This window comes from Ruditapes philippinarum, unplaced genomic scaffold (genome assembly GCF_026571515.1).
Source record: "Ruditapes philippinarum isolate M1 unplaced genomic scaffold, ASM2657151v2 ctg1211_1_1_1_1, whole genome shotgun sequence".
NCBI lineage: Eukaryota > Metazoa > Mollusca > Bivalvia > Venerida > Veneridae > Ruditapes > Ruditapes philippinarum.
This window is the reverse complement of record NW_026866456.1, coordinates 1-72,089: the sequence shown is the minus strand read 5'-3', so window position 1 is coordinate 72,089 and position 72,089 is coordinate 1. Positions and strand designations below refer to the sequence as shown.

At 31.7% G+C, this 72,089-nt stretch overlaps 5 protein-coding genes across 5 annotated transcripts in view; 2 read left to right on the top strand and 3 right to left on the bottom strand.

Moving 5' to 3' along the window:
- LOC132732542 (uncharacterized) overlaps positions 1 to 1,524 on the bottom strand; it is a 7,300-nt gene extending 5,776 nt beyond the window's left edge. Inside the window, exons 1-2 of the mRNA XM_060719017.1 lie at positions 1,519 to 1,524; positions 882 to 1,066 (exon numbers count right to left, since the gene is read on the bottom strand). Coding sequence (XP_060575000.1) covers positions 882 to 1,066; positions 1,519 to 1,524 — 191 coding nt within the window. The remainder of the gene's footprint in view (positions 1 to 881; positions 1,067 to 1,518) is intronic.
- Positions 1,525 to 5,832: 4,308 nt separating this feature from the next.
- LOC132732558 (uncharacterized) lies at positions 5,833 to 9,941 on the bottom strand. Its single transcript, XM_060719039.1, has 6 exons — positions 9,784 to 9,941; positions 9,258 to 9,442; positions 8,428 to 8,549; positions 7,997 to 8,115; positions 7,175 to 7,330; positions 5,833 to 6,810 (listed from the first exon to the last, which is right to left on the bottom strand). Exons 1-6 carry the CDS (start codon positions 9,796 to 9,798, stop codon positions 6,658 to 6,660), a joined length of 750 nt encoding a protein of 249 aa, XP_060575022.1. The 5' UTR covers positions 9,799 to 9,941; the 3' UTR covers positions 5,833 to 6,657.
- A 15,961-nt stretch (positions 9,942 to 25,902) lies between these two features.
- Positions 25,903 to 43,544, top strand: LOC132732557 (uncharacterized). Its single transcript, XM_060719038.1, has 6 exons — positions 25,903 to 25,945; positions 38,724 to 38,908; positions 39,192 to 39,313; positions 39,654 to 39,772; positions 40,786 to 40,941; positions 43,001 to 43,544. The coding sequence occupies exons 1-6, from the start codon at positions 25,940 to 25,942 to the stop codon at positions 43,151 to 43,153; spliced, it is 741 nt and encodes a 246-aa protein (XP_060575021.1). The 5' UTR covers positions 25,903 to 25,939; the 3' UTR covers positions 43,154 to 43,544.
- Positions 43,545 to 53,360: 9,816 nt separating this feature from the next.
- Positions 53,361 to 57,505, top strand: LOC132732543 (lactadherin-like). The gene is made up of 5 exons (XM_060719018.1): positions 53,361 to 53,550; positions 54,506 to 54,627; positions 55,380 to 55,510; positions 56,640 to 56,795; positions 57,305 to 57,505. The coding sequence occupies exons 1-5, from the start codon at positions 53,420 to 53,422 to the stop codon at positions 57,455 to 57,457; spliced, it is 693 nt and encodes a 230-aa protein (XP_060575001.1). The 5' UTR covers positions 53,361 to 53,419; the 3' UTR covers positions 57,458 to 57,505.
- A 3,966-nt stretch (positions 57,506 to 61,471) lies between these two features.
- On the bottom strand, positions 61,472 to 63,660 carry LOC132732545 (uncharacterized). The gene is made up of 2 exons (XM_060719019.1): positions 63,554 to 63,660; positions 61,472 to 62,645 (listed from the first exon to the last, which is right to left on the bottom strand). Exon 2 carries the CDS (start codon positions 62,616 to 62,618, stop codon positions 61,767 to 61,769), a length of 852 nt encoding a protein of 283 aa, XP_060575002.1. The 5' UTR covers positions 62,619 to 62,645; positions 63,554 to 63,660; the 3' UTR covers positions 61,472 to 61,766.
- Positions 63,661 to 72,089: the final 8,429 nt, after the last annotated feature.

Here is a 72,089-nt window from a genome sequence, read left to right as displayed (position 1 = left end):
GAGAAACGATAAAAGAAGAGTATCCCGGGTAAGGTATTATCTATACTGCATAAATTGATACCAAGATTTTAAAGATATATAAAGATTTAATTGACTTGATTGTAAACTTGGGTATAATCAAATATAATAAACAAGATCAACAAGGAAAGGCGGTACTCAATGAACGCAACCCCACACGACCCAGCAACAACAACCAGCGGCAAAGAGCTCAGGAGTACCCCTAACAAAAACAGTACAGGGCGCAAGGGAGAGCACGGACAGGCTTATCATCAAAAAATACTATATAGAGGTATTGTGAAAATTGCCTTATTGTGTAATATTATTGTTGTTATGAATACATAATGTGAAAAATGACTTTTATTTATATTGTTCGGGGTTATAGCAGGGACAGGATGCGGGGGCGGGGGTAGCGATAGGAAATAATATCATATCAAAGTGTCCTATCCCAGTGAGTTTTTAATTAAATCGTTTGACATAACCTGTGAATGTATTTCTTTATATGTTTGTGCAAATGCTTTGATGGTTAAGACATATTACTGCATGTTTGGCCCGGTTTGAACAAATAGGTTGGATTTTTTAAAACAAAATATTTTTTCTTATACATGTACGATTGCTGTTCCACAAAGTCGTGGATAATGGCTATAAAGCAAAAAATTAATGCCATAGCCTAAAATAATTATGTTCAGGTGTATCTCCATCCATTTGAAGAAATATGAGAAACATCGTTTCTAGAAAATGACATACATTTAATATTAAAACATTGATACAGATTGAGATGAATATATGCGGCCCATGCCAAAAAATTTAACTGTACCGTCTTCGTACGTGTTGTTTAAATATGCCAATAACATCTTAATATAAACATAGATATTAAGTCTTACCTGTGCTGTAAGCAACATGTTATTGCACACACATTGAATGGTAAGATAGTGATGTTGCTCTTTACACACTTGTACTTCCGGTATGACTCAGAAGGTGTTATCCAACATGCCTTAATGTCATGTGACTCTATCACAGCCAGAACCAGCAGACATATTCCAGTCAAAGACCACAGATAGTTCGAGCTCTGGAAGATTTAAAGTTAATGTCACTTCTAAACAGCATGAATTATGATGATTGCATTGCGAGAAATTTGACGAACATTGGCTATTCTTTCATATCAAAGTACTATACATTTAAGGGAAACAATAAACGACATTAAGATTGTTTTTTTTTTAAATTTAAATTCTTCATTTTTTTACGAATGTCACGAATTTATATTGCGTTTATCAAAGACAAATATGTAATCAAAAAATTAAAATTATGAGCACTCCTTCTCTTATATGACTACTTTTTCTGAAATATAAGGACACAAAAATGTAATACACTGTAAATGAAGTATACTGATAAGTTATATTACATTTAAATTTCTGTTCTCAATAATAATAATTTAAAGTTTGAATTTTTAAGTTTAAATTTTAAATAATACTAGTATATGATCAATCATTGAAATAAAAGAAAAAACATTTTAACCCTTACCGTCATTTCTGCTATCTGCTGATCGATGTTTCTTAATTGAGATAATCATTTAAGCAAACCATAAGTCAACAATTGATTGAAGCGTCATAGCAACAAAGTGTCAGGCTGCAATCAAAAAGAGAAGTGTTTATTGTGACACGGTCGAATCGTGACTATTAAAATGTACCATATGTGCATTCTTGAAAATTCACACAACAATAAAAGTTAGTTATTTCTTAACAACTTACTGTTTGTGCATATACCTTAATACTGTAGCACACAAATTGAAATCATGGCCATTTGCTTTATCAATGAAGTATTATGCGTACATGCTTGTGTTTGGTTTTGTTAAATGCAAGTCCTTTAAACACTCTTACCAGTTATTAACAACAACTGTACCGTAGCACTGTATACCTTTAGCAAAAAATCAGAGCGCAGATGTTTAAATAGTTATCATTTTGTTTGTTTTTGTTTGTTTGTTTGTTTTGTTTTACTAACACCAACACAGTTTAGGTCATATGGCGCCGGAGCAGAAGGATGATTTTGGCTAACCTCGGGTGTGACAAACTTAAAGCAACACCATGGGAAAAGACCACCTCACCTGCTGGAGATAAGAGATGCTTAGACTCAAATTAATCGAACCCATTTAGTCACCTCATACAATCACGCAGTGATAAACGGTGGCCACAATTATCATGCATCTTCGATAAAAAGCAACCCCTTACACGTACAAGGATAACATGTTGTAGAACCCTAAACATACTATTTTACTTAATAACATTATAATGACACTTCTTTGACTAGTTCTTAAAATATTTTATGAAGGGTAATCGCAAAGGTAATGTCTTACATTTACACTATTCAGTAAATGTTAAACATACCGTTTTTTTAGATCGAACGCATAACATATGGCAAATGTCATGGCTGGCTTTGCTACTAAGCAATAAAAGACGACAAAATTTATTATCAGATTATTGTTTTTGAAATATAACAATTATTTTGTTTAGCCTTGTGACGTCTGCTTATCATCGTCAAATTATCAAACAAAACACAAATAATTCTTACTCCCAATGCACAAATGCTTCTTGTTTTTTAATTGCACGAACCACTAAACTTAGGCAGATGTAAACAATTTAGAAGAAACATGCATATCAAATTAATCAGAGTAATTAGTTGGTCTAATTTGATACATACATATTTGATTAAATTTCTGACAAAACTTCTCCTTTGGTATATCTTTTTCCTTTACAACGGTTCCAGGAATACTCCTTTGACAATTCAAAATAATTGATTTGCATACAAAAACACGAATGGCATTGCATGGTTAAAATTATGGAAAAAATGAGTGATAGATCATGCATACGTATTGCGCTATGAATTAAATTTACAAACTGAAAAATGAAAAGAAAAAGGCAACCACGCATATATAGATGTAGTTTACCATGTGTGTACTATAAAATTGTAAAACGTGGTTGCCTTTAAAAATTGAGGCATCATAATCGCAGCCACAATTTATTATAATATATATAAATGATTTCGCTTGTAGTCAAGCTGGTCTTAAAAAGGTAGCACGGTGGTCTTTTACAAAGTGCGATACTATCTTAGAATAGTTAATATATTATAAATTTTTATGTTTGTATTTGATGCTGGTCTTAAAAATAGTGTGGTGATTATCATTTTTGTATTTTCTGATTGCAGGAAGTATAATGCTGACATTCAATACCTGGAATAGCGACACTCTTAACAACATAAAGTAGTTCTCAGACTAGCGATGTAAAAAAAGAAATATTTTCATTTTGTTACAAGTATCCAACGAATTATAACACATATAAAGTTTAAAAGTAGATTTGGCTTATAGCATTGTCCACAAATTGCGCAGATGAATATCAATGAAAATTACTTGGCTATTTCCATAAAGCTTCGGATTATTGTGATCGTAATTTAACGCCGCCTAAATGAACATTTGTTTTTATGGACTTTCTGAAAAATATACTAAGGATGACAGGTACGAATTTAGGGCAGTCGATGATTGATAACAATTTCCACACCTGATAAATTAAATCACGTAAACAAAGCGCTATTTTTAGCGATGTCGATGTCCGAAGGCCGCTGTGCGTATAACACAAATAAATCTGACTGTCAAGTAGTGAAATATAATATACATGTCGGACTGTTTGGGCGAGAAGAATTTCGCTAAATTACTTAGTAATATACATCAGTGTTAAACAAATGGTTTACCGTGAACAAAATATCTCGAAATTAGTTATACTCTACCAGAAAATCAACCTGGTGTCTTTACGCTTGAAATAATACACAGAAAAAAAGAAACTTTTCTGTGCTTTTGTAGATTTCTCTCAAGCTTTTGATTAAGTATGGAGGATGGGCATAAATTGCTCGAAATTTCATTAAATGGTAATTTTTCATAGTTATTGATAATATGTACAAAAACAATAAATCATTTATTTCACATAATTGAGCTGTATCGCCGTCGTTTATTCCTGAAATAGGGGCAAGACAGGGTAAAAAATGTGTCTCCAGTCCTACTTTCCATGTGTATGTACTGAAATGACCTCCCATCTTATTTACAGAATAGTGGAACTGTTTGATCACGACAATCTTATGTCATGGCTTAAACTTATTTTTCTTCTCTATGCAAACGACACTATCTTGTTATTGATCACCGCTGATGATCTCCAAATTTGTTTGAACAATTTAAATGATTACTGTAATAATTGGCATTTAAAGGTGAGCTAAAAATATTAAAACTTAAATATTAATTTGTTGATCGTTAAACTGGGAATTTAATATTTTATTTAGGAGATGAATATATTGGGAAATCCAAGTCTTACCATCACTAAGGTGTGACATTCTCTAGCAATGGTCCGTTACTTAAAGCTAGAAACAAGCATCTAAGACAATGTATTTACTATTTACCGTTAGATCTTATTTTTAAACTATTTGATCACACTGTCTAACCTATTTTGACATATTGATTAGAAATATTTGGATTTGAAAATTTAGAAATATTAATGAACTTCTTCCATGTCTTTGTAAAATAACCAACCCTCGTAAATCGACTCCTTCCCTATACATGCTAACGGGCGAACTTGGACGGTATCCAATATCTATCATAATTAAAACTAGGATGATCTCATTTTGGAATCGTCTTATTAAGAAGAAAGAAAAAAAATAGTTTCAACTTGACAAAAACATGACCAGTTTTCCTAATCATAAGTTTAAATTGATGACTTCTAAGATAAGAGACATTGTGAATTCTGTTTGCCGCCCTGATCTTTGGCAAAACCAGACGCACATAAATCACGTGCATATACATAAACTTAAACTTATATGTAAACACTAAAATACCAATACAAACAGTCTTGGTAAGAAGAAAGACGTCATTGATTTTATTAAACAGATGCTTATTAGAAATACAAGTACATATAATCTAGTTGTTAAATTTATGAATCGATATGGCTCACATTTCACAGACAAAGTCTTTTCCAACATAGTTTGATAAGTTAAATCCCATTGGTTCATAATAAGTAAGATTTTCTCCTAGTTATACTTTTTAAATCTATGAATGGCCTTCCTTTTAGCTGTAGATAACTGTTATGCACAACATTCACGTGCAGATTTACTACATGCTTGTGCTAAGTCTAATAATAAATATCGTGCTTTACATACATGCAGTTGCGTATTTGGATCACAAACACACGCACGCACACACGCACGCACACACGCACACACACACACACACACACACACACAAACAAAACCAAAACCAAACACAAAACATAACAAACAAACAAAAACAAACAAACAAAAATAAAGAAAATAACACAAAACAACCAAACACCAAGCAACTAAACCATACATGATGAAATTAGACAATCGTACAATCAAACGGAAACTTTCATTTCTATTTAAACAAATCCGATAACAAAATGATGTTCTTTAAAGTATATATTTTTTGTAGAAATAGTTGAGGGTTAATGCACCACTTTTTGTGCATTAGCATCTACAGAAGTAAATTCAAATTCTTTATTTCTCTCGTTACATCATATAAATACAAACATGAAATGTTTAAACAATGAATATTTGTTAAACTAAAGACCCCCCCTCCCCCCAAAAATAAATAAATAAATAAATGAATTAAAAATAAAAAGGCCAATACAACAACAACAACTACTACAACACCATCACCACCGCAAAAACAACAGAACAATACCCACAGCAACAGTACGTACATACCAACTATCTAAAAGAGAACAGTCACACGAAAATAGATTTACCATAAATTGTTGTGCTTTTATATGTATGAAAGTTTACACGTGCTTACTTTATTACAAAGATAATAAAAACAATTACTGAGGACATAAATGCTAATTAAAGTTTGATTTTAAATCAATAAATCATGTAAATGACATAACTGTATGAAATTATGTACAAGGTTAGCGTTTATTAGCATTTACAAAATTTAATTGGTCAATACTTATAAAAGACCAATAAAATGTAGCATATGCCTACTTATAAACACTTAACAATTTAGTGTTTGAATTATATTTTATAAAATTTTCGATTAATTAGACTGATAAAATTAAGCCGGTTTACCATTATAATATCTGTCATATTTTGCAGTTCATATAGGAGAATCCTTTCCGAGGGGACCCGCCAATTGGGTGGTAACAAACCTTGCCGGGTTACTGACCATAGGCGGTTTACCGAGGGACGGATATTCCGATCCGAACCGTAAGCATACGTCAAATATTTCTTGCATCTATTGCCATACTCCACCATAACATAAATTACTAATATATTACCTTAATAAAACTTTTTTTGATGGAATATGGAATTTTATGTCATTTCACTGGTAACTTTTTTCTTACAACAGCGTGTGAATTTTAAACTTTATTATAACGGCGAAAATACGTCACCCTAAGCATGGCATATAGAATGCGACTCATCTACTACCCCCATGCCAGATGCATTTTTTTGCATGGGTAAAATAACGGAAAAGAAAAGTAAATGCGTTATAATTCCTTTGAAATACTGCAATTCTATCCGACAAAAATAATTTTAAACAGTAGATTTGTGTAAGGGCGAAAGAGTGAAACATTTCAGCCATCTCAGCCTAAGAGAATTATCAAATGTGTGACGTCATATTTCACAACCAATCACATCAAAACGGATGATCTTTTGTTCATGATAATCTGCGGGGAAAACAGCTATGCATTTCACTTCCACAGGAGTCTGATACACATTGACGACTACCTCATTTCCGGCATCCGGAATCACATTACCTTCAAATAACTGAAACGAAATAAAATATATGTTTCGAAAAAATATTGCTTGTAAGTTTGATAAAGGGGCCACCTGAGATCAACTGCTAGTAAAGGTCATAATATGTTGATTTAGTAGTAAGTCATCGAGTTATATTGGATTTGTGGCCATTTTATCAATCAGACAAGGATTTAGTCGATTCATGATAAATAAATGTTGTTTATTCATCGAGTGTTATCATATTCAAGCATTTTTCTGAATATTTTAACGTGATTAACTTTCAATATCAAATAATTCATTTAACTAATTTTCGAATCTTTTGATTTTTTTAAATGATTAAGGAAAGGTAAGCTTCAAAACAAATGTTAGACTTTTCTAATCAAACGGTACTTACTGCTTTTTTGTCCGCCCAGACCCACTTGTTGCAGTCAGCACTTTGATGGATATAAACAGATGTTACCCTTTCATCACAGCAAGAGTCAAAAGTTCCATTTCGCCACCTTCCTTGAATTGCAAATCCTCGAACTTTTGAAAAGTTTGGTAGAGTAAACTGTAACAATGTTTATGTGATATAAACAAATACGAGTAAATATAGCAAGTTAATAAACGATACTTTTGCATCTTAATAAGGTGCAACTATTAGTATAAAACTACGTATATAACAGTATTTTACATTTTATCTCGTTAAAAGATCTACAGAGCTAGGGAATTTGTGTGACGACGGCGTCATATTAGCTTAATAAAGGGGCGTCCGTGGCCGAGTTGTTAAGGTCGTTGATATCAAATCACTTGCCCTTTACCGTTGTGGGTTCGAATCCCGACAGGGACTTTTGATTCTTTAATGTGAGGAAGCTATCCGGATAGCTAACGGAACGTCGGTGGTTCTACTCAGATACCCTTTCGTGCTTGTAATAATGCACAGAGGGGCACCTGATGTCTTCCTCCACCAGTAAAGCTGGAACGTCGCCAATGACCTATACACTGTCGGTGTGAACAAACAAATATTTTATGTAATATATGAAAAACAAGATCAACAAGGAAAGGCGGCGTTCAATGACATTTGAACATGCGACATTTGCAAACGAGAGGAATCATGTAATACTGAACATAAATGATCAGAAATCTATGACGAGTTATCAGAATATGATATTTACTGATATCTAAATACTTGTAAAACAAGCAAGACCGTTTATAACTGTAACGTAGACTGACTTACATATGCATATTTGCCCGTCACGTTAATACCACCAATACCGTCGTTATCACTCGGAACAAAGTTCAGCCGAGATCGGTGATTCTTTTTCATCAATAAATATTGGCTGCACTCGCCAAGGTCTTGAGGGAAAGAAAATAAAAATTATCATGAATATATAATTCCTTTTTTGCTTGGTATAATTTTATTCGCTTTCAATTTATCTCATCATTACTTTTATAAAATAACGAAAATATATATTACTCCTTACTATCTATTAAGTTTCCAACTTCGTTACATTGTTCATTAATTCCTTACATATCGTCTGTATACGCTTAATTGCTCGCATTATTATCTTGTAAACGGGTAACACTCATTCTCTTGATTTCCAGAAATATTCTTCGACTACAGTTCTTCGGAACATCTTTGGCAAAATTTCAATATGTTATAGTTACCTTTAGTTTTCTTATATGCTTTCCAGCTAGTCCAATCCAAGTCGGCACAATTTTCCTCTTTTTCAATAGCGTTGATCAAGTAACATTCGTCACTTGCGTTCGTGTGATACAATCCGATACATCTAAAAGATACATTAACATTTTTTCTGGGAATATAAATTAAAGTGATTTTAAATTAACATTCTATACAATATTCTTTTATCTAGCAAACGTTACTTTTGTATATAAGATATAACATTTACACTTATCATTTAAATGAAACATAAACACTTCTTTCGTTTTGTGTCTTACCGACCGAATGCATAATGCATCATTAAGAGGCGAAATGAATAATTATGTTTTCTGATTTGTTTGATGATGCTTACTAATGTATAATGTGTTTGATTGGAATTTCACCAATAGCTCATGACCAGACCATAAATATTTTATGTAATGTTTGTTAAACTTCATTACATCGTGGTCACATCAATTTATCTTTCTTTATTCTCTGTGTTTTACCAGATACTAAATTGAGAAATTGTGCGCAAAAATGTTATTTAATTTTGTGTTTAAGGTTACATAAAGAAAGACTTTGTGATCATAGTTTCACTATTTGTGTTTGTTTTATACGTTATTGATAAATTGTGAATAAAAATAAATATTCTTTATTATCAGCCTTTGATAAAATCTTTTCACATAACTTGTAATCATATTTCTTTATATTGTTGACTGTTCGCAAATAACAGATTATGTATAATAAATGGCTTATCAATGCACTAGACAAACATGATTGACAATAATATTTTTCTTTCTAGATTTTACCAAAATATAAACATAAATTTTTATGTTACCGATGCTGTAAGCAACATTGCATTGCACACACATTAAAAGGTAAAGTCATGACGCTGCTCTTTACACACTTGAACTTTCGGTATAAGTCAAAAGGTGTTATCCAACATGCCTTCATGTTGTTTGACATTATCACAGCTTGAACCAACAAACATATTCCAGTCAAAGACCACACATATTTTGAGCTCTGGAAGATTTAAAGTAAATGTCACTTCCAAAGAATATGAATTATGATGATTAACTTCCGATTGCATTTGGAAAAATTGTTATTCTTTCATCTTAATTTTTTTGAAGAAACATTGAACCTCTTTATGAAATGTCACAAATTATATTGCGTTTATTACAAAGAATACGCCATCAAATAATTTAAAGAAAGTGAGCACTCCAATTATTTAAGCAGCTGATTTGATTAAACACAAAAATTGACGAATATGCCAATAATTTACATGCATTTTAATTTCGATTCTTAATAATCTTTTTAAGTTTAGTCTCTAAACTATACTAGTTTCAGTCATAAAAAAGCCTTACCTTCATTTCTGTCATACAGTTTGTCAAGACTAGAGTTGAGTGATCGATTGAGATAAAACTTTCAGCAAACCATAACTCACACAATTGTTTTGAAGCGTCATAGCAACAAAGTGTCAGGCTGCTTTAAACGAAAAAATTGTTTATTGTGACCCGATTGTAAATCTGAAACGAATCGTGACTATAAAATGGATGGAGATTATAATATGTATACGAAATGTTTACACAGCCACTTAAATGAGAAATTTCATAGAAAATTACTGTTGTTGCATGCACCTTATCACAGACAAATGCAAATCAAAAGGTCACTTCAGTCTATTCCTAAGAATGTTCGAAACTTATAAATTTTGGAACATAAAGTCAACAATGATGAACACGAAATAAAAAAAAAACTTTTCACATTGGTCCATGAAAATGCAAAAAAGAACAGAAAAAATTGCGTGTTAAATGAGGTAAAACTGAAAGTGGGTTCTGTTGAACTATGAAAAATTAGATGATCAGATGATCAAATTGCAAAAAAGGATTTGTTGAGGGACGAACTTCTTTATCTGCAATATCATTCCATGCGAAATAGCCTTATCTTTGCTTACATAGATAAGGCCCAAACAGAATTTTCTGTCGTAACGGAAAAAACATAAAAAACTTTCTTAGCAAACAAAATGAAAATTATTAAAACAAATGACGAGTAACTAGAGTTTGACAGAGTGCGCAGAATTGGAGACAAAACGGTCGTCATAGTTGAAAAATTGTAGCCATGTTTTCCCTTTTCAAGGAATGTAAATTTGTACATAAAAAAGGGGAAAACATGACAGTGATAAAATTATTTTTTGCATGAACAATGTCCTTAGGAGGTAAATACTAAAAGGTGAAAACTAGTAACAAAACTCAAGGAGGCAAATCAAGCAGAAAAGCGGGCGTGACTAGCTTATGCCAGAAAGTTTACGTAGATTGAAAGCCGAAGTTGAGGACAGATAAGAAGTCAAGGAGGATGGACTGAACATGTAGATAGTTAAACTTGCGGTAAGAAAAAATACAGCGAGATTGTAAAAAAAGAAAAAAGGAAATTGTACATAAATGAAAGTAAAATTATCTAAAAAAAACATCTTTTTATAAATATGATATAATGCAATTATCTCATCAATTTCAAAATTTATACCTTAAAGTGACATTATGCCCATCCAAGGGTATATAGTGAGTGAACGGGTGAGATCAAAATAAGGTTTCATTTTGCCATAATTCCTTTTAATTTATTAATTAATTTTGCATAAACAATAAATAACTCGCAGATCCAAAACGAAATTTCTGTAAATAGCCATTAGAATTTACCTATAACGCTTAGTTTATAAAAAGAGTGGGGCAGTCTTTTTAAATTTTAGGCAGATTCATAATTTTATCGTAAACATTTTCCAATATCAACTTTTGGTTAAACACCATTTTGACAGTCAATCTTTTGAAATATAAAGTTAATTCAGCTCAATTTGACTATAAAAATATGAGCATAATGTCACTTTAAATGTAATGTGAAAATCTTATGTTTCCTTCATTGTAAGATTAAAATGGTTATGCATAATGTATGATTGTATGATCTATCAATAAATGGGGTTCCACATTTGTGGACCTGAAGCTGAAAAAAAAAATTGTAAATTTGATTTATAAAACTTACTTTTATATGTTTGGGACGAGCAAAGAAATAGTCGTATATTCTGATGTTTTTATTGTTATTTTAGATCATGGTCATTTTCCAGACAAAAATGGATAAAGGGTGTAGTTAAGGTATATAATAATAGGGATATTTCATTATTTAGTTTCTTTTCTGAGTTATTTACAATACATCAGTTCGGTCTTAGAAAAGTAAAATCAACTGTAGATGCATCATTATTTATACTTCTGAGTAGTGTGTAACATTATTGAGATGAAACAAAAAGATAAAATTATGTGTTTATTGGTTAAAAATGTTTTGATACGATATACAGAAATCACTGTAGCTGAAATTGTACACATTAGAAATACAAGATTAGTTATGATTGAAAATTAATGACATGTATATAAATGTTAAGTCTTGTGTTACGCATGTAACAATTATTTCCCTTAATTTGAGTATGCTGTAGGCTTATGTCAAGGGAAGATTATGTTTCCGTTACTTTTTGTCTCTGTTCGTAGAAGGCCTATAATTATTGATATAGGAAGATCATAGATCTGGACTTTATATCGAAGAAATAATCTTAACTTTACTATTATTTGTTGATGATATGGCAAAATTCGGAATAAAATGCAAATGCAAATAAATATATCATAATTATGAATTTATATGTAAACAGTGGAGATTTTAAGTAAATGCAGACAAAACAGAAATGTTTGTGTTAAGGAAAAAAACAGGTTAATTAGGAAATTAGTATTGGTCATAAAATGGTTATGAAATTGAGGTAGTGAATGACTTTAAATAATATTGAACAGTTTTCGATTACAACGGTAATGTTACACTTAATCTGGAATACATTACATAAAAAGCGTAAAAGGCGCGTAATATTTTGCTTTGAAAGTGTAAAACGTAAGTTTGAAACGCAAGTTATTATTTCAGCCGTTTGATTCTTTTGTTGGCTCATTTTGTAATTATTTCTCAGAAATATGGGGCTTTACAAATTAAAAACTTGAATTGAATAGACACATTTGCGATTTTGTGAAAATACATTGCCAGTTATAAAACGCTTGTGCATTTAACCTGTAGATACGCTAGAATATAAATACAAATAAATAAACGGTACTGGCAATGCCATTCTTTAATATGAATTTCATTTTTTCTTGTATGGCCATGTTATACAAATACTCAATGCCTGTATATTAAAAGATATTACATTTTATAAACCTCGGTATGTACACATTTATTTCATTGCTGCAAAGTAATGATATAAGTTACTGTGTAAATAAGCAGTGTTACAAAAATACTATTACCATTAGAATTTCAATTTTAAATAATGTTTAATGATAGAGTAGAATGTAGTCTTTGTCTTAAATATGTTCATTTTTACGCAATTTATATTTAATTGCAATTATTGTTTTCATTGATTACACAGAAATGTACAAGAAACTTAAAAAATATGTTGTATACAATGATGCACGCTCTTGAAAACAGTTCTGTTCTGTTCACATTTCACAAAACTGTTTATCGTACCAGCAGCATTGTTTAAAGCAACTCATGGAACACTCTTTCCCTAATATCAACAAATGGTAGCAGTGAGGACTTACATTAATTCAGAGCAGCACTGTGTCAATGGCTATATGTTGCAGAAGCCTAACATAATACCCTACTTAGTCACAATATAATGACACAGTGTTGACTAGATCTACAATATTCTATGTAACTGAAACACAAAGAAATTGCACAACAAGCACACTCTCCTAAAAATGTTTAACTTCACCGTTCGTGAGATCGAAGCCGCCACCTATTGCATTTATCATTGTTTTAACTGAAACCCATTATCAGATTATATTGTTGGAAACCTAACAATGTTTCTGTTTTGACTAGGAAAATCAGCTTACCATTGACAAAGAATTAAATAAAACATAACTAATTCTTACTCTTCATGCAGTAATTTCATTTTATCTCTATATCTCTATATTATAGTGGAAAATTACAAATTTAAAATGCTGTTTGTTTCTGAATGCACTATCAACTATACAAAGACAGATATACGAAAGACTATGGAAGTATATATCCTATATTTTGTTGACGCATTCATGTAGGGAGAGACATGTTATGGTATGTCGACATGCTTCAATAGAATACACTATGTCGACAACTTTACCTTAAACCTACCTCGCTCGTTTTCCATCATTATTTCTGAAATATTTGTGAGATATTTCATTACTTTAATCAAATAGGAATGGATGGGGACTACCTTAAAAACAAAACAAAATCAACTGATGTTTTCATAACAAAGGATTTAAGCTGAATCATTCACCCTATGGTGTTGACATGCTTCAGTCATGTTTAATGACTTAAAAAACTTAAAAAGACGAACAAATTCGTTCATGTTATCGCCGCAAAATGGTCTCTGTTAGCTTTGAAGCCAGGGAGATATTACCAGGACCATTTTAAGGACCATGTTAACAAAAGGTTGTAACCATATTTTACCATTGGCAGTTTGCCATTAAAAATTGAAATAATCAATGGGTAAAAATACACAGGATCGAAATGAAAAAAATCACTTATATACTGCACATGGTCTAACCCCGTGAGAATAAAAAGAAATGTCTGATTCGGCGTCTTCAGATAGTCGTTCAACGTGAAATATATCTCATATGTCGTATTCCAGTAGACGTTTTACGAGAAAATTGTTTCGCAAGTCGGCTAAATGTTTAATGATCTCCTTAGACGTAAAAACGCAAGTCGTCTTGACAAAAATTCTGGCAAGACAAACAAATCTAGACACAATGCATAAATATTTTTTTTACGCAAAACGCTTGATGCTATACAACTTGATGAAAACTTTTTGGTCTTAATATCTAAAAACAAGAGAAACAAATGAGAAACGTCTCGTAACAGGAGGTCGTTTACAGCTTACGTAATAAACGACCGCTGGTGATATTTCACTTTCTTGAATTCAAGATATCAACTTAAAAAAGGAAGGTTTCAACTTCTTGAAATCAACTTCACGAATTTACAATTTCGATTCCACGTTTCGAACTTTAACGATTTCAACTTAGTGAAATCTTGAATTCGTGAGTGAAGTTGAAATCAAGAAGTGCAATAAATGAATTCATACAGTTGAAATAAGCTGAAATCGTGAAGTAAAAACGTGAATTTGATAACATGAATTTAGGAAGTTATAATTAAGAATTTGTGAAGTTAAAATAGTGAATTCATGAAGTCAAAATCGTGTTTTCGTCAATTCCTTATGTCGATAACATGACTTCACGTAGTTAAAATTGAGAATTCACAAAGATGAAATCGGAAATTCATGAAATTTAAATGTCTCGACCGTTCTTTCCTTCAGATATAAACAATTTAGTAGAATGTAACACAAATATATACCATGCATAACAATTTAATCAGAGTAATGAGACTAATTTGACAAGCATTGTCAAACATTTTCATAAATATTTCATTTGATTTCTTATCAAAATTCCGTTTGTTACATCTGTTTCCTTTGCAAGTTAAATACTTAAACATTTTCATGATTTATTACTCCCTTGGCATTTTCCTGTGGCAAGAATTTAGAAATGATTAATTGCACTGACCTAGAATGTGAATCATGTATAAGTATTACACTATAAAACATTTTCCAAACATTAAACAACGCTTGTGCCAAATAGTACTTATTTTTTATGATTACTTTTCGTTTGAATAAGGCATACAAATAAGGTAATTAATTTGACTTTTGCAGTCGTTGACTTTAACATAATTAAGCGACAAGCTAGTGAAGACAAACATCCATGTTTACAGATGTTTATTCATTCTGTCTCAATAATTCAAATCGCAATTGTTTTATGGCAGAGAGGCAATATGTATGTATTTTGTTCCGTTAGATGAAACCCAAATGATGTTTCCGATTATATACAAAACTTAATATATAAATAACATATAACATTCTTCAAACATTTACAAGTATATTACAATTTTGTAATATGTTGCTGATAAGTATCATGTGTGTACCACAAAATTGATATAGTGACTTACGTGTTACTTTTATGGACATTTTTGACACTTATTGTGTTATGGGTTTAAAAAGATATAGTAAGTGTTCTGTAAAACAATACCTACCTGTTTTACTGTAGTAAAACAAGACTAGTGTTGTTAATATCAAAGTCATCATCTCTGTTAACGTTAAAAGCAACTTTGCATTGCGTGTATCTTCACAATCAGCTTTCATTTATGCAATACTTATGTAGGTCCCTTTAGGACACACGTATGGTCGATTTTACTATACTTTAAATTTCCTATACACTTCAGGTTGAAACAGTTTTTTTTACTGACTTTATTTCTAGAAATTATGTATTCTTATAACATTCTTTTCTCTACATAGATTGACTGACATTACGCATTTTGCATTGAAATCTTGTTTCCTTCTTTGATTGTTTGATATTAAGTAATTTTGTTAACTTGAAATTCTGTTTACTCTATTGTTTGTTTAATATGGTCTTTTTGAAGAGCTTGATTAGGTCCATAAACTAGCGTATAAAAAGACCGTGGTCTAAAAATATTGGAAAAAATTAATATGCATACATTTGAATGTTCTAAAACATAAATAAATTGGTATTTTTAATTTCAATATTAATTTTAAGTTAATGTCAACAAAATTTTTAATAACATTTATTTGGACGATGCATTTTTATGTTGTTTTTTTTTAAATAATATTGCTGCTCCCAAAACAATTACGCTACCCCACGGCACAACTTTCAGGACTGTCACTATGCCAATACGATAATAATTATCTCTGTTTCCACACTACAATAAATATAATTGAATTGGAGAATTCGGTCGCAAGCAATGAATACAATACAAATATTTGGAAATTGCAGACACGATTTGTGTTTGGATATGCGATTTGCAACATATCTTAAACCCCCAGTACCGACCTAGGCAATAATAACTGTAGCCTACTTAAGTGCTGGTGATCCAGAAGTCATCTAAAATGATCAAAGAGATGTATCCGGTTTCAAAACGGTTTTGTATAAATAAATATGTATGTACTTAATGCTTGGCATTAAAATAGTGTGATGCCGGTCTTAAAATATATACAAATAAAGCTGTTTGTATTAGATTATATGGAGTTGATGTCGAAATATCTCTTTATTGCAACGTTTCAACTGTCTGTAATTTGTAAATCCATGTTAGAAGTATTATGTATGAAAATGTTTCATGAATTTATGTTTGAAAACGCTTTGACGATCAGTTTTATCTTACAGAAGTATTATGCAAACTTTTGGGGCAAACCTCGTATTAGTGCAGAATAAGCATCAAATCTCGTATCTGTTACATAGAAAGTACTCTTATGTGGACACACTAGATTCAAGATGAATATTGTTTTATAATGAAAGGATTTTACTTGTGAACAATCAAAAGATATGGAGTCATGATAAATCATATCATTTTATATCGTCTATACTTAATATTACCTTGCACATTACGAAGATGTATAAAAACGCAATTAACAGATGAATATTTGCAGTTGAAGCTAGTTTTCTCCGGAATCATAAAATTTTGATTTTAATTTAAAATTATTGCCAACCAGTTAAATTGATAAAAATCCTAGGTGATGTTATTACATTTTTCTCTAATACCTCAGGCTTGCAAATCAATTTTGACAGGCACTTTATGTATTAAATTTTAATTATATATTTTTAACGACATTGTAACTATTTCTTGTAATTAAGAATTAAAAATTGATGCGGACACGAAATGTTAAAAAGTCATGCTTTAAATAATGTAGACCAATGAACGGAAATGATTAAACTGTCACAGTTGAAGATCATTATTAAAAAAAGTTTGTTACAAAGGATATTACGCTTCATATACAGGTTCAAGTTTCAATCAGTACTAAATCAAGTCATGTCAAATATTTATTAGCATAAACATATGTGTACATGTTTATCACCAACCCATATTTGGTGCTTAGATTAACAAAAGTGAAATAACTTTGAACGTGTATGAAAAACTTTAATTATTTAATATATAGTCTGTCCATGAACAGGCTCAATCAAACCGAGCATGCAACATATGCAATTTAGTCGTTTTGGTGCTCATCAGGGTTTCTGTATTTCTATGTTAAAGTCTGAAGGTACAAAAAATACGATCACGCAGGAATAAACAGTAGCTGCAATTCTCATACATCAAGGTATCGTGTCGCAAAAACCTAAATACTTAAATATTAAGTCTTACTGAATTATATTATAATGCCATTGTTTTGACTAGTTTCAAAAATATTATATGAAGATTAAGCGGAAATGTTTTGTCCTACTATAAATATTTAACATTCTGGTTCTTGAGATCTATGGCATATATCATTGCTTTGCCATTGAGCGATAAATGGCATCAAAATATATGAGATTATTGTTTTTGGAAATTTAATAATTTATTTTGTTTAGACTTGGAATGTCTCCTAATGGTCGTCAAACAATTTAATAAAAACCAATTAATTCTTACTCCCACTGCAGTAATTTAAACCTGTTGTTGTGGGAAAATACAAGAAAAATGCTACTTGTTTTTAAATTGCACGGACCACTAAACTTTGGCAGATATAAACAATTAAGTAGAATCATACATATCAATTTAATCAGAGTAATGAGTTTGTTTAATTGGATTACTTGTTTAACATTGACATACATATTTGATTTAATTTTTTTACCAAACTTCCGTTTTGTTATATCTTTTTCCTTTGCAACAGTTCCAGAAGTACTCCCTTGACAGTTCGAAATAATTGATTTGCATACGTGAACATGAATGGGAATTGAATGGTTAAAATTATGGATAAAATGAATGATAGATCATGCATACGTATAGCGCTATAAAATAAAATAACAAACTGTAACAGTGAACAGAGAAAAGGCGGTAGCCTTTTTATGCTTTTTTATAATTTGCGTTCGAACAAGACAATTAAATGAGGTTATTTTTTTATTTTTGCTGTCGTCGTTTTTAAACACAATTAAGCGACTAACTAGTAAAACAAACATCCATGTATACAGACGTTTATTCTTTTTGTATCAATTTCTTATTTAAATCTCAAGTTTTTGATGGAAGAGATCGATATATAGAGAATATGTGTTTGTTTGTATGTGAGATGAAATTTCATATCATCATGTAAGCTTTAAAAACAGTATTTTCAGGAGTGGCGTAGAAGGTGTAATTAATTATAACAGAGGGGGTGTAAATATTGAGTCTCAAATGTGAAGAAGTTGTTATAGTTGTTATGCGATCTTGGCTTTGCTGATATTTTTGATAGAAATGATATTGTATAGATCCTAGATTGTATTTTCAAAATTTTAAAAGTAGAGTTTTCGATACGTATAACAAAAAAGGGGCCAGTATATCCTAGATCAAAGTTCTGTTTTTATGAATTACAAATAGTTTAAATCGTGTCTTTATTATGTTATTATACCATGCAAATTTAGAATATGTTTTTGTCCATTAAGACTACCTGTTCATCCGTTCAAAATTCAAAGTAAGCTACTTATAACATTTCTCGTGAACAAATATGTCAGTGATGTAATATTATAGATTTAGAGGATGAGTATCATTCCATATGTGTATGTTCAAGATAAGTAGATTTACGCTGAAAAAATCTTAAAAGTAATTATTGTAACAGACCATCTTTGTTTAAATTTAGAATCTTTGAAAAATAAGAAATTCAATTTGAACTCTTAGTTATATTTTATACTTCAAGGAATATTCTGAAAAAAATAATCGTTGAAGTGAAGTTTTCGGCCGCCACACAGAACATTACACCTGCTGTTGAGATGTATAAATTTCTGTAAAATTTGATCCCTCGGAAGCATTAAAAACAGCAAAATAACATGAAAATTGCAGATTCGGTTTGATTGAGTCTGTACATGAGGGATAATGAAAAAGTGCAAAATCCCTCACGCCGCCTAGCACCGGCTTGAGCGAGACTCAGTTATCAACACTTAAAAGTGCTGATCCCGAAGCACCAAAAAAGTATGACAACAAAGAGTTCAAAATTAAACTTTTTATATTTAAAATATTCGCAAACATTTATTAATACATATATATTTAAGTTCTATATCTATTCATTACATGTGGCAAGACAATGTTCATTTGCATAAGTTCTGTTCAGTAAGCGTCTGAGGTGTATTGTCAAATATTGTTTGGTTAACTGGCCTCAAATGCCTCAACTGCCTACAGAGAGTTAATAGATTATTCTCTTTGTTTCTTCTCTGACTACAATCCGATACGCTGGATGCCCATGCTTATTGTTAAGGACGATATGAATGTTATCATAGCGTGCATGTCGGGTAAAAACTTCACTGTTCAAATCACTTTGATGTCGAAATGATATCGTTACTTGCACCGCTACGTCTATATTGATTTTTTGTTATTTGTAAACCCATGCAATAAAATGTATAAAATTATGCATCAAAGTTGGAAATATATTGAATTTACACATGTAAGAGTTTGAAAACGTTATGACAGTATGTTTTTTTATCTGATAGAAGTTTTATGCGAACTTTTGGGACACATCTTGTACATGTGTTTTTTTTCAGTTTCGGGCATCCAGTTAAGAGGTGACCCCATTTATTTTCCCCGTTATTGGCATGATAGGGATCGAAGAGCATCCTCCTATCAGCCTTACAATAATACAAGTATATATTTGATTTCCTCACACAATAAGAGGCAGTACAGATAATGTGATAAGTATAAAAATTTGCAAAGGTATCATTTACTTGTCCGAAAAACGAAAACAAAATAGGTATTGGTTGATATGAATAATTATGCCTACAATTGTTACGATACATTATTTCCAAATTGCCCATTTGGTTTCGAATATAACAGTATTGATCAATTTATTATTAATTGCGTGTTCAAAAGACCCAAAAATTGCAGTGGATAGGAGACGTGTTTTCAGAAAAAATGACATACGTGTACACAATAGATTTCAGTTAAATGTCGTTTTATAATAAAATGATTTTATAACCAATTTAATAACGATTTGTAACTAATCAAAAGTTAGGGACTCGTAACAAAAATCATATATATGAGCTGCGTCACGACAAAACCAACATAATGGGTCTGCAGCATGGATCCTGACAAGCCTGCGCACCCGCGCAGTCTGATCAAGATCCATGCTATTCGCTATCAATTTCTCTACTTGTTATAGAGTTTGTAAGCGAACAGCATGGATCCTGATCAGACTGCGCGGATGGGCAGGCTGGTCTTGATCCATGCTGGTCGCAAACGCATAACGTTGGTTTCGTCATGGCGTGGCTCATATATATGTGATTGATTCTAACTAACACTTTGCACGTTACAATGGTATATAAAAACGCAACTACAAATTTTACAGATGAATGATGATTAATGATTTATACAGTGGAAGCTGGTCTTTCTAGGAACTAATGAAAATTTAATTTGTTGTGTATATTTTTCTATACAAAATAAATGCCAAAAATCGGGTCAGGTCTTTTATCTAAAATGATTGCCTGTCCATTAAATTGATTAATGAAGCTAACTGCTGTTATTTTCCCCCCTTTGACATCAGACTTTCAAATGAATTTTAACAATCAGCTTATGTATTAAACTTTAATTAGTAACTTCTTCAACGACATTGATATTCCTGGTGGATCAAAAATGAATTATTGCTGGGAATATGACATGTTAAAGAGTCATGCTCTAAATAGACGATGTAATTTTATTTTACAAATGTAATGAACAAAAAGAGAACTCTAGATATAACTGACTCAATAAACCACGTTTCTGTATTATTATGTACCTATCATACATGCATATTATTATAGCAGCACGCCTCCAGATTCATGTTAATTTTCATGAAAATTTTGGAAATGTATTTAAAAGTAAAATATTGCGAGGTGAACAAATAAAGTTATCTACATATTGCAATCGGCACTTACAATCCACGAAAATTAACAAAAAGTGGTCAATATATGTAAAACAAGCCCTTATATGAGAAATATGGTGATAAATTACTGCAAAGTCAGTCTTAAACCGCACATAACATGTAAAATATGACTCGGATCTTGAATGTTTTTAGCTTTTTTAAAAGTTTAGTGCATTTTTCTCAATATTGATTTTCTTAAAATATTTTCAATTGGTTCATCTGGAGGTTGCAGCTTACACAAGCAGCATGCCTCCAGATTCATGTTAATTTTATGAAAATTTTGGAAATGTTTTTAAAAGTAAAATATTGCGAGGTGAACAAATAAAGTTATCTACATATTTCAATTGACACTTACAATCACGAAAAATAACAAAAAGTGGTCAAGATATGCAAAAACAGGAACAATGAAAACAACTGTATCTAAGATTGACAACGTTTACTAAGGGAAATTATTTTTGACGGTATTTTGACCATGGCTGCATAAAAGCATTTGATATTCCAGATGACAAAAGCCCATATGACAGATTTCACTTCGGACAGTTCGTATGTTTTTTATAACTAAACTTTATGAGTGAAATAACTCAAAAACAAAAGACACACATGACTTGTAAAAGGAGATAACTAGTATAAAAATGAACATTATGACATGCCAGGATTGTCTGCCTTCTAACACAATACGAGAATTTTTTGGTTTTTAATCTGTGTAAAACCGCGTGTAACTCGGTCAATAATCTCCAATAAGATATCGGTATTGACGTGTCGTTTATTACAAAAAGAGGTCAAAATATGCAAATAATGCCCTTACTGCGTTAGTAATTCAGTAATTAATTACACCATTAATTCACCATTAATCCCTTATAACATGTTTATTGCTTTTTTAATCTTGAATCTTTGTATTTTGCCTTAAATTATAGTACAATTTTTACAAGTTGAATGTACCTCAGTAAGCTCGATCTTACAGTCAAAAAGTTAAAGATCATGAGCATAAAACTGGCAATTCAATCAAGGTCTATTGATATAGATACTTTGCACGTAGGAATGTAAGAATTGAATGCAGATGTATATTGATATGTTCTCCGTGTCACGTTTACCCAAAAATAATGATATAAGGTCCTTGTCACTTGGAACAATATATTGTCCTTGTCATTTAACTTTGCAATTGGATGCATCTGTATGAGTTCTAACAGTAACGTCACTTTTTAATTGCCACTTATAAATCAAATAATGTCCAGCATGGAGAACGCGCTGCTCCTTGACCACCTTTAAATTAGCTGACAGCAAATGCATGGGTGATGCTCTTCCTGATATGATTTGTTTTCAAAACATTTGAAATATATCCATAAAAAAATCACACTATGTTAAATTAAAAAAATATGAGACCAAAATTGGTAAATGTTTCAGAAAGGCTGGATGGTAAAATTACATTCCCGATTTTTCTTCCCAAATGAACGTTCCGTGTTATTTATGATATAATGATCAAAGTTGAAAAACATACCGGACAAATGACTTTTTTTCTGCTTTCCAAAATCGAATTTTATAGTGCATCTGTAGATCTGTAAAGATCATATGGTGACATCTGGGGGGGGGGGTACATGAGTAGAACGACTGTCCGTGAAACTAGCTTGATTACATCCTCAAGCAGCAGTTGTAGTTTAGCTTACAATGTAAATACATGTAAAACATTGTGATTGAAATGTTAAAAGATCATAACACAAAAGTCAACAACAATAACAACAAAATCAAAGGTTAAGGATAATTTCATGCAATTTATATGCCATAGTAATGGTTTAAAAAATACAATGTATCTTTTAAAAAATATAACGTATGCAGTCAAAGCGGCTCTTTTATTATCAGCTGCATAATAATTCTTTTTATACAATCGATACCTGTCGTTTATTTATAATTCATGTGTGCTATCATGTTGTTGTATTACTTTTTTATATTCCCTTCAAAAGCAGACAATTTTATGGTTGTAAGCTGATAGAAATAGTACCATATTCTTTTATTGCTTTTGCTAATAAAACTGAATTTTCTAATAGAAAAGAGATTAATTATTGTTCATATGAATGTCAATTCTTTGTTAGAAACGTCAAAGTATCTAAATAGCAGAAGGGAAATATGTTTAAACTTTGGAGAAAACATTAATAAATTTGTCTCTAAATCATTAAAACAAAGAATTCGATGAATGTGAACTTCGTTATTAATATTAAAGCTACACATTAAATGAGCCATCGCGACTAAAACATGCTTCGAAACAACGAACACACGATGGTGAAAAGTCGAAATTACGAAACCACGTTGGTGAAAAGTCGAAGGTTCTATGATAAAAAGTCAAAAATACGATGGTGAAAAGTCGAAATAATGAAACCATGATGGTGAAAAATCGAAAAAAGCGATGGTAAAAAAACACGAAATTATATCGGGTTTCCACCATCGTAGTTTGGTAATTTCGCCTTCTCATCATCGTACTTTTGACTTTTGATATCCATGATTACAACTAAGCTCTAAAGGTATCAAATTCAACATTAATACATCTCAAGATAATAATGAACATTGATATAGAAGTTGAAGGAACATCAAAAATTACAGCAAGATCATTAATTTTCTACTTTTTCCGTTTTAACACAAGTATAAAAATTAACGATATACCTTAGTTTTTTACCTGGCTCCCAAATAAGCTTAGTTGACATATAAATTTACTGGTGAGCTTCTTCTGTTTGTGTTCAACATGAACAGATAACGTATACAGGTTTATCCTATGTTCACAAAAAAACTATATTTTTAAATAATAAAAATGTTCGTCTTAGCGTCTATAGTTATAATTACTTCTTGTCATAATCACGACTGTTATAGGCACACCTTTAGCACACATGCTTCAAATCAGGTGTGCGAAACCCGGTGCTATCATTGTGCACGCAAAGATGGATAGAAATCAAGGTAGGCTGTGTTGTTTTATGGTGATACTAAAAGTCCAGAACATCATTTTCCAAAATCAAAAGCGTAGTTCGATCTGGTTTCTCCTATAGTGTATGTGTGTGCTCAGTAGAATGTATTTCGAAGGAGTAATGTGGAAAAGTCTTCGACTTATGTGGCGCATAAAACGCTGATATAGACGTTTAATTGTACATCGTCAAAGTCTCGTATGTAATTTGATGAAATTAGATTTGTTATGGCTTCCAACTGCTTCGGGTATACTATCAGTGTCGAAGAGTAAAATACATTTATCCATTCTATTTGTCTGGTGCTGCGGGTGTGCGAATGATGCTACATGTGTGCGCCTTTTCATATCCAAGCAAGTAAAATTGTTGCATGATTTTAAAACGTTTTTAACTTCAGAAACATCATTCTACATGTATATATTAATATTAAGTTTAGATTATCTTTTGTTCTGTGAATCCCTGATAGTGGCTGATATTTTTCTGCTATATTTTGCTAAAAACATACTAGACATGATATTGTCAATAAATGACACACTCCATGTTATGCAAAGGGAATAAGACATAGTGCGCCCACCTGTAGCACCATGCGTACACCTGCAGCACTGGTAAAAAATAATAAATAAATGTGGATGTATTTTCCTAATGGTCATCTGTTTGCAAACTGAACCCAGTTATGGAACATCCAGCTTTTTTCATGATTATTATTATTATTATTGATTTCTGTTGAAAAAATAGCATGTGCCAAATAGATACGAAAGCACATTATTCATTTAAGTGTTTTCTAATTAAATAGTACCACATGTACCATGCACAGTGTTGAGATAGTGTAGAAAAGTAATTCTAGAAAAAAATATATACTGTATATATGATACATTTGTATATAGACATAGGGGTTGAACACGCCAAATCGGCCGAATGCCACTAGTCAAGTATAAGTCAAAAAAATGTTCAGCAGTAAGTGGTTTCTTTGGTTTCAGTATATATTACAGTATGTATTTTTTCTAGAATTACTTTTAACACTATCCCAACACTGTGCTGGGTCCCTGTGAATAGTACCACATGATGATATAATATTTCTCTTTAGTTTATTTTTCAAATACTTTTGTAAAGCCAAACAGCTAATCTGTCAGCTGCAATGTGTATGTCAAAAAAAGTGAAATGACATGAAAGAGATGAAAACATAATGGATGAATGAAAAATGAAACTGAAATAGTAAAAGGCAATAATATATCAAGATTTATGACAAACGTATGACTGTGCGGATTCTGCATTATACAAATAATAATAATTAATGCAAATGTAAACCGTAACAAATATGCCAATTAATCAAGTTTGGGAAAACATGTTGACAAGTTCACTGAAACCCGATCTTTTGAAATTCTTTATGAAATTATTGAGTGTAACTTTACGGTATTTTTAAAGCATTATGTAAAACAAAACTTCGCATCAATTTTTCATGAAATAGGTTCACTTTACGAATCGGTTCAGAATCAGAATTAAGTTACAGTCCTATTCTTATTCACTGAAGCCTGTCTCATTGTTCCTGTTACGCTACCAAACAAATTTTGACTTACGGGGTTGACTAAAAGTATCAAATATCAGTTACATAAAAACTCTGAAAGTAATCAGTCTCGGGATACGTTGGCAGAAATGAAGGTAACGTAAAAAAGTTCTATTCTTTCTCAGAAGTAAATTTTTGTTTTTATTGCTCTTAATACTGTTTTGAGGTATCAAATAGATTTAAAATATTTAAGATTATTTTTTATTTTATTTCAAAGACATAAATTCCAAATAATAAATTGAAATAGAAAAAAGATCCGTGTAAAATTTCTGTCCATGCAGTTTTATGCTGGTTTGTTTTAAGGATTTGTTTGCCTAAGGATATGAGTGTTGCTTTTGTATTCTTTGATTTATACGGCGCATCAACGCCATTTAGACCCTTGGCGCCGAAGCAGTAAAGATAATTTTGGTTAACCTCTGGTGTAACAAAAATTAAAAAGGGGTCAAAATCGTCTCATCTGCAATTTAGTCGCCTCTTATGATCATGAGTGTTACAATTTCAATACTTATTGATTATTAGATTGCTCAATTGCGGTAATTTTATGTTAGCAATATAATCCGAAAAAAGAGGAATCTTCGTGCTTCGAAAGGTACCTTGTGTAACGGCTAATGTTAAAGGCTTATTATGCCTTAGAAATTTTATCATTTTCATTTCTTTTTTGTGGTATTTTGTAAGTTTAAAAATACTCGATTTAATGTATGTGACTTATCTTTTTCTTCCTTAGTTTGTTGAGCAATTGGTATATAATTATAGTGAATGAGTATTTTGTATGGAAGTCAAAATACTACTTTGTGCCAAGGCTCGTTCCCGATGGAACCGATCACCCTCGGGTTGGGATTTCCCTATCCTCTATCTTACCCAATGATAGATTCTATTAATCCTCTATCTAACCCAATGATTGATTATTTTGCTCACTCACCTGGATACACAAGAAGTGAAACTACTTGCTACGCGCATTACAACGTACCCAGTTTTGAAAAGCGCGGCGGGGCTTAGTCCGCAAAAAATTCTACTGACCAAGTTTATGTGTGAAAAATTCAATGAAAATAAATTCATATGAGATCCCTCATCAAAAAGCAAGGTTATCATGATAAAACACATCAATATTAAAGTCGAAAAGTGTCATAATATAAGTGTTTATAAGGAATTCAGCCCATTATGGTTGACAAAAAGCGTTTACCGTTTACAAAGATTTTTCTACTTTTTCTGTTATTTTGATAAAATATATCAAAATGAGATTCGTCATCAAGAAGCATTGTTATCATAACAGAAAACATAGATGTTTTTCAGAGAAAGTGTCATAATATCCGATTTTATGAAGAAGTTTGCGATATTTTAAAGTGTGCTTTTTTTAGTAGCATATCGATATTGCAAAGGGCGGACCTAGGTAGAGTAGGACTCATTGCAGTGTTGACGCATGACGACGGACGACGGACGCCGGAGCATCCCCCTTTGATACTAATGGCTCACCCTGAGCCTTCTGCTCTGGTAAACTAAAATAAATGGGATAAATTTAAATTTAAAATAATAAGGCTAAATGAACCTTCAAAATTATGAAATAAATGTGATAATCCAATTTGCTCAAATATGATTTGTTCAGGTATTATTAAGTAAACTGTCTTAATACTTTATTACCACAATCTTCATAAAAAATTTATATGATTATGCAGTTTGTTCCTGCTTATTTCGACATTAAGGTAATTTTCAATCTGTAATTTCCAGTTATATTTCCACCGGAGATACACAATACTTATATAGGCACTTCTGTAAACCGGCGTATAATCAGAACATAATTCTGTATCAACAGAACCCCGAAAAATCATTTAATGATTTATGATTGATTAAATACTTGTAAACAAAGAAACGAATTAATAATGAATTTGTTTAGGTAGGTAGATATGATAGACTGATATACGCTACATAAACTTTACGCATTTTCATTTTGGATGGGGAAATGCCTGATAAAAATGGCCAAATCTTATATACAAGCGTAAAGTGAAAATTTTCGATATCCACTTCCCTTGCATTATTAACATAACCTTAAATGAAGTATATGTTAAGGGAGATAATTCACATTGTTTCTAGGCTATCACACATTATAAGTTATTTCTCTTCATCTATGTCCCTGATGCCGTTTAAAAATGATTCTCTTATCATTAGAATCACACAAAGATTCGTTTCAATGCCTTAGAATATTTGGCACTTTCTCGGAAATTAATTTAGAAAAAAAGAAATATTTGTTTTATTTGTTGCACATGGTACGTTAATTGATTTCATTTCAATTTCTTTGAACTTGGAATTGAAATTTAATCCTTGAAATTGTTTTTTGATACACATTGAATGCTTTGTATTTGACCTGGAAAGACCATATTTGAACGACTGATTCGGAGTGAGCAACGTTAACCACTAGGCAATGCAAGGCTAATCATAGTGTAGGTGACACTCGTAATTTAAAAACAAGAGGGCCATGATGGCCCTGAAACCGCTCACCTGTATATAGGCCCCCGGAGTTTGGCCAATTTTAACCCAGGTGTTTTTATATGAAACAATTTGGTAGACACCCATTTGAAGATGTTTCATGATAAATATCTAAGCTCTAGCTCTTAGAAGATTTTACTATACACATATAGGGAAAAACAATGTCCCCTCCCCTCTGGGCGGGACCAATTTTGTCCCCAGGGCTTTTATATGAACACACTTGGAAAACACTCACGAAGAGATATTTCTAAACTCTAGCTATTTGGGTTTTTTAAAAGAAGTTTTTTCAGTTTAACTATCCACATGTAGGGAAAATCAATGACCCCTGGGGAGGACCAATTTTAACCCCAGGGCGCTTATGTGAAAAAAATGGTAGACACCCATTAGATGTTTCATGCTAAATATCTTAGCTCTAGCTCTTTGTGTTTTTTAAAAAAAGATTTTTTAAAGTTTTTACTATATACATGTACATAAAGGGAAAAATAATGACCCCCTGGGGCGTTGATATTTTTTTACCCCAGGGCTTTTATTTGAACAAACTAGGTAGACACCTACTAGAACATGTTTCGTTCTTAATATCTTAGCTCTAGCTATTTGGGATTTTTAAAGAAGATTGTTTAAGTTTTTACTATATACAAATAAGGAAAATTAATGAACCTCCTCCCCCCCCCACGGCGGGGACAATTTTGACCACAGGGGTATTATTTGAATAAACTTGGTAAACACTGACTAGACGATGTTTCATGCCAATTATTTAAGCTCTTGCTCTTTCGGGTTTTAAAAGAAGATTTTTTAAAAGTTTTTTCTTTTGGTTGCCATGGCAACCAGAGTTCTGCATGGAATTAAGGTTTTAAATGTTTTTAAAGTTGACTACCCAAGGAACATTCCTGTGAAGTTTGGATGAAATTGGCTTAGAAGTTTATGAAGACATATCCTTTAAAGTAAAAGTTTACAAACCGATAACCGACGGACGCCGGGCGAAAAGCGATCACAAAAGCTCACTATGTCACTTTGTGACAGATGAGCTAAAAAAAATCTGTAGAAAATGGATTTTGTAATTCAGATCATAATAAATTATGGAACAACAATAACCAACAATTAATCCCCTGTGAAATTGGGAAAAAGCAATAACATAGTTTTCAAATTTATTTTCATATATCATTTTTTCAAGATATTCACAACCAAAGCATTTTACTGAACACAAATGTTTATAAATACATACTTAACACTACTTATGAAACAGATAAATATTTGGCCCTTTTTATTTCTCATAAAGATTTTTGTCACCTTTTTGAGATAAATCTAAATTACGTGTCAGTGACCTTGATCCCAGTAACAAAGATATAGTTGTATCAGGATGATAAGTACAGAAATCTTTGAAAAAAAAGATATTAGACTAAGTATATGAAACATTATGAAAGAAGAAAAAATTGTTTTGACACCTGTGAACAGAAGAAACTGATTTTCAACAGCAAGGTGCATTATCATTTACCAATTGTCGAGATTTTGGACAATATATTTCATATTAAAAAATGACCATTGAAAGAGAACCTGGGTCAGGTGCCCACTGAAAGGGTCCAGTGCAATTATTTGACCACAAATGACCAATGAAAGGGGATTAGACCATGCTTTGATCATAAGTGACCATAAAAGGTACAAGGATCATAGTTTGACCACAAATGACCAATGAAAGGGGACAATGGCCATGATTTGTTCACAACCACTAAAACAGGACCAGGGTCATGATTTGATCACAACTTACCTCTAAAACTGGACCAGTGCCATAATTGAAATGGCATAACACTGAAATGGGACCTAATTTGATCATGTGCTAACACTGAAATGGGACCAGGGCCATGATTTGATCATGTGTTTACACTGAAATGGGACAATGGCCATGACTTGATAATGTGTTAACACTGAATGTGGACCAGGGTCATGATTTGATCATGTGTTAAAACTGAAATGGGTCCAGGGCCATGATTTGAGCATGTGTTTATACTGAAATTGGACCAGGGGGGGCCATGATTTAATCGCAACACTGTGTTAACGTGTACATTAAAATGGGTCCAGAGCAATGTTTTCTCACATGTTAACATTTTAAGGGTACAAGGGTCAATATTTGGTTAATTTAGCAGATGTCTCTTTGGCCATGTCACACACCAAACTTATACCAAGCATTGTGACTTTTTTACCAGGAAGAATTTCAATGTTTATTTATGTAAGTCTACATAAACAAGATATGTTTGTAAAACATGTATGCCCCCTATCGGCAGCCAATTTGTCATGTGATCAGGTTATTATGCATGACTTCTGACCCAGTGAACAAGCAATTAATAAGGGTTATCTAGTATCTATTGGTCATGACTAGTCACAAGGTAATAATTATTGTAACCCCATAGGTTGTGTGCAGCAATTAAAGTTATTAAAAAATCTTACCAAATAATATATACATAAATTTTATGACTCACATCGGCCTCATTAATGACAGCCAAGTTGTTATATTACATAAGACCTTCAAATGTATATATCAAAAGCACATAAAAATATCAACCAAGGCAACTTGAGTTGTTGTGTTATTGGTCAGAAACGGTCATTAAGTACAAGGTCACTATGACATTGACCCCTTGGCCCCAAAATCAATAGGGGTCATCTACTGGTCATGACCAATCATCATACCAAGTTTGAAGTTCCTAGTTTAGTTATTGATCGGAAACTGTTTTTACCTACAAGGTCAATGTGACCTTGACCTTTGACCCCTTGACCCTAAAATCAATAGGGGTCATCTGCTGGTCATGACCAATCATCATACCAAGTTTGAAGTTCCGATGCCTAAGGGTTCTTTAGTTATTAATCGGAAACCGTTTTTTACCTACAAGGTCAATGTTACCTTGACATTTGACCCCAAAATCAATAGGGGTCATCTGCTGGTCATGACCTATCATCATACCAAGTTTGAAATTCTTAGGCCTAAGCGTTCTTAAGTTATTGATCAGAAACCGTTTTTACATACAAGGTCAATGTGACCTTGACCTTCCCCCTTGACCCCAATATCAATAGGGGTCATGTGCTGGTCATGACCAATCATCTTACCAGGTTTGAAGTCTCTAGGCCTAAGGGTTCTTTAGTTATTGATCAGAAACCGTTTTTACCTACAAGATCAATGTGAGCTTGACCTTTGACACCTTGACCTCAAAATCAATAGGGGTCATCTGCTGGTCATGACTAATTATGATACAAAGTTCGAAGTACATAGGCCTAAGCGTTCTTTATTTATTGATCGGAAACCGTTTTCACATACAAGGTCAATGTGACCTTGACCTTTGACCCCTTGACCCCAAAATTAATAGGGGTCATCTGATGTTCATGTCCAATCATCATACTAAGTTTGAAGTACCTAGGCCTAAGCGTTCTTTAGTTATTGATCGGAAACGGTTTTTGACCAAAAGGTCAGTGTGACCTTGACCCCTTGACCCCTTGACCCCAATATCAATAGGGGTCATCTGTTGGTCATGACCAATCACCATAACAAGTTTGAATTTCCTAGGCCTAAGCGTTCTTTAGTTATTGATCGGAAACCGTTTTTACCTACAAGGTCAATGTGACCTTAACCTTTGACCCCTTGACCCAAAAATCAATAGTGGTCATCTGCTGGTCATGACCAATCACCATATGAAGTTTAAAGTTCCTAGGCCTAAGCGTTCTTTAGTTATTGATCGGAAACCGTTTTTTACTAACAAGGTCAATGTGACCTTGACCTTTGACCCCTTGACCCCAAAATCAATAGGGGTCATCTGCTGGTCATGACCAATCACCATATCAAGTTTGAAGTTCCTAGGCCTAAGGGTTCTTTAGTTATCACTCGGAAACCATTTGGTATACGGACCGACGGACCGACAAGTGCAAAGCAATATACCCCCTCTTCTTCGAAATGGTGGCATAAATATTTAGTGAACTGTGGCACTTGACCAAGATAGACATCAACAAACTAATTTCTTGTCTTCACATTTACAAAACTTCTAAAACTACAATTACACTAGTTCTAATGACTATACATGTAAAACAATTATTATTTCATGAAAATCAACAAAATGTTACATGTCATTCAACAGAATATTACATGTAAATCAATACAAAAATCTCTTTATAATAAAACATATGGATAACAAGAAATCTCAAAAATGTATTTATCATCAAAAATGTAACACAAATATCAAAATCATATGGCTAGCATTTTCAAAATCTTTAAAATTTAATTCACAATGTCATTTATAATAGTCAGTTTTCTAAACTTAAAAATACCGGTAACATTTAATAAAAAAAGTAATTAAATATTAACCACATGTATATAAAATGCTTAATTCACACTAGAACTCCGCGAGTCGGATGTGTCGCCTTGTGAACAATATAGTTAAGGAGAATGGCCAGGACAAAAATGAAATATGAAAATTAACCAAGGGCAATAACTCAAAAATAATAAATGCAGAACAGCAGTGTCTGTGCACTGCATTTCTTCAATAAGATCTATCATCCTATGAAGTTTCAAGTCTATAGCTTTTATAATTTATGAGAAATGGCCTCGGCAAAAATAAAGTGTGAAAATTAACAAAGGGCGATTACTCAAAAAATAAGAAATGCAGAGAACTGCACTTCTTCTTAATGAGATCTATTATCCTATGAAGTTTCAAGTCCATAGCTTTTATACTTTAGGAGAAATGGCCCGGACAAAAATAAAGTAAAAAGGCAATAACGCAAAAATTAAGAAGTGCCGGTTCTTGTGCACTGCACTTTGTGTCATTATAAGAAGCATGCATACCAAGTTTGAAGTCAATCTGACTTATAATGACTGACTTATGCTCTGGACAAGCTTAAGGGAACGCCGACACTGTCAACAAAATTAACCCCTATATGTCGCCTTTCTCAAGGCGACACAATAAAAATAAAATGTCACAAAAATTTGATCAAATACTATTTTGTTCAAAACATGTACAAAAAAGATTCATCAAAATCCATTTATAGCTTTGACAACCATCTTGTTCAACAGACCGGAACAATCAAAGCAATTTTAAGGACTGCCAAATGATAATTTCTGTAAAATTTCATCAAAATCTATTTGTTGATTGAGGACTTGATGTCATTTAATACCTTGTTTCTGTTTTTAGCTCTGGAGGTCATCTTGTTCAACAGATAAGAACAATATGAGCAATTTTTGTAAAATTTCATCAAAATCTACCAAATAGTTTAGGGGGAAATATCATAAAAGAGTTTATGCATTTCAGTTCTGACAGCAATGTTATTCAGCAGATGGGAGCCAAAATAAATATTTTTCAAGGTTATTGAGTTTGAACAGTCAATGTAAGTTTTAACTAGTTCTAATATCAAAATACAAAAACTGAGCTACCAACAATAAAGAGCCATGTCAGGCTGAACAAATGTGTAGGCTGGCCTGATTCTATACTGGTGGCACAGACAAACCAATTTTGGTTCCAGGAAGTTCAGCGTTAAAAGCAAGGCAATATACAATGTACTCAGAGTAAAATAAGTTTATTTTGTTTATAAAAAATATTGGAATTTAATGTAAATAAAATACAAAGCTCTTCTTGAAAAATTATTGGTTTGCTAATTCCAATTAATATTTAATCCGTATATCTAAGTGCACTTGTGTACACATGAAAACAGCAAAAAATCTTACTTCTTACCAAGTTTTGTTTGTTTAAGTGCCAGGGTTCAAGAGTGTAAGCATAAACTGGCCAACAACTATTTATATATTATATACCCTGTTCAATAATACAACATATCATTTCCATCAAAAGTTTTGGTTTAACTTTACATTTGTTTATAACATATCATCAAAGTTAATCCAAAGATAACCGATTAGAACTGTCATTGATTCACATCAAAGCATATTGCTGATATACCAATATCGGATGACAAACATCGACAATACATAGAGGACATTCAAGATTTATTCTATAGATATAGGATTTATTTTCATTCAGTGGTATATATTCAATATTTTTAATCTTTTGTATAAACTTTCTGATTGGTTTCTCATTGGAAGGTCTAGAATAATTTTGCAAATTCGTGTTTGTATTTTGTATATTTGGCATATTTTAATAATCAAAAATAGGAAGATGGTATGCATTATAAATAAGCATGCGAGATTCCATATTTAAAAAGTACTTAATACGCCTAAATAAATTAACTTTAGAGTTCAATTTTTTACACACATCATTTACCTGACAGTGCCAATTGAGTGCATTTTCAACATAAATACCAAGCAGTTTTTGTGATTCTACATTGTCAAGAGTTGAGTCGTTAATTTTCAAATTTAATGCTTTTGCAATCTTTAGCTTTTGTCTACTACCTACCAGCATACTTTTAGATTTTTAGGGTGTAAAAGCATATTATTTATTTTACACCACTTAATAATCATATTAAGGCTATGTTGTAGTTTTTCCTCTATAACTGATATGTCATCTCCAGATTTATGCAACGTGTAATCATCAGTATATAAATCTATGTTAACATCCTCGCAAATATTTGGGAGATCATGTATATAAAGAAGAAACAGTAAAGGACCTAATATTGAGCCATGTTGAATGCCAGAGGTAACATATTGTACGTCAGATTTTAAGTCTCCAATTTGAATCATTTGCATACGATTAGACATATACGAATGAAACAGTTTAATGATGTGACAAAATAGTAATAAAGTTTGAGTTTATATAAAAATATTTCATGGTCAACTAAATCAAACGCCTTCTGTAGGTCTAAAAATACTGTACCTATATATTTGCCACTATCAACATCTTTTAGCCAGGAGTCTATCAAATGAATTAGGGCCGTATTGCATGAATGATTCTTTCGAAATCCTGACTGTTTATTATATAAAATATTTGTTTTTTGGAAAAAATGCTGTAACTGATTAGCTATGTGACGTTCAAAAAATCTTAAATATTGAGATCATCCCAGTTTTAATTATGATCGATTGTTGGATACCGTCCAAAATCGCCCGTTAGCATTTATAGGGAGAGAGTCAATTTACGAGGGTTGGTTATTTTACGTAGAAGTTCATTATTATATCTACATTTTCAAATCCAAATATTTCCAATCCTCATGTCAAAATAGGTAAGACAGTGTAATAATAAGATCTAACGGTAATTAGTTAATACATTGCCTTATAATTAGATGTTTGTTTCTAGCTTTAAGGAGCGAATCATTGCTAGAGAATGTCACACTTAAGTCATGGTAAGAATTGGATATTTCAATATTTCTATCTCCTAAAATATCTAAAATTCCAATTTTTACGAGCAACAAATTACTATTTAAGTTTTGTTTAAGTTCACATTTAGATGCCAGTCATCATTAAAAAAATAAGCAAATTTGGAGATCATCAGCGATAATCGATAACAGGATAGTGTCGTTAATATTCTGTAAATAAGTTTGGAGGTTATTTCAGTACATGTACATGGTAAAAAGGCCTTGAGAAAAATTTTCACCCTGTCTTGCCCCTATTTCGGAAATGAACGACGGCGATACAGCTCAGTTATGTGAAATAAATGATTCATTGATTTTGTTTAAATCATCAATAACAATGGAAATTTACCATTTATAGAATTTTCGAGCAATTTATGCTTAACCTCCATACTTTATCAAAAGCTTGAAAGAAATCTACAAAAGCACAGAAAATTTTCTTTGTTTTTCTGTTTCAAGCGCAAAGAAACCAGATTGATTTTCTTGTAGAATATTATTAATTTCGAGATATTTTGTTCACGGTAAACCTGTTGGTTATCATTGATGTAAAGAATTAAGCGAAATTCTTCTCGCCCAAACTGTCCGACATATATATAATATTTCACTACTTGACAGTCAGATTTATTTGTGTAATACGCGCAGCGGCCTTCGGTAATCGACAATGCTAAAATAGCGCTTTGTTAACGCGGATTAATTCATCAGGTAGTAGAAATTGTTATCGATCGTCAACTGCCCTAAATTCGTACCTGTCATCCTTACTATATTTTTCAGAAAGTCTAAAAAACAAATGTTCATTTAGGCGGCGTTAAATAACGATCACAATAATCCGAAGCTTTATGGAAATAGTCGAGCAATTTTCATTGATTAAAATGATATTTATCTGCGCAATGTTTTGACAATTCTATAAGCCCAAGCTATTTCTAAACTTTGAATGTGTTATAATTCGTTGGATACTTTCAAAATGAAAATATTTCTTTCTTTTACATCGCTAGTCTAAGAACTACTTTGTGTTGTTAAGACTGTCGTTGTTCCAGGTATTGAATGTCAGCATTTTATTTCCTGAATACAAAAATAATAATCACGGCACTATTTTTAAGACCAACATCAAATACAAGCATACCCATCCATAATATATTAAATCTTCTGAGATGGCATCGGACTTTGTAAAAGACCATCGTGCTACTTTTTAAGACAAGCATAGACTACAAGCGAAAACATTTATAAATTATTATAATAAACGGTGGCTACGATTCTGATGCCTTAATCTTTAAAGGCAACCATGTTTTACAATTTTATAGTACACACATGGTAAACTACATCTACATACGCGTGGTTGACTTTTTCTGTTCATTGTTACAGTTTGTTAATTTAATTCATAGCGCAATACGTATGCATGATCTATCACTCATTTGTTCCATAATTTTAACCATGCAATGCCATTAGTGTTTTTATATGCAAATCAATTATTTCGAATTGTCAAAGGAGTATTCCTGGAACCATTGTAAAGGAAAAAGATATACCAAAGGAGACGTTTTGTCAGAAAGTTAATCAAATATGTATGTATCAAATTAGACGAACTAATTACTCTGATTAAATTGGTATGCATGATTCTTCTAAATTGTTTATATCAGCCAAAGTTTAGTGGTTCGTGCAATTAAAAAACAAGAAGCATTTGTGCATTGGGAGTAAGAATTATTTGTGTTGTGTTCGATAATTTGACGATGATAAGCAGACGTTCCAAGTCTAAACAAAATAATTGTTATATTTTCAAAACAATAATCTGATAATAAATTTTGTTGTCTTTTATCGTTCAGTGTCAAAGCCAGCCATGACATTTGCCATATGTTATGCGTTCGATCACAAGAACCGGTATGTGAAACATTTACTGAATAGTGTAAATGTATGACAATACCTTTGCGATTACTATTCATAAGATATTTTTAGAACTAGTAAAAGAGGTGCCATAATAATGTAATTAACTAAAATATTATGTTTAGGGTTCTGCGACATGATACCCCTCTGAGGGGTCGCTTTTTATGGCAGATGCATGATAATTGCAGCCACCGTTTATCACTGCATGATAGTATGAGGTGACTAAATGGGTTCGAGTAATTAGAGTCTATGTATTTCTTATCTCCAGCAGGTGAGTTGGTTTTGACCCCTGGTGTTGCTTTAAATTTGTAACACCCTAGGATAGCCAAAATCATCCTTCTGCTTCGGCGCCATATGACCTAAGCTGTGTTGGTGTTAGTAAAACAAAACAAACAAAAGCAAACAAAATGAAAACTATCAAAACATCTGCGCTCTGAATTTTGCTAAAGGTACACAGTGCTACGAGTTGTTGTTAATAACTGGAAAGAGTGTTTAGAGGACTCGTATTAAACAAAACCGAACACAAGCACGTACGCATAATACTTCATTGATAAAGGAAATTTCCATGATTTACATTTGGTTGTTAAGGAATTATTAACTTTAATTATTGAATAAATTTCCACATATGCACATCTGGTATTTTTTAATAGTCACGATTCGTCCGAGTCACAATTAACACTCCTCTTGTTTACTGCAGCCTGACACTTTGTTGCTTTTGTTGCTATGACGCTTCAAATCAATGTTTGACTTATGGTATGCTTAAATGATTATCTCAATTAATAAACATCGATCAGCAGATAGCAGAAATGACGGTAAGGGTTAACAAATTGTTTCTTTTATTTCAATGATTGATCAGATACTAGTATGATTTAAAAATTTAACCTTAAAAATTCAAACTTTAAATTATTATTAATAACAGAAATTTAAATGTTATGTAAACTATTAGTATATTTCATTTACAGTGTTATTACATTTTTGTGTCCTTATATTTCAGAAAATGTAGCCACGTAAGAGTAGGAGTGCTCATTTTTTTATGTATTTGATTACTTTTTTGTCTTTGATAAACGCAATTTAAATTCGTGACATTCGTAAAAATGAAGAATTTAAATTTAAAAAAATCTTAATGTCGTTTATTGTTTCCCTTAAATGTATAGTATTTTAAGATGAAAGAATTACCAATGTTCGTCAAATTTCTCGCAATGCAATCAGGAGTTAATCATCATAATTCATGCTGTTTAGAAGTGACATTAACTTTAAATCTTCCAGAGCTCTAAATATTTGTGGTCTTTGACTGGAATATGTTTGCTGGTTCTTGCTGTGATAGAGTCAGATGACATGAAGGCATGTTGGATAACACCTTCTGAGTCATACCGGAAGTACAAGTGTGTAAAGAGCAACATCACGATTCTACCATTCAATATGTGCGCAATCACATGTTGCTTACAGCACAGGTATGAATGATTATCTATGTTTATATAACGATGTTGTTGGCATATTTGAACAACACGTACGAAGAGGGTACAGTGTTTAATTTTTAAAATGGCGATTGTTTTGGCCTGGGCGGCATAGACCAACCTCAGGACTGTATTAATATTTTAATATTTAATGTCTGTACACTTTCTTCAAATGGATGAAGATTCACTTGTGCAAAATTAATAAAAGAATAGTGTGTAGAATATTATATCCAATTGTTTTATATAACTAAAACCATGTTTATGTTTGATTTCTTTTTAGATGTATCGGATTGTACCACAAGGACACAAGTGATGAATGTTACTTGATCAACGCAATTGAAAAGGAGGAAAATTGTGCCGACTTGGATTGGAATAACTGGAAAGCATATAAGAAAACTAAAGGTAACATATTTAAAGTTTGCCAAAGATATTCCAAATAACTATAGTCATTATATTGTTACCCCTTATGTTTAGTTTAAACATTGTTATTGCATCAAAAACATGAAAAATATTTTACAAACCTTTAAAAGTAAGCGAAGACAGACGCTTAGAATAAACAATATAGGAAATAGATAACTTAAGACAGGAAAAGAATTTTACGAAGCTTGAAACTAAGAAGATAAGGGAAATATCAATATTTGTCAGCTGACAAATAATAGTGAGATTTAATAAAATCAATTTAGATTTTACCAAACACAAAAAGAATAATATTCATGATGATTTTTATTTTCTTCCCCTTAAGACCTCGGCGGTTGCAGCCAATATTTATTGGTTAACAAGAAAGTCCCGGCTCGGCTTGACTTTGTTCCGAGTGATAACGACGACATTGGTGGTATTAACGTGACGGGCTCATATGCATTTGTAAGTCAGTCTATGTTACAAATATAAACGATATTGCTTGTTCTAACAATTTTGTAAAAATTATTCTGATTACTCGCCATAGATTTCAGATCAATTATGTTCCAATTTTGCTTGTATCATTTTCTCAATTTGTATGGTTACATGGAATATAACATAAAGCTGACATGAAACACGTCGTTGTTTCCGTCATGAATTAATGACTTCTATTAATACAAACTCCAATGTTTTCAGTATATATAAAGAATTGTACTTAAGTTTTGCGGTTATTGTTTTGTTATAAAAAGTGATTTACTCTTCCAACACCACTGCAATAAAAAGCTATAACAAGCTACAAATATACTTTAATTAGCACTATATCGACATCGTAACACACACTTCGAAAGTCTTATGGTGATAACCTTTTGTACGACATTAAGTAAAAAATAATAGTTTATACATAGTTTCATACTAATAAGTTGTGTCCTACTATTCTAAAATGTCGTATGCATTTATAAATCAGTCTGTGTTACATAATAAACGATATTGCTTGTTCTAACAATTTTGTAAAAATGTTATAGCATTGGCATTTTTATTTTGATTACTCGCCATAGATTTCAGATCAATTATGTTCAGTGTAATTGATTCATTTTGCTTTTACATAGAATATAACATAAAGCTGACATGAAACACGTCGATGTTTCCTTCATGAATTAATGACTTCTGTTTATACAGTCTCCAATGTCTTCAGTAAATATTAAGAATTGTACTTAAGTTTGGCGGTTAATGTTTTTTGTTAAAATAAGTGATTTACTTTTCCAACACTATTGAAATAAAAAGCTATAACAAGCTACAAATATACTTTAATACGCACTATATCGCCACCGTAACACACTTCAAAAGTCTAATGCTCTGGTGATAACCTTTCGTACGACATGAAGTAGAAAATTATAGTTTATACATAGTTTACTAATAACTTGTTTATTAATGTGTTTATGCTACTTGTATTTGTTTATATTATGTACATTTGTTTACAGATTAGTTTACCAAAATTGTTTAGAGTTCGGGGATTTGCCATCCAAGGAAGGTGGCGAAATGAAACGCTTGACTCTTGCTGTGATGAAAGGGTGACGTATTTCTATATATTTCGTAGTACTAACTACAAAAATTGGTTCTGGGCGGACAAAAAAGCAGTAAGTACCTTTTGATTAATATGGTTCAATATTTGATTTGAAGTCTACCCTTTCCTGACATATGTAAAAAATTAAAGGATGCGAAATGGTTTTAACCATTTCATTTTGATAAAGATATATTTACATATATATCTGTCGAGGAATAGAACAGTTATTCCTTCATTTCTTTTACCGAAACATGTGCTATCATTTTTAACAGATTAAGGGAAGTCAGAGGACTGATTTTGGATTCGTAGTTGTATCAGTAATAATACTAATTTTAAGACCAGAGATTATAATGTCATGTTAACAATGTTCTTTCCTAGCAGCATTAGTCATTGTATAATTTGTCACCTTTGGCAACTATTTGTTTTCAAGTTGTTGTTTGTTAATTGAATACTCCCCATAAATAGTTATGATTACAAATCGGGTTTTTTAAGTTGTTAGTATTTAGCGTTTATTTCATCAATGAAAGATTAACTTAATTGACAAGAGCGACGTACACAAACAAAGTCCCTGACACAATCCAGCTAAGTTAGCAGTGTACTCAGAAGGCACCGAACCAAAAATGATAGAGAGCAAAGAGGCTGGGAAAGGAGGAAAATTATTCGATCTTGGTTAAATAGTTAAGACGTGATGAATCGGCCATTTAAATTTTGGTGTCATACGCATCAATTACAAGTGCCACTCTATACTCGAAGTTACTTGCGTAACATACTAATATTGGAAATACATTAAAAATCTCCCTGTGTGAAAATGCATGGCTTAGAGCCTAGGTATATTGTAGTTTACATTGCATGTTTGATCTCTGTTAAAGTTATATAATCAAGTTTCTATTGACAGCGTACATGGGTTCGTTTACATAAAAAGTAATGGATTTAATGCTATTAATTATCAGTAATCGATCAATCTATGATTACTGTAAGAGGTACATGTATAAATTGATTGATAATGATTACTCTTGATCAAAGTAGTTATTATTAATCATACATTTCATTTAAAGAAAGTGTTGTGAAATATTATGGTTTTGTACAAATTATATATTTTATTGTACAGTGCAATATCAACCTAGCCTGCGAAAAATTCAGTTTTGTCGTTTTTGATTGGTCTTTAGGGGTTCAGTTTTCTCTAATTAAAAGAGGTGTGAAAATTATTTTTATTGATTTTGACAGTTAATTTATTCAGACAAAATGCCGTATATGATTACAACTGATTAATGAAAATTTTAATTTCAATTTCCTACATAGATCAGCTGCGGAACTTAAAAACAGAAAGATATGCAAAAAATAATGTAGATATATACTCAAAAATAAACTGAAAATTAATTTGTTGTGTTATTCTTAGCTCGATTTGAGTGAAAAGCGTTGTAACGCTTTTCAATTTTGGATCATTTCTTAAAATAAAAACAAAAATCTGGAAAAAGTGTGATCGCTCGAAAGCATTATTTTAAAACAAATTAACATGAAAATGTCAGACTCGGTTTGAATGAGTCTGTACATCATGAACGATAATAAAAGTGCAACATCCCTCACGTCCCCTAGCACCGGCTTGAGCGGTACGCGATTATCACTTTTAAGTGTTTGAATCAATGATACAACAGCACTGAAATGAAGTACTGGACAATTTTGTACGACCGCCAATCAGCAATTGACACCTGCTGCTGTGAAGAATAAAAAATGTAGTAAAATTGTGATCCTTCGGAAGCATTAATCTGTACAAAATTGCATGGAAATTGCAAACTCAGAAAATTAGAAGACTCAGACTCAGAGACTTACAAGCCATTCTGGAAAAACAGAATAAGAAAATGATCCGAGATTTTGCACACAACTTATTGATCCAGAACTACATACAATGTAATATTGATTTTAAGGAACTATTTCCAGTAACAAACCTTAGTGGAGTCCATTCAATGGACTAAAACTTTGTCTGATTGCCACAATGGTCCCAAACCCAACATGACTCGATCACTTACACCATAATTAGCATATTATGACCTTTACTAGCCGTTGATCTCAGGTGGCCGAAACCTTTATCAAACTTGCAATATTTATTCGAAAATATATATTTTATTTCGTTTCAGCGATTTGAAGGTAATGTGATTCCGGACGCCGGAAATGAGATAGTAATCAATGTGTTCCAGACGCCTGTGGAAGCGAGATACTTAGCGTTGTATCCCGCAGGTTACCATGGACAAAAGATCATGCGTTTTGATGTGATTGGTTGTGATTTATAACGTCACACATTTGATAATCCTCTTATACGGCTTGGGTGCTGGAAATATTTTCACTCAAACGCCTTTATACAAATCTAGTGTCTGTGCTACATTTGCTTACTTTATAACTAAGACAGATGAATTGAATAACGACTTTTACAATGCCATACTTTTCAAAATGTGAAGTTTCAGTTCAATAAATGACATGAACGTATGCAATTATGTATAGGTTAGTGTTCATTAGCATTTACAAAATTGAGTTAAATTGGTTAAGACATATCATAGAGCAATTAAATGTAGAAAAACTTGTTAATAAACATTATCAAATTCAGTGTCTGAAATTATTTTTAGAAAACAAACTGTCAATTTGGCTATATTTAATCAGTCTAGTAAATCGTTAAATTTCTAAAAATAGTTTTTTTATTATTATTTGTTACTGATTATAATGTATTGAATTAACCATAATTATTGACATTAACCGACTATTATTCCTGCAGAAAAAATGTATCTTATTAAGAACATCATTTTAAGACAATTGTATATTTAAATGAAAGTTTCGGTTTGACAAATTCTAAAAAGAGATAAAACCCGTTTTATTAGACAGTTCCGGGTTTCAAATGAAAGAGATGATTTAATAAGATATAAAACGTCCAAAAACAAATTTAAAGCACTATGTAAAAATAAACAGTATTTCCACTGCAAAGCTAAACGGAAGCTGTTGGTTGATTCCAGGAAAAATGCAAAACAATTCTGGAATATTCTTAAAAAAGGTCATAGTAAAGAAAATGTAGATTCTTTAATAACATGAAAAGAATGGTATGAATATTTTAAATTACTCTTGAATCCTGTAACTGGGGAAAATAGTTCTATCGATGAGCAGCCCGTGGTCAATGTGAATCGTGATTACTTAAATTGTGACGAAATTAACGTTCCTATATCTGATCTAGAAATAATGCAAAGTATAGACCATTTACGTGCTAACCGGTCGCCTGGACCTGATGGTGTCTGCTTAGAAATGTACAAACATTCTATTCATATAGTTTTACCATTTTTGAATGCTCTTTTTAATGAAATTTTTGAAAACGGAAACTTCCCAGAAGAATGGAGTCAAAGTATTATCACTCCTATACATGAGAAAGGTTCTAAATCAGATCCAAATAATTATCGAGGTATTTCTTTTAAAAATTAATAGATTCCCTATGTAAAATATTTGTTAATATATTAAATATTCGTCTTACTTAATGATGTGATAACTTTAATGTAACTGATGAGTCTCAGGCTGGATTTAGGAAAGGCTATTCAACAATTGATAATATTTTTACTCTAATGTCTTTGATAAACTTGAAATTCTGTTTACTCCATTGGTTGTTTATCATGGTCTTTTTGAAGTGCTTGATAAGGTCCAGCGTATAACGCTTTGACGATCTGTTCTATCTTACAAAAGTAATATGCAAACGTTTGGGTCAAACCTCGTAATAGTGCAGAATAAGCGTCAAATACCTGTTACATAGAAAGTATTCTTATGTGGACACAATAGATTCAAGATGAATATCGCTTTATAATGGAAGGATTTTACGCTTGTGAACAATCGAAAGATATGGAGTCTAGATAAATCATATAATTTTATATCGTCTATACTAAATATTACCTTGCTCATTACAAAGGTGTATAAAAACGCAATTAAAAGTTGAATATTTTCAGTCGAAGCTAGTTTTCTCCGGAATCATAAAATTTTGAATTTAATCTTAAATTATTGCCAACCAATTAAATTGATTAACATGTTAGGTGATGTTACTTATTACATTTTTCTCATATACCTCAGGCTTGCAACTCAATTTTGACAGTCACTTAATGTTTAAAACGACATTGTTACTATTTCTTGTAAATCAAAATTAAAAATTATGCAATGTTAAAAAGTCATGCTCTATATAATGTAGACCAATTAACGGAAATAATTAAACTGTCACAGTTAAAGATCATTATTAAACAAGGTTTATCGCAAAGGATATTTCGCTTCATAGACAGGCTTCGAGTCTCATCAGTAATAAATCAATTCATGTCAAATATTTATTAGCATAAACATGTGTGTACATGTTAATCAGCAACCCATATTTGGTGATAAGGTTAACAATAGTGAAAGAACTTTAAATGTGTATGAAAAACTATAATTATATAATATATAATCCGTACATGAACAGGCTCAATCAAACCGAGCATGCAACATTTGCAATTTTGTCGTTTTTGTGCTCGTCAGGGTTTCTGTATTTCTCTGATCAAGTCTGAAGGTACACCAATACGAGGATAAACAGTAGCTGCAATTCTCAAACATCAGCCATAAAAGGCAACCCATCAGCCACAAAGGTATCATGTCGCAGAAACCTAAACACTTAAATTTTAAATCTTACTGAATCATATTATAATGCCAACGTTTTGGCTTGTTTTAAAAATATTATATGAAGATTAAGCGCAAATGTTTTGTCGTACTGTAAATGTTTAACATTCCCGTTCTTGAGATCGAACCCGCAACCTATGGCATACATGTATATCATGGCTTTGCCACCAAGCGATAAAAGACAATATAACATATTATAAGATTATTGTTTTTGGAAATTTCAAAATTATTTAATAAACATCAAATAATTCTTACTCCCACTGCAATAATTTCAACCTGTTGTAGTGGGAAATTCAAAGAAAAGAAAAATGCTATTTGTTTTTAAATTGCAAGGACCACTTAACTTTGGCAGATAAAACAATTCAGTAGAATCATACATATCAATTTAATCAGAGTAACGAGATTGTCCAATTTGATTACTTGTTAAACATTGGCATACATATTTGATTTTTTTTATCAAACTTCGTTTTGTTATATTTTTTTCATTTGCAACAGTTCCAGGAGTACTCCCTTGACAGTTCGAAATAACTAATTTGCATACGTGAGCATGAATGGGAATTGAATAGTTAAAATTATGGATAAAAATGAGTGATAGATCATGCATACGTATTGTGCTATAAAATAAATTTACAAACTGTAACAATGAACAGAAAAAGGTGGTTGCCTAGTAATGCTTTTTTATAATTTTCGTTTGAACAAGACATTTAAATAAGGATACTTTATATATTTTGCTGTCGTCGACTTTAAACACAATTAATCGACAGCTGGTAAAAACAAACATACATGTTTACAAACGTTTATTCATTCTGTTTCAATTTGTAATTTAAATCAAAAAGTTTTTGATGGAAGAGATGCAATATATAGAGGTTATTTGCTTGTTTGTGTGTATTTCATCGAGTGAGCTTTAACACAGTATTTTCACAAGTGGCGTAGGTGTAACTGATTGTAACAGAGGGTGTAAATATTGAGTCTCAAAAGTTGTTGTTCGATCTTGGCTTTGCTGATAGTTTTGATAGAAATGATTATGTAGATCCTAGAATGTAGTGTTATAGATACGTTTAACAAGAATGGGCCAGTATATCCAGATCAAAGTTCTGTTTTTTATGAGTTACAAACAGTTTAAATCGTGTCTTTGTTACGAAAATTATCATGATATTTTACCATGCAAAATTTAGAATGTGTTCATCCGCTCTGAATCAAACAGGAAGGTATGCCTCTTCTTATAAAATTCCTCGTGAACAAATATGACAGTGATGTAATATTATAGATTTAGAGGATGGGATGAGTATCATTTCATATGTGTATGTTCAATATAAGTAGATTAACGCTGAAAATATCTTAAAAGTTATAATTGTAACAGACCATCTTTGTTTAAATTTATCGAATTGCTTTGTATTTGTAATAGAACTATACATGTGTATAAATAATTGTTTGTAAATATTTTAAAGAAACTTTGAAACTATGAAATTAAATTTTGAACTCTGAATTATATTTTATACTCTTATAAATATCAAGAAAAAAAGTAATCGCTGGAGTGAAGTACGGGGCAATTTTTTACGGCTGCCACACAGCACATGCCACCTGTTGTTTAGATGTACATAAATTTCTTAAAAAAGTGATCCCTCGGGAGCATTAAAAACATCAAAATTACATGAATATTGCAAATTCGGTTTGATTGAGTTTGCACATGAGGGATAATGAAAACGCCGGGCTTGAGCGGTACACAATTACCAACACTTAAAAGTGCTGATTCCAAAGTGCCAGAAAAATATTACAACTCTGAAGAGAAGTGCTTTTAATTGTAAGCTTTATATTTATATAGACACTTGCCATAAATATATTTATGTGATTATGTTGTTGATCTCAACTGCATACAGAGTTTTAATAGATTATCTTTTTGTTTCTTCTTTGTATACGATCCAATACGCTGGATGCCCATGCTAATTGTAAAGGACCATATAAATGATACATGCATCATAACGTGCATGTCGGGTAAAAACTTCACTTTTCAAATCACTTTGATGTCGAAATTACGTCGTTACTTGCACCGCTACTTCCGTATGAATTGTATATTATTTGTAAACCCATGCCAATAAAATGTATGAAAGTATGCATCAAAGTTGAAAATATATTGAATTTACACATGTATAGGCTTGAAAACGTTATGACAATATTTGTTTTATCTGATAGAAGTATTATGCGAACTTGGGACACATCTCGTACATTGTATTGGTGCAGACGTGTTTTCAAAAACAATTGACATATGTGTACACAATAGATTTCAGTTAAATGTCGTTTTATTATAAAATGATTTTATAACCAATTTGATAACGATTTGTAAGTAATCAAAAGTTAGGGAGTCGTAACGATAATCATATATATGAGCCGTGTCAGGACAAAACCAACATAATGGTTTTGCAGCATGGATCCAGACCAGCCTGCGCATCCGCGCAGTCTGATCAGGATCCATGCTGTTCGCTATCAATTTCTGTATTTGTTATAGAGTTTGTAAGCGAACAGCATGGATCCTGATCAGACTGCGCGGATGCGCAGGCTCGTATTTCGTTGATTCTAACTAACACCTTGCACGTTACAATGGTATATAAAGACGCAACTACAAATTTTACAGATGTATGATGATTAATGATTTATACAATGGAAGCTGGTCTTTCTAGGAACTAATGAAATTTTAATTGGTTGTGTATATTTTTCTATACAAAATAAATGTCAAGAATCGGGTCTGCTCTTTTATCTATAATTATTGCCTGTCCCTTAAATTGATAAATGAAGCTAACTGCTGTTATTAATCCCCCTTTGACGTCAGATTTTCAAATGAATTTTGACAAGCAGCTTACGTATTTAATTTTAATTGTTAACTTTTTCAACGACATTATTATTCCTGGTGGTTCAAAAATGAATTATTGCTGTGAGTATGACATGTTCATGGGTCATCCTCTAAATAGACGATGTAATTTTATTTTGCAAATGTAATGAACAAAAAGATAACTCTAGATGTAGCTGACCGAATTATAATTTGTTATCCAACGAAATAACTTAATATGTCACATCAATAATCATATGATTAATATTTTTATTATGCACGTTTAGGAGTTATACAGGGGGCATACATGTTACATGCATGATAAGGCTAAAAGCTCAATAATAAATGTCATCCTGATTTAGAAATTAAAACGGAGTATTAAAGCAGCGTGCATTAACCTAGGAACTTAAAATTTTGCCTGTACCTCAGTTAGCTCGATCTTACAGTCAAAAAGTCAAAGACCATTAGGACATGTAAATATCAAAACATAAAACTGGCAATTCAATCAAAGTCAATTGACCTAGATACTTTGCACGTAGGAATGTAAGAATTGAATACAGATGTATATTGATATGTTCTCCGTGTCACATTCACCCAAAAATAATGATATTAGGTCCTTGTCACTAAGAACAATATATTGCCCTTGTCATTTTGATCTTTAATTACAAAATCATTATTCTTTATTTTGTCAAATTTAAAAAAACATGATCTTAGAACCCCTAACTTTATATGCAGATGCACTTTGAGATACTCTCTATACATATTTTAGGTCTAAAGCTAAAGGTATCAATAACCTTAGTTATATTATTTCTGTTCGGTAACTTAAACTTTGCATTTGTATGCCACATTTTTAATTGCGACTTTTGAAGCATGGAGAGCGTGCTGCTCCCTGGCCACCTTTAAATTATCTGAAAGCAAATGTCTGGGTGATGCTATATTCCTGATATGATTTGATAGGAAATGTATCCATAGAAAACACCACACTGTGGTTAATTGAAAAAAACATGAAACCAAAATTGGTAAATGTTTCAGAAGGCTGGAGGGTAAATTTACATTCCCAAATGAACGTTACGTTTTATTTATTATCTAAGGATCAAAGTTAAAAAACATGCCCAGCAAAGGACTTTTTTTCTGCTTTCCCAAAATGAATTTTATAGTGCATCTGTAGATCTGTAAAGATCAAATGGTGACTTCTTGGGCTCTCTTATTAGTGGGTACATAAGTAGAACGACTGTCCGTGAAACTAGCTTGATTACATCCTCAAGCAGCAGTTGTAGTTTAGCTTACAATGTAAATACATGTAAAACATTGTGATTGAAATGTTAAAAGACCATAACAAAAAACGTCAACAACAACAACAGCAGCAAAAAAATAAAAGGTTAAGGATAATTATATGCTATTTGTTATAGTAATGGTTTATAAAATACAATGTTTATTTAAAAGATATAACGTATGCAGTCGAACCTGCCCTTTTAATATCAGCGTAAACAATTTTATGCATAATAGTTCTTTTTATACAATCGATACCTGTCGTTTATTTATAATTCATGTGTGCTTACCATTGTTGTTGTATTACCTTTTTATATTCCCGTCAAAAGCAGACAATTTTATGGTTGTAAGCTGATAGAACTGGTATTATATTGTTTTTCATGCTTTTGCTAACAAAACTGAATTTTCTGATAGAAAAGAGATGAGTTATTATTCATATGAATGTCAATTCTTTGTTAGAAACGTCAAAGTATTTAAATAGCACAATGGAATTATGTTTTTACTTTGGAGAAAACATGAACAAATTTGTCTCTAAATCATATTAACAAAGAATTCGATGAATATGAGCTTCGGTATTAATATTAAAGCTACTCATTAAATGATCCATCGCGACTAACACATGCTTCGTAACGGCGAAAACACAAAATTGCGATGGTGAAAAGTCGAAATTATGAAACTACGTTGGTGAAAAATCGGAGGTTCCATGATAAAAAGTCAAAATTACGATGGTGAAAAGTCGAAATAACAAACATACGTTGGTGAAAAATCAAAGTTTCGATGATTAAAAGTCCAAAGTACGATGGTGAAAAGTCGAAATAACGAAATCATGATGGTGAAAAGTCGAAAGAATGATAGTAAAAAAACAACAACACGAAATTATATCGGGTTTCCACCATCGTAATTTTGTTATTTCGCCTTCTCTTCATCGTACTGTTGACCTTTTATCATCGCGCTATTAAGCTGATAAGCTATTAAAAGTCATCATCAACACAAGAGAATAATGAACATTTATACAAAAGTTGAAAAACATCAAATATTAGAATAATGAACATTTATACAAAAGTTGAAGAAACATCAGAAATTAGAAAAATGAACATTTATACAAAAGTTGAAGAAACATCAGAAATTAAAATAATGAACATTTATACAAAAGTTGAAGAAACATCAGAAATTAAAATAATGAACATTTATACAAAAGTTGAAGAAACATCAGAAATTAAAATGATGAACGTTTATACAAAAGTTGAAGAAACATCAGAAATTAGAATAATGAACATTTATACAAAAGTTGAAGAAACATCAGAAATTAAAATAATGAACATTTATACAAAAGTTGAAGAAACATCAGAAATTAAAATAATGAACATTTATACAAAAGTTGAAGAAACATCAGAAATTAAAATAATGAACATTTATACAAAAGTTGAAGAAGCATCAGAAATTAAAATAATGAACATTTATACAAAAGTTGAAGAAACATCAGAAATTAGAATAATGAACATTTATACAAAAGTTGAAGAAACATAAAAAATTATAGCAAGATCAACAATTTTCTACTTAAATTTTCTGCTCTGTTTAAGACAAGTATAAAAATTAACGATATACATTGCCGTAAAACATCTATTTGTTTACCTAGCTCCCAAATAAGCTTATTTGACATATGAATTTACTGGTGAGCTTCTTCTGTTTGTGTTCAACATGAACAGATAACGTATACAGGTTTGTACCTTTTTTCACAAAAGAAACCAACTTTTTTTAAATTATAAAAACGGTTCTTCTTATTGTCTATAGTTATGATTACTTCGTGTCATTATCACGCCTGTTCAAGTCACGCCTTTAGCACATATGCTTCAAATTAGGTGTGCGATTTCCGGTGCGCAGAGTTGAATAGAAATCAATGTAAGCTGTGCTGTTTTATTGTGATACTAAAAGTCCTAAAAATCATTTGATCTGGCTATCATTATTATTATAGTTCATTATAGCATTATGTAAAAAAGCTTCGCATCAATTTTTTATGAAATGTATTCATTTCACGATTCGATTCAGAATTACAATTGAGTTAGAGTCCGTTTTTTCATTCAATGAAGCCTTGCGCATTGTCCCTATTCACTTCCAAACAAGTGTTTGACTAATGCCATCAATTACATTTATTTTAATACTGTGAAACCGATCATTCAAGGGACACGTTGGCAGAAATGAAGGTAACGTAAAATTTCGTATATTTCTTTCATGTAAATTCTCGTTATTATGGCTTTAATATTGTTTTGAGTGTCAAATGAGATTTAAAATATTTAAAATCGAATTCTATAATTTCAAAGAAATAAAGTCCAAATGATAAACTGAAATAGAAAAAATTCAAATTGTAAGAGTAAAAAATGTGTGCAACCGTGCAGGCTTACGCTGGTATTCGTTTAGGTATTTTTTCACCTATTTAACGAGCGTTACTTTTTTTCTGTCAAAATAAGTCATTTTATAAATCTTAAGTATTGTTAGACAAAGGAAAGTTTACAATACAATATGGAAATGTCTGAGATAGAAAATTTAAAGAAAGGGTAAACCAAGATGTGTTTTTGAAATATTTTAAAAAGAAATCTAACAATTTGGGAAAATGTTACTAGGTTACTGTGGAATAATTTAAAGAATATTCTCTAATTTAAGGAAAGACTTATTTGCTTGTTGCAATGAGGAGGCTTATCTGATTTGTGATAAAAATGATTTCATGAATTCGAATGGAATTTTCTTAGGATTAGACCAGTGTAAAATTCTGACTGCCATAAATTTTTTTAATCATCAAAACTTATGGTAGAGACTGTTTGTTAAACGAGTATTTTAATGAAAGTATATATTTTAAATCGGCTCATATTGGTGATGTATTTAATGGTATTTTAGATTCGGGTATTTTTTCTGAGAAATGGACAGAAGGTATTATAATCCCTTTACACAAAAGGAATTGTCACAATGCCGTAAATGATTATAGAGGAAACCGAATTACTCAAAAATGTCAAAAAAGTATACTAGTGTTATCAAAAATCGAATTGAGAAAATTTGTACCGAACATAACACTATTTCGGATGCACTTCGGATTTCGTAAATGATGGTTTACTGTAGATTCTATATGTGTACGTATGCCATTGGTTGAAAAATATTTAAATGAAAATAAAATATTAATTGTTATATTTGTTGATATGATAAAGTCTTTTGATTCTATTGATAGAAATGGTTTGTGGTTAAAATTGTAGAAATTTGAAATAAAGGGTAAATTGTTGAGAATTGTTCGCGATATGTACCAGAAAATTAAGTCTCGTGTTAAAGTTTGTTCTATTTTCAATATACTGTTTGCCTTCGTCAGTGGGAGGTTATGACTTCTCTATTATTTTCATTATTTTAGAAGACATCGATTTGTACCTTCAAAACCGTCCTGACTCATGTTTAATATTAGATGATATTAATTTAATACTTTAACTTTATGCAGACGATTTGGCAATTATAGGCAAAATATTGCAAAATATTGAAGAAGTTAATGATTTTAATTATTTATTTTATCTATACCCGTAATTTATATTAAATCAGCAATATTTGAGTCGCAAAGCTATAAAGGCAATGAATATTCTCCATTGTAAATTGATATAATTTGATCTTTCTCCCAGAACATTATGTTAGGTATTTGACCCTTGTTTTCGTCCGTTCCCTAAAATAGTTTTGCAATGCAATCTAGAATAAGACTTTTACTATTAAATTTCAGAATTCAAGTTATCTTTGTCTTTTGACTGGACTTGGTTTGCTGGTTTTACATGTTTTAGCTCTGATGAAGTCAGACAAAAACATGGGATGTTGGCTAACGCCCAATGACTCATACCGGAAGTACAAATGTGTAAAAAGCAGCGTTCTGGCCATTCCGTTTATGGTCTGTTCATTGAAATGCTGTTTAGAGCACAGGTAAGAATGTCATTTAATTTTACAGTTAGACAATGTATTATTTAACCAACACATAAAAGAAAGAATGTCTTTGTTTACAATTTGTCAACGCCATATTTGACCAACTCGAGAAACGTGAGAATATTTATGTTCAAACATTATAATAAACAACATAAATATATTTAAAAGTTATAAACAAAATATCTGACCAATCAATGATAAAAAAGTTATTTATGTTTGACGTATATATACACATAAAACGGTCAGAATATTTATGTCCAAAAAGTTTTTTTTATCGTAGTTAACATGTATTTCATTAATTTAAAAGAGAATATGAAATGATATTTAGGTTCACATGTTGTCAATATAGTACTCGATCAAATAACAGAAAACAAAGACAACTATGTGCACATTCTTCAAATAGTTTCAAATGACACACGTTATACAAAGTTAAAACTAAGTATTCTATCAAACACATGAATGAATAGTAATGTTTTATATATTTGTATAAAGAAGAAGCATGTTTATATTATCAAAAAATTATCGATGCATTTGGTCAAACAGAAAACATTTTTGTATGTTCCTGGTCTACCCCATTTATGTAATATACAAATATTCCTGATCTCGACTCATTTGGATATTCTCCAGCTAGAAATGTCCTGTGAAAGATCCTGTTTAAGAGTAAAAAAAAATAGATATATCATGGAATGAAATTTGATATAATTCTGGTATCAGTGTATCTACTTTAGTTATGGTTTGGAGAAATATGATTTTAGTAATCCGGGCAAAAATCCATAGTTAGAAAACCCACATTTTTCTTTATCTAAGTCATCATCACTAATTTGTAGATTTTTTCAGTGTTTTACTCTGTGCTACTATGTAGTTTTGCTTCTTTTACTCGCTAACTGACCGACCGACCAACTAAATATATTAATGAACAAATACTTATAAATGTAAAAGCACTATTTCTATTAAGATGTATCGGATTATACTTCAAGGAAATAAGTGAGGAATGTTACCTAATCAACTCTATTGTGAAAGAGGAAAACTGTCCCGATTTGGACTGGAACAGCTGGAAAGCATACAAGAAACAAAAAGGTGAGTATATTTTAGTAAGGTAATAGTAACAGGTCTGCATTTATTACTCAATATATTCCAAATTGCCATGACAACTCGTTTGATATGATTATAGTTTGTAATTTGCTGTATTCCAGCCCTTCCTTCTTGATGTCAAAGAGAAAGGTTAACTGAAAGATACATTTGTTTTTCATGTATATCATAATATATTCACCTTTTGCATATTTTGCTTGAAATAGGTATTATACGCTTGATATTGAAAGACATACTTGATACGTGATTGCATTGGGTAAAATTAGGGGAAATAGAGAAACAAGAAGATAACAAGCAAACTAAGTTCAAAGAGAAGAACTTAATATAAGAATATTTTGAGGGAAAAAGAGTATACTTAATGAGGAGAAAAAGGGAAACATTAGGGTGGCACAAGCGGAGAATAATGTCATATACGAAAGAAATTGGCCATGGGAAGAACAATGAATAAATACATGGATAAAGAGAGTTACAAATCATATTTACAGTCGTTATATCTTTCGGACATTTGATATTCAGAAGTTTTTTTCTGTGTGGATTCCAATGTTATATCAATTTAATGTTTATGAAAATCATAATTTATACTTTAGCAGATAAGAGGTGGTTGGCCGAGTGGTGGTAAATAGTTGTGACTTACCAAATAAAAAGTAATTGGGTAAAGAAAACGAATAAAATGTTACCAAACAAACACACACCGAAACCGAACCATTTTCAAGATGTGTACTTTTATCTTTTTCTGAAAGTCCTTGGAGAGTGTGTCCAATATCTAGGCCTGGCGGTTAACCAATACACCCCAGAGCAAACTCAACTGAACTTTGTTCCGGGTGGAAACGGTGATATTGGTGGCCACATTGTAGTTGGAGTTTATACACATGTAAGTAGTCAGCATCTATTGAGATTACTGTACTTTTGTTTATCAAATATTGAGGTATCGCTCATCTAATGTATATAGCTTGCTGTAAAGTCCGGTCATTTTATATGTAAATACACATTTACTTAGTCGTTATTATTAAAGAGATATTTTGTTACAGTTGCTTTGCTCCGGTTGAGTACATGACTGTTAAATGTTTTATTAATTTGATCTGCTGGATTTCTATGATGGCCTTTTCAGGCGTTCATTTAAGGGCACAATATGCCTCAGAAATCAATATATTTTAATTTCTTTTAGAAATGTCAAATGTATGTTTAATAGTGTTGAATAATGGATTTAAATCATGTTAGATGTTAAACAATTGAAGAAAATAGTACTGAGCGTGCAGTAATGTGTCATAAAGGTAGCAAATTTTTACAAAGTAGTATTTTGACTTCAATACAAAATACTAATGCACTATAATTATACCGATTGCCAATGGAGTTTTACATGAATAATGCAAATATGTAGGTCTTTGAAACTTGTAACTAGATACCAAAAATCAAAGTGTTTTGTTGTTGTTGTTTTTTTTACTAGTATGTATGTGGCATAATGGGCCTTAAGACCTGTTTTTTTTAATCAAAGTGTGTATATCAAAATGAAAACTCTAAAAATTATGATATAACTATATAAAGCATTGTCAGACTGCAATTATGTGCATGTTGGCCCGGCTCCTTACTGGTGGCCAGGGTTCAAGTTGATTAAGGGCGGATCATAGCTTTAAATCAGTGACGAGACATAAAGTAGTTGCATTCCTTCATTGGGCCAGCTAGGAAACAAAAAAGACACTGGTGTCATCAAATAAGACTGCGGATATGACAGTTTCTCGTCCCGTTAAATTACATATGTATGTCATATTCTAGACAAATGGGTATCTGAATTAGATATATTAATATGTTTTACAAGAATAAATAACGATTTTCATCCAACTATTAAACTTCTAGAGGAAATTAGATATGCGGCAATTTATCTGGCTGTCTATGGCATGATATAAAAGTGTTATGTTACAAGATACAATTACCATTGCTAACATCTCATATGTCTATTTTATATGCCGTATTTGATACTGTGAACTGTTTTTTATTCCCCACAGATTGTGCTACGAAAGTTTTCTAGAGTTCGAGGATTTGCCATACAAGGAAGATGGCGAAATGAATCGTTAGAGTCTTGCTGTGATGACAGGGTGACGTACTATAATCTACATGCTAGTGTTGACTGTTACAACTGGATCTGGGCGGATAACAAAACCGTAGGTATCGTTTGATTTAAACAGATCAGCTGATCTTTTCCCTAATCCTAAAATAAAAAAGAAGGATTTTTCATTTTTTCCAAACCTGTTCATTTGTTATAAGATAATTCATATAAAGGTCTATATTAGAATAGAACCACTATTTCATACATTGAAAAGATAAATGAAAAAGAGAAGAAGTTGTACAACTACATGTATACGTAATTACATGACTATCATTTGAGCCGCGTCACGACAAAACCAACATAATGGGTTTGCGACCAGCATGGATGAAGATCAGCCTGCGCATCCGCGCAGTCTGATCAGGATCCAGGCTGTTCGCCATCAGTTTCTATACTTGTTATAAGCGAACAGCATGGATCCTGATTATGCGCAGGCTGGTCTGGATCCATGCTGGTCGCAAACCCATTATGTTGGTTTTGTCGTGACGCGGCTCAATTTTATGCTTGTGAAAAGTCAAACATGAAATACTTATGTGCTAAAAACTTACTGGATTCCTTTCACTACAGAATTTTGAAGCTAATGTGATTCCGGACGCCGGAAATGAAGCAGTAGTGAATTTGTTCCAGACGCCCTTTGATGTCGCCTGCTTATCTCTTTATCCCACAAGTCATCATGGTGAAAGGATAGTTCGTTTTGATATGATTGGTTGTGAACTTTGACGTCATAGTAAATTTAACTCGGATGTATACAAAATATTTTGAATCTCACATATGATAAAGAGGATGTTCAAGTTTTTTCTTTGAAATACAGGATGTATTTTCATCGAATGGTATGAAAAAAAATAGTTCCAAAGTAGCGGTAGCCCCAGATGAGATATGCTAATTTTTATGTCACAAGATGAAAACAAATTCTGTATTTTCTTGAATTTTCTGTTTATTATGTGCTTTTTCTCTTTTACCTGTTTGACATTACAACTCTTAATATTTTTAGAAATTGTGTATTGGTTGAATTTAGAAGAAAGTAGTCCGGCAAGACATCAGAATATGTTTCACTGAAGTGGGAAGAAATAAATTGAGCCGTGTCATGACAAAACCAACATAGTGGTTTTACGACCAGCATGGATCCAGACCAGCCTGCGCATCTGCGCAGTCTGATCAGGATCCATGCTGTTCGCTGTCAGTTTCTCCACTTGTAATAGAGTTGATAAGCGAACAGCATGGATCCTGATCAGACTGCGCGGATGCGCAGGCTGGTCTGGATCCATGCTGGTCGCAAACCCATTATGTTGGTTTTGTCGTGACGAGGCTCAAATTGTTTACAGTGGAATTACGGAAAATGAAAATAGGCATTGTATTGCATTATTATTTCTCAATATTTTTTTTAAAGTAGATAATTATCATTAATTAAATGTATCAAACGAGTTTTAGAAAGAGTGAAATGGCGAGCTTTACATTTCTTATTTTACACCTTATAAAACGTTACTTATGAACATACAGCTTTGACACCACATGATCGCCTATTGTTCAATACTTGAGCCATGTCACGACAAAACTAACATAGTGCGTTTGCGACAAGCATGGATCCAGACCAGCCTGTGCATCTGCGCAGTCTGATCAGGATCCATGATGTTCGCTGTCAGTACTTGCAATAGGGTTTGTAAGCGAACAGCATGGATCCTGATCATATTGCAAGGATTCGATGGCTGGTCTGTATCCATACTGGTCGCAAAGGCACTATGTTAATTTTGTCGTGACGCGGCTCATATATGTTATGTACAAGAGATTTGACATATCACACTGTGGAGATAGAAGTTCTAGAAGAAATTTGCTTGCTTGCATAGTTTTCTAATGGATAGTATCTGACTGATGTTGTTTGGATCATGCTAGTTCTGTTCAAGGTTATGATTGTTTGTATGATTTAAGAATGTTTATTTTATATTGTATGATAATGATTCATTTATATCATTTCAAATACTGTTGATATAATTGCCTACTATCTGAGAGACATTTTATATTGTCCCAAGTCTGGAGCTTACACCAGAGGAAGTAAAAAGCCTTTCCCTTACAAAAAGAAACCACCAGAAAAAAAATTTACTTAGTTTTGTTTCTTCAAAAGAAGTTTACTTAATTCGTGTACTTTATCAAATTGATGCATATCACAATAATTTGAGCCGCGGCACGACAAAACCAACATAATGGGTTTGCGACCAGCATGGATCGAGACCAGCCTGCGCATCCCCGCAGTCTGTCAATTAAAAGATCAACTTAAATATAGGTAAACTGCAAGTGATAAACCAAATACATACCATTAAAGTTATACTTTATGATTACGATGAACAATAAACGTTTTTTTAAGAATTCTGATAGCCTTTTGCCATGCAGAATGGTCCTTCCGAGCTACGTGCTCTACCGATTAAGCTATTGCTTACTCCATCCATGTGGATTATTACTATTTTTTTATAATTATCAGTCAAACGTACACTCAATAGGACGTGCAACATTTCATTTACCTACCTAAGAGAAACTTCTGTTTATAAAAACATTGTTATAGTTACTTGTTTTGCAAACTTATATAATAATAATAATAATAATAATAATCTTTATTCACAAAAGGTTACAAACCCATGAGTGTCATGGTATACAATCAATCATTTTATAATAAATATAGGTAAATGGTGACATATAACAGTCATATAATAGTCTCTAAAAGATATGTAATTACACATTTTATGTAACAATTCTTAATAGAATTAATTGTGTTGCATGCATAAAGCTTTTAAACACTAAGAAATAAAAAAAAGTAAATAAGATAAATTGCATTATGTTCTAACCGGAAGAAACTTAATAATTCACAATAGAACCTGAACTTGTGATTAAATACATTACAATCACATATAAATATGTATGTTTTACTAGAAGAAACTTAATATTGCATAATATAACATGAACTAATAATCAAATACACATGTGCATTACACTTACATATAAAATGTATGTATTATATATATGTTGAAATAAAGTCTTTAATTACTTATTGTGTTGAATTATTTACATGCTAACGAACAAAAAATGGAGAGAAAAAACAAACAACTATTCAAACATGATTCATATACATGTGCGGTTATCGTTTGGATATAGGACTGAACAGATTTATCTTCATTGCCCTTGCTTATCAGCAGAACGACACAACGATTCAACGACTCACCCCTCGAAGTAATGAAATAAAAAAAAACATTATCAAATAAATAAAACAAATGTGTAAAACGTCATTTTCATTTGAGTACGTACTTACCACTTTCTTCAACCCAATATTATATAAGGACTACAATATTAAGGGGTGACCAGTTGTCCAAAACCTGAGTGAAACATTTTCTGAACATTTTCGATCTCCTATACTTAAAAAATGGATAAGAAAATTAGGTACACCTTTTGAGAAGTTCTGTTTGGTACAGTCACTCGCAAATAGTCCGTAGTGCGCTCTTCTGTCGTTTTGTATTTGAGCCGCGCCATAACAAAACCATCATAGTGCGTTTGCGACCAGCATGGATCCAGACCAGCCTGCACATCCGCGCAGTTTGATCAGGATCCAGGCTGTTCGCAATCAGTTTCTCTACTTGTTGTAGGGTTTGTAAGCGAACAGCATGGATACTGACCAGACTGCGAGGATGCGCAGGCTGGTCTGGATCCATGCTGGTCGCAAACCCATTATGTTGGTTTTGTCATGGCGCGGCGCATTTGGTTTATACAGAACTTAATTTAGTCTGATTGTGTTGGAAGCTATAATCTTATAGACACAATTTCGAATCCGTTCCTGGAACCAACCAGTACTGAGAAATGAGCGTAGTTTCTTGTTCAAGGAAACAACGACTTTCTCTGACGGGGTTTGAACACATACAACCATGCATATCTGTGTTGTATTTATTATGTCTAGGACGACCATGCCGGAAATCGAGCCTGCGATCTTTAACATTTTAAACAGATGCTTAGGTATTCTCCTAATACACTCAGCGTTTGGCCATTTTTTAAAACAAACAAATCGTGCTTATTAAAAATTTGAAACGAATTCGTAGGGGCACTTAGCATTAACAGGATTTAAAGTTGGAAAAAATATATGTTGAAAATAATTTAAAACACAATTTATGACAATGAAATATCATCAAATGCATACACAACTACACCCCTTTTTATAACAAAACGAGTATTTTTGAGACAGATTTGAGATGTTTCGTTGAAGTGAATTATGCTTTGAATTCAATTTTACTTTGGTTTGTATTTTGGTCCTGATTACGGTTCGTGCACTTGTGCGTAGATCCTGTCCAGTATTAATTACTGCAAAAAAAGTAATTTGACTTTTGGACCAGCATAGATCTGGGATAAAAACTCTACCCTATAAGGAAAGTCAATTTTATTCCTCCGCTGTGATACGCAGGAATGTACCAGACTATTTTTGTATCGCAAAATGATCCAGCAGGGCAAGGGTAGAGGGATGTCAGAAAAGATCGTCGACGCTAAAATATTTCTGTTATCATATTATAAGTCAAACAAAAGGTTTTATCAATCTTAAGAACCAGTTTTTTCTGTCTACAAGCTATCTACAGTGAACGTTTGTTAAGGATCAGCCGATATTTTTAACTATATAATATTAAAAATTGTATTTCTTCTATATTTTATTTTGCTTATAATTTATTATTCCGGTAAATAGTAATGGTGAGAGAGAAAGATAAACCATTCAAGTATGTCTATGATATTTGTGTTTATTTTCATAAAAAAGCATGTTAGTTTTAAATTATTGATAGTGTGAAAACATATGCCTAAACATGATTACCAGTGTATTGGCAGTTAACCATATACAAAATGAATGCAAATATTCTAGTCCAGCTAATGTAAAATGTTCGAGAAAGTTTCTTTTATAATAACTTAAGCAACCCGGTAAATCTGTAGTTATTGTTTTACTTCGCTCTTTTATTGTTCCTCACAACAAAGATTCACCATTTCAACGCCTTGCCTGGATTTAGTCACTTGATTTGATTTAATGGACTGTACAACGAGTGCACATGACACGACAACGATTACCGCACGTGCCCATTTCGGCCAAACAAGGTTCCCTGTATAACATCTCCCAGTGTGCACCTGTTAGTGCATTTGCTTCTTTGAACTCTTTATCACTCGTGCTTGTGTCATCATGATTGAGCAGCCTTTTAAGAATTCTACACATGTCAGACTTGTAAGCTTGTGGATTCGCTTGGTGGGTGTGCCAAAGCAGATCTACGTCAATAGGCGGAGAGAAAAATAATGTTGGAAGCAGTTTGCATAAATAAATAAACTGCTTGTACCTGTCCAAACTGCTGGTTTGGTTCTCTCCATTTCTTTTTTCAGTTGATGATATTTTATCATAGAAAGATTCCTGTCTCAAGGCAGCAGCAACAACATCATAAGACAGTGAAGAAGTGGTATCTGCGGTATTTTCATTGCCTATGCTCTGTGGTTCCATAGTAAACGGTTCCTCATTTGGTCCATACATCTGAAGCCAGTGGTTCTCGGACACTTGGAGGAGTTGTTGTCTTTCCTGTCCACTGTAAAATGTATGATTAATGACGGTTCCAACGAGGGCAAGGCAGTCGCTCTCGTACTGCTTTGGTGAAAGCATGTGGCACAGCCAGATCCACTCAATGTCTACAGGGGCTGCAAGACATTCGTTCGGATGTTCAGCAGCAAGGGGAAGCCAATAATTCTCGTATCTGTATGCAGCATGTTTCAGGATATTTTCGTTTCTAAGGTCCTGAACTTCTGCAACATGTTCAAGAAACTCGATGTGCTTTGCTACTTGTGGCAATAGATCTAAGCTGAACGTGAGCTGAGATGCCGTCTGTTTGTTCTCCATTGTTTTTTTTTGTTGAATGCTAAATCCCTGCAACAGAAAAATCAACTTATATTCATTCATTCGTTCGTTGGTTTGTTCGTTCGTTCGTTTTATAATCATCTATCTAAAAAGTTATGTACTTACTCATTAATTTATGTATCTAAAATTATTTTGATTTTATTCCTTGTCTATTTTAAATTCGTCTTTAATTGACACAGTATAATGTCCAAGTTGCATAGGGAAAAATAAAGCCTGTTCTAAATTGAATAGGTCTATAATGGCAGATACCTTATACAATAAATAATTACGTTGAATCGTTGATAGTTTTAGTATCAAATATAACAACAAACCACGAAATAATTATGTATAGATGTTGTTGGCAAGAGTAAAATACATGATTTGATATGACATAGATTCATATAGCACTTAATGAATTGAGCTAAAACAAATTATTATTATTATTATAAATTTTCATATTTCACTAACAACTTTATCAACATATGAAATAATGTTTAATGTTTAAAAAAAAAAAATAAATATATAAAAATAAATCGAAAAATGAATAACACATTTATGTGTTTAAAGTGGTCATAAAAATAACATTTTACTCGGATCTTTGATATGAGACTGTAAAGTTTCCTATAGTAGACTGTGATGCCTTCAATTTCTATTGTTCAGTTAACATTCATTTGAGTCTCGGTAATGGATCATTAGAATACACTTAATCTAATTAGAAAATTATTTTCATATTTTATTTATTTAATTTTTTTATTATTAAATTAAGCTCCAGTTGATAATTTAATGGCGTCGTCGGATGCGTTTCTAAATGAGTGTTCAATTAAAGGTATTTAAGTGTGATATAATTTGTTCGAATAATGTTAACAAAAGTATTTATGAAATAAAGTTGAACTTTTTATTAAAAAAAGTCCTATGTAAACAGTTTAAGAAATTCTTACCTTGCAGGTTCTGTTAACTTAGGCCCGATTTAATTTTCTGCTGGTTTAGACTAGTATTTATATACTATACCCAATTGAAAAGTTTTCTAAAAATAGATTATCGGTAAGGGGAAAAACTGATGACAAAACGAAAAAAATCAGTTGGTTTTACACTTGCCAGCAAAGTAAAAAATAGAAATTCTCAAATATTTATAAAAACCCGATTCTATAAAATGTCTGCGAATTGTGTCAATGCATTATTTTCTTGTGTCAGTTTTGTTGTTGTTGTCTTTGCCTGTAGTAAACTATATAGGTCCATTTTAATTGTTAAACATTAATAAAATACCCGATTCCATCTATCCTATTATAAGTTAATGTATATTTATAATTATTGATATAGTAATGGTGATATGCTTTCAATAAGAAAAACAAGGTAAAAGAAAAAAAATATTTGAAATTTCCTGGGGCGTGGGACTGAAAATAAGTATGTCATATAGCTCTTGTGAACCGAACTGTTACGCTGTATATATATCTAAAAATAGCAATTGGATATTGTATCGACCCAGTTTTAAATTCCTCAAGATTTTTAATGTATACACGTTAATGGGCAGTTTAATATGGTTTATTGCTACATGTATGTCTGAATTTCTTTGTAAACATTAAATATGGTTTTCCGACCTGAATTTTTCCTAAAATTGATTCTGTCACAGTACGCCTAAAAAAAGAAGAAACAACGAATGTTGGTTTCACACCATGAATTATATAACACCTAAATAAAAAGGTAAAAAAGAGAAAAAAAACGAATGTGGATTTTACACCATAAATAATACTTTAGTATCCCTCCGACAAATTTGGCTGTATTGAAATAACGATTTCATAACGAAAAAAGTATAAAACAACCATGATCCAGATATAAAGTAAATATTTTATCAAGCGAAAAAAAGCTAATATAAGCTAGCACAATAAACTTGCAGCATTACGATGATATACGCAATTTAAACAAAGGGACGTATAGCTTTTTAAACAAAGCCATCATACAAAGTTGATTAGTAGCACTGAAGCGATCCAACTAAAATTTTAAGTACATTGTATTACACTTTTTTACGGCTGTGGCTGTAGAGAATTAATCAGCCGTGAAAAAATGTAAAATTTTAAAGATCCTGTAACACAATTTGTTATGGTTTTAAATCATAAATATGATGCTCAAATTAAGATGTATCAATATTGTAGGTTCCAAAAAGATATTACCGAATTTAACAGTTCATGTAAATAAAAGGGAGGTAATAAAAACTTTATTTTCTATAAAGTTTAAGTAAGAAATAAATGTATATATTTTAATGATTACAAATAATATGCACAAATATTTGCAGTACATATTTTACATATTTTTCGATGTTTGAATTTTTTTTCTTTGCATAATTATAAACATATATATAATTTTACTTAGTGTGGTTTACCACTTTGATCACAACATACAGGATCTTTAAATACCTGTCGGATCGCTTCAAAGCTACTGATCTACAATGTTTGTTGGCTTTGTTTATAAGTTAGTCCCTAGTTGCGTATATTAATGTAATACTGCCTCATAAAGAGCCTCCTTTCTGGAGAGTATTTATCTACAGTGAACAGAGTTTTAATTAGGGATGGGTTCAAGCCCCACTGTAGGCAAACTTTTTTCTTGATTTTTTTTTACTTCTTTCTTCTTTTATATTATCTTGAGAAATCATAAGTTAAGAAAGATTTGTAGTTTAATATATACCTCTGACTTAAAACAGGGTAGATTTTCAACTTAAAATGTTTGTACTATATTCGGATGGTAAACCTCCATCTTTAACAATTATGACGTTTGAAACATTGTCCGTTAATCTAAGTAATAACTTAAAGTAATTTATATGGATTGTAAGTGTCTTGTTCTAGCTTATATTACTTAATTTGTTCATTTGACAATTATATGAAACAAACAATTGTTTGAAGTCTGAATGGCTGCTTGACACTATCAAAGTACGTAAATCGATATTTCAAAATAGCAAAATTTGTCGGAGGGATTCCGATGTTATATTCCTACGGTAAAATCTACATTCGTTTGAAATATTGCTTAGGTATTTTTGAAAATTATAAAAGTTTACTGTGCCTGAACCAATTTTAGGACAAAATGTGATCTGAAAACCATAAACGTAAATCGAATAAGTCATTCAGACACATAGTAACAAATTACCCTGAATCTATCATTAATATTGTTAATTGAAACATATACTTATATGTCCATGCTGAAAGAATCTTGTGAAACAACAATAACAAAAAACAACAACAAAAATAACTAAATATATGAATAAATAAAACACAAAAAATGAATATAAAGTAAAATAAATATGAGCCTTAATTAATGAAAAGTCATTGATCACAAGTTAAACTACCCCTTGGGTTCTTCCATATATCTATGAATATATATATTTTTAATGGGTCGATAAAGTCTATGTATGTTTAGGCTTTTAAATCGTTTCAGTTCAATTCACATACATCTATAAGTTAAACGAGTAAAATAATTTTATAAACATGAAACACCGCAATTTGTTAATTGCCTGTAAATTTAAAAGTCCTAGCATCGCGCGAAAAAAATAGGTTAGATCTTTTTGCGATTTTGTGAAATATTGGTCGGGTGACTGTAGACATTTAATCCAATGTAACTTAAGCGGTTAAATTGAGTAAGTTGGCTACAGAAAATGCCCCGACTTTTTACAAGTATAAAACACTGACACAATTCGTGGGCATGTTACAGAGTCGAATTATTTTTGTTAATAATTTAAGGTTTTCTACTTTTCTACTTTTCTTTCTGTTTTGCTGACTTTTCGTAACATTTCTGATTTTCATTTCAATTATGGTGATACATTTTTCCAATTACAAATAATCTATATTTAGAAAATTGTTAAACGGGTACATACAGTATAAATTGTTCAAACTGACAAAATAATAAATATCCGTCTGGGTTAACAAGATCTGCAAGGTAGACACAGCAACAAAAAAAATAAAAAAGAAATAATAAAAAAATTACATGTAGTTTGAAACTTTTGTAACCAATTAAAAAAGCAATGGTTAAAAACTCTCAGTTCAATAAACAAGTGTTATAGCATGTAATTAATACTGCATGGACATTTTTTATTGAAAAGCATCTAATTACTCCATTAAGCAAAAAAAATCAAATAAATAAAATATTTGAACCAAATGAACTTTTTTCTATTTTGGTATTAATAAGAGCAATTTTATGATCCATTACTTAAATTAATGTTAACAATGAATTATATAGCAGTTGTTAGGCGGACTGAAAAAAAATAAACCATTTTAAACCTTTGATAAGTAGATTTAAAGTTACTTTAACACACTGTCGATTACACCAGACAAATAGAAACAGAAAACAAAGCAACATGTATGTCACAAAGTCTTCTTTAAAAAAAGTTAATAAATAAATTTATTGTCATGAACGCCTATCATGCAATACTTGGCCCATTCTTATCAGTTTAGCCTTGGTTTTTCTCTCCGAATTATATAATTCCGAGTCAACATAATCTATATTATATCCATATTGTACTCAAATAAGCCCCATTTCGATCTCCTATACTTAAAAAAGGGATAAGAATTAGGTAGTTAAGTTTGATAGAGTCATTAGGAAATAGTCAGAAGTGCGCTCTTCTGTTGTGTTGTATCTTGTATATACAGAACTTAATTTAGTTTCATTGTGTAGGAAGCTATAAGCTTCTAGGCACACTTTCGAATCCGTTCATGGAACTAACAAGTACTGAGCAATGAGTGTAAAATTTCTTGTGTTTGTTCAAGGAAACAACGACTTTCCCTTCTCTCGAGTTAGAACATAAGCGACCATGCATAATTGTGTAGTATTTATGATGTCTAGGACGACCATACCGGAAATCGAGCCTGCGACCTATAACCTTTTTGGCAGATGCTTAAGTGTAGTCCTAATAAAGTCAAATTTTGGCCATTTTTTAACGCACAAATTGTGCTAATTAAAAATTTGAAAGTTTTTATGATATTTTTTCAAAAAGAAAAACAAAGTAAAAGAAAAAAAACCCTTAAAATCCCTGAAGTGGGGGACTAAAAAAAAGAAACAAACAAAGAAAACTTGCGTGCAATTAGGTGATATTGCAATGTTATTTAGCTCTTGTGGACCGAACTGTAACGCTTTATAAATATCTAAAAATAGCAATTGGATATACAAAATGTATTGTAAATATCGACCGAGTTTTAAACGAAACTTTATGAGCAATATATATTGGTCATTTTGACTTACGAGTGGTGATTTGTTTATTTTCTCAAGATTTTTTAATGCATAGATGTTAATGAAAAGTTTAATATGATTTATTGCTACATGTATGTCTGAATGTCTTTGTAAACATTAAATATGGTTTTCCGACCTGAATTTTTCCTAAAACTGATTCTGTCAGAGTAACAATTAAAAAAAACGAATGTGGATTTCACACCGTGAATAATACATCAGAATCCCTCCGATAAATTTCTCCGATATTGAAATAACGATTTCATTACGAAAAAGTCTTCCAGATATATAGTTAATATTTTATCAAGTGGACAAAGAGATAATACATGTAGAAGCTAGCGCAATAAAACTTGCAGCATTACGATGATATACGCAATTTAAACAAAGGGACTTATAGCTCTTTAATCAAAGCCATCATACACAGTTGATTAGTAGCACTGAAGCGATCCAAGCTGAACTAGAATTTTAAATGCATTCCCGTGTTTGTGACCAAAGTGTAGAGATTTAATCAGCCGTGATAAAATGTAATATTTTAAATACCTGTCGGATCGCTTCAGTGCTACTGATCTTCAATGCTTGTTGGCTTTGTTTATAAGTTAGTCCCTAGTTGCGTATATTATTGTGATACTGCCTCATAAAGAACCTCCTTTCTGAAGAGTATTTATCTACAGTGAGCAAACCGACATTTTAGTGGAGATGGGTCCAATGTAGGCCAACTTTTTTTCTCGATTTTTTTACGTCTTTATTCTTTTATATTATCTTGAGAAATCATAAGTTATGAAATATTTGTACTTTAATATATACCTCTGAGTTGAAACAGGGTAGATTGTCAACTTAAAGTGTTTGTACTAAATTCGGATGGTAAACCTCCCTTTACTTTTTGCACACATTTTCAGAAATGAGCCGCGTCACGACAAAATCAACATAATGGGTTTGCGACCAGCATGGATCCACACCAGCCTGCGCATCTAATCAATAACTTAAAGTAATTTATAAGGATTGTAAGTGTGTCTTGTGCTAGCTCATATTTCTTTATTTATTCATTTGACAATTATATGAAACAAACAATTGTTTGATTATATTAGTTATAGTCTGAATAACACTATCAAGGTAATCTTTGTAAATCGGTATTTCAAAATAGCAAAATTTGTCGGAGGGATTCCGATGTAATATTCCTACGGTAAAATCTACATTCGTTTGAAATATTGTTTAGGTATTTTTGACAATTATAAAATTTTACTGTGCCAGAACCAATTTTAGGACAAAATGTGGTCGGAAAACCATAAACGTAAATCAAATAAGTCATTCAGACATAGTAATAAATAACTCCCAATTTATCATTTATATTGTTAACTGAAACATATACTTACATGTTCATGCTTAAAGAATCTTGTGAAACAACAACAAGAACAAAGAACAAACAGAAAAAATAAATATCTTTAAATAGATAAAATAAGAAATAAATAAAAAGTAGAATAAAGAATAGACTTAATTACTGAAAAGTTATTGGTCACAAGTTAAAATGGCCCTCGGGGTCTTCCATATATCTATAAATAATATATATTTTAAATGGGTCGATAAAGTCTATGTATAGACATTTAAATCATTTCAGTTCAGTTCACATACAGCTATAAGTTAAACGAGTAAAATAATTTTATTAACACCAACATTGACTGTGAATTTGAAAGGCCTAGCATTGCACAAAAAAAAGTTTGATCTTTTTGCGATTTTGTGAAAAATTGGTCGGTGATTATAAATAATTAATTCAATATAACTTAAACTGTTAGAATAGAGTTAGTTGGCTACAGAAAATGTCCCGATTTTTTACAAGTGTAAAACACTGACACAATTCGTGGACATATTACAGAGTCGAATTATTTTTGTTAATAATTTAAGAATTTCTACTTTTCTTTCTGTTTTGCTGACTTTTCGTAACAAATTTCTGGTTTTCGTTTCAATTATGGTGATACATTTTTCCAGTTACAAATAATCTATATATAGAAAATTGTTAATCGGGTACATGCTGTACAGGGGTACAGTATAAATTGTTCAAACTGACAAAGTAATAAATACCTGTCTGGGTTAACAGAATCTGCAGGGTAGATAACAGTACAATAACAGTAACAATATATATATATAAAAAATAAAAAAAAATAAAAATAAAAAAAATACATGTAGTTTGTAACTTTTGTAACCAATTGAAAATGCAATAGTTAAAAAATTCTCAGTTCAGTAAACAAGTGATATACAATGTAATTAACACAGCAGAAACATTTTTATTGAAAAGTATCAGACAACACCATCTAATTACTCCACTGAGCTTAAAAAATCTAATAAATAAAATATATGAACTAAATGAACTTAGGCTTTTTCTAATTTTGTATTAATAAGTGCATTTTTATGATCCATTACTTCGACACAAATGAATGTTTTACTATGTATTATGAAGCAGTTTTTAGACGGACTGAAAAAATAAATCTTTTTAAACCTTTGATAAATAGATTTAGAGTTACTGAAATGCAAAATTGTTGATCCGACCACCAGGCAAATATAAATAGAAAACAAAGCAATATGAACGTCACAAAACTAAACTATTTCTTGCAAAAAATAAAATAAAATAAAAAAGACAAAGAAAAACAAAACAATTGGAATGGAATAACTTTAAAACAATAACGATAGTTGAAGCTTCAAAATAGAAATAAATGCGATAATCAAGTTTGATCCTGTATGATTTTTCGGGTATTATTCTTAACATTTTATTATCAATATCTGCATTGAAATGTTAATATGATTTAAATGCAGTTTGTTCCTGCTTATTTCGACATTGGGGTAATTTTCAATCTGTAATTCTACCGTAGTTACACAATACTTGTATAGGCACTTCTGTAAACCGGCGTATAATAAGGACATAATTCTGTATCAATATAACCCCGAAAAATAATTTAATGATATATAACGACTTGTTAAATATTTGTAAACAAATACACGAATTCAATTAAATCCTGAATTTGTTTAGGTAGATAGATAGGTATGATTGACATACGCTACATAAACTATATGCCTTCTCATTTTTGATGGGGAAATGCCTGATAAAAATGGCCAAATCTTATACACAAGTATGCCTATGTATCTGTGTAAAGGGAAAATAGTTGCAGGCTCGATTTCCACTTCCCATGCACTATTAGTATAACCCTTAAATGATACATAAAAGTACATGTTAACCCAATACTTCATGAGCATTTTCATGGCACAAATGTTGACTGGACCATTGCCTTTGTACCAACATGCCCAGGCTTAAATTTCCTGTTACTATGGCAACTAGGGGACATCTCAAAATTGCCAAAAATCACTATTTTGCGTTGATTGTTTTGCATCAACATTGATTTCAAAGTGAAGCAACTTCTCAATGGATTGAGATAGAGTCAAATGCTTATCAGCTACATGTTACCTTATGATCGATCTGTTACATGTTCCCTTATGATCGATCTGGGGTCATTTTTAGCCTCTAATATGTCAAAATTTTCTTGGCGATGAGGGGGACTGCCGCCCCCTTCAAACCCCCAAACAGAAGGGGGCACATCCCCCTTCTGGAATCCCCCTGATGTATCTTTTGGTTGGGGGCCGCGCCGAAAAAGTGGTCACTTTTTTAAACAACATTTCTCAAACAAAAACAAGTATTGGGGCCTAAATAAGGCATTTTTTTCACCATTTGAGATAACAATAAAGGGGGTGAAAAAGGCGTTAAAATGCGTGTATATCGGGTAATGGATTAAGGGAGATAATTCATATTGCTGCTAGGCTATCACTCATTATAAGTTATTTCTCTTCATCTATGTCCCTGATGTCTTTTTAAAATGTTTCTACTCAGAATCACATAAAGATTCGTTTCAATTCCATTGCCTTAAAAGTTTCGGCACCTTCTCGGAAATTAATAAAAAAAAAGAAATATTTGTGACATATGTTGCACATAGTCCAATAATTGATTTCATTCATATTTCATTGATCTTGGAACTGAAATATAATTGTAACTAGAAAAAAAAAACTAGAAATTGTTATTGATATACATTGCACGTTTTGCATCTGATCTGGGAACTTGGGAAGACCGATATTTGAACGACTGATTCAGAGTAAGCAATCACTTGGCTATGCCAGGCTAATCATAGTGTAGGTGAATCTGTCGAAAATGAATTTTGTCATTTCAGATCATTATAAATTATGCAACAACCTATGCAATAATTAATTCCCTTTAGAAATTAGGACAAAGAATAAACT

Bases quoted from the DNA above. Each gene is read 5' to 3' on its own strand.
- LOC132732558 (XM_060719039.1), bottom strand. The intron at 8,550-9,257 runs GTAACATAAAAA...TGTATCTTTTAG, and splicing joins CAATGTTGCTTACAGCATCG to ATGTATCGGATTGTATCACA. The intron at 6,811-7,174 runs GTAAGTACCGTT...ATTTCGTTTCAG, and splicing joins TCTGGGCGGACAAAAAAGCA to TTATTTGAAGGTAATGTGAT.
- LOC132732557 (XM_060719038.1), top strand. The intron at 39,773-40,785 runs GTAAGTCAGTCT...ATTTGTTTACAG, and splicing joins TGACGGGCTCATATGCATTT to ATTAGTTTACCAAAATTGTT. The intron at 40,942-43,000 runs GTAAGTACCTTT...ATTTCGTTTCAG, and splicing joins TCTGGGCGGACAAAAAAGCA to CGATTTGAAGGTAATGTGAT.
- LOC132732543 (XM_060719018.1), top strand. From the start codon at position 53,420: ATGAAGTCAGACAAAAACATGGGATGTTGGCTAACGCCCAATGACTCA. The intron at 53,551-54,505 runs GTAAGAATGTCA...ATTTCTATTAAG, and splicing joins AAATGCTGTTTAGAGCACAG to ATGTATCGGATTATACTTCA. The intron at 56,796-57,304 runs GTAGGTATCGTT...CTTTCACTACAG, and splicing joins TCTGGGCGGATAACAAAACC to AATTTTGAAGCTAATGTGAT.
- LOC132732545 (XM_060719019.1), bottom strand. From the start codon at position 62,618: ATGGAGAACAAACAGACGGCATCTCAGCTCACGTTCAGCTTAGATCTA.